The 72,089-nt window shown below is 38.5% G+C and overlaps 2 protein-coding genes and 1 long non-coding RNA gene across 6 annotated transcripts in view; all 3 read left to right on the top strand.

The window, feature by feature from the left end:
• The window catches only part of LOC140234301 (ectonucleotide pyrophosphatase/phosphodiesterase family member 7-like), an 8,845-nt gene extending 1,440 nt beyond the window's left edge, over positions 1 to 7,405 (top strand). Inside the window, exons 2-7 of the mRNA XM_072314363.1 lie at positions 2,506 to 2,665; positions 3,124 to 3,370; positions 3,707 to 4,079; positions 4,578 to 4,718; positions 5,259 to 5,390; positions 7,229 to 7,405. Of these exons, the coding sequence (XP_072170464.1) occupies positions 2,506 to 2,665; positions 3,124 to 3,370; positions 3,707 to 4,079; positions 4,578 to 4,718; positions 5,259 to 5,390; positions 7,229 to 7,405 (1,230 nt within the window). The remainder of the gene's footprint in view (positions 1 to 2,505; positions 2,666 to 3,123; positions 3,371 to 3,706; positions 4,080 to 4,577; positions 4,719 to 5,258; positions 5,391 to 7,228) is intronic.
• Positions 7,406 to 21,854: 14,449 nt separating this feature from the next.
• On the top strand, positions 21,855 to 70,223 carry LOC140233871 (uncharacterized). Its single transcript, XM_072313960.1, has 7 exons — positions 21,855 to 21,972; positions 57,726 to 57,956; positions 59,500 to 59,586; positions 60,203 to 60,487; positions 63,169 to 63,399; positions 66,470 to 66,554; positions 68,645 to 70,223. Exons 1-7 carry the CDS (start codon positions 21,855 to 21,857, stop codon positions 70,221 to 70,223), a joined length of 2,616 nt encoding a protein of 871 aa, XP_072170061.1.
• Positions 37,641 to 42,905, top strand: LOC140234490 (uncharacterized). 4 transcript variants are annotated; one of them, XR_011901627.1, is made up of 6 exons: positions 37,641 to 37,805; positions 38,695 to 38,780; positions 39,545 to 39,636; positions 40,760 to 40,829; positions 41,999 to 42,116; positions 42,786 to 42,905. It is a non-coding gene; the product is annotated as an uncharacterized lncRNA (long non-coding RNA). The 4 variants fall into 4 exon arrangements; XR_011901625.1 differs by having other exon boundaries at positions 38,695 to 38,831; XR_011901626.1 differs by lacking the exon at positions 40,760 to 40,829.
• Positions 70,224 to 72,089: the final 1,866 nt, after the last annotated feature.

Raw genomic sequence — 72,089 nt, 5'->3', positions numbered from 1 at the left:
TTTTGGTTCAAAACTCCTTCTCTTTCCTCTTTCTTTACCTTCTCATATACATGAATGTATATTCTAATATGTATCATAAAGGATGCTCTACATAGATATATGAACCTGTGTATCATCTTTGATAGCTTTGTGAGATAATTACTTGTGTCCTCTCTTTGGCTTTGCAGTGAAGCTTACAGTGCAGTGATCAGTCACAAACGGCAACAAGTGCAATAATAAACACACACAACAAAATGGCTCTAACGCTTGTACTTCCCTAGCGACAGACGATGTAGGCTAAACAAAGTGAAGCTATGAAAACACGAATGCAGGAAGTAGTCAAGTAAATAGGCCATTAATAACCACTCTATTATGATGGGACGGTTATTCTTGTCAGGGCAAGGTTATGATAATATTTCCTTTTTTTTTTAATCCTCGTGTCATCATCACAATCATGTCAATTTTGCATGATGTTCCAACACAGGCTCCTCAGTGTTTAAAAGGTGTAAGTACCATTCTTAGGTTTTGAACATCATAAACTACTTATCGGAGTGAATTGTGCAGGGGTACATAATATACCCCGCACTAAACGAGAGTATCTGGAGAGATGTTGAAACGACTGCGATTAATATAAGTACTTTCTTTCCATTGAGTTTACCTTTTATCTTTATCCTTTACACACTCATTATCCATTCTAATTTCAGAGTCTGAATAATCTATAATTAACTTGAAGGACAGCATAAGTGGAATACAAATTGAATCTCAAATATATAATTCGTGATGCTTGAATAAGGATATCAATAAAAGACAGCTCACGCACGCAAGGCTCCTTCGTTGTCCTTACAAAATAATAACAACAATAATAATAATAATAATAATGGCAATAATAACAATAATAATGATGATGATGATGATGATGATAATAATAATAATAATAATAATAATAATAATACTAATAATGACATTCAACTTGCTCAAAGGATATCCGTATTTGAGATATCAAGGTACTGTCGCATCAGAGATCTTAACGTCAGGTGGATCTCTAGCTTCCTGAACAACAGGAGGAAATAATTTGTGATGGAAGGTACATATTATTTCACCTTATGTGGAGGAATTAGGATCTGGGGGGGGGGGGCATTTCTTGAAGAAACTTGTCGGATAAAATGTCCGACAAGTCAATTATATCCGACAAGTTCAGAGAAATCAGCCAATCAGACTAAAGAATTTCTCAAAACTTGTCGGATATAATTGACTTGTCCGGATATTTTATCCGACAAGTTCCTTCATGAAATGCCCCCCCCCCCCAGGTGTCCCTCAAGAAACATCATCTCACTCCCACACTGCCAAGTGAACCCCTAACAAGGTGCCTGGGGTTCTCTTTTAGGACCTTGCTCCTTCCTCTCCTATGTGAAAAACCTGTCAGACAAGATAAGATCTACAGTCAGACTGTCTGCTGATGATGCAGTTATGAATGTGACAACCCTTTCACAAGGTGAGAAGTCATCAACAACTTCTTGATGATTTCAACAGATTCCACGTGGAGATATTTCTTTCTTCCTTTTCCTATGAGCTTCCCTATATGAAGACAATAAGCTTACTGAGCTTACTGATTAGCACAGCATCGTTTGGCATGATATCAGTATTGCCTGGGGCAAGTTATTTTTCAATAGGCCCCATTAATGCGTGTCCATAAACAACAACAACAACAACAACAACAACAACAACAACAACAACAACAACAACAACAACAACTGATACTACTCATCAGATGTTCAAGCAAGTGGATGATGGAGGTCATTGCACGGAAGGACCTATGCATCTCAGGTGGCATCGTGAATACGCCTTGAATGGTGCAGTCCTTGATTCTGTTTCTTTTACAGAATGGGTATCACCATCACCCTAGACCTGAGGTGGAACCGTACGTCATGTGTCGCGTTTCTGGAGTTTGCCAAAAGGCAAACAAAATCATAGCCTTCCTTCGTCGAAATCTGAACATAAACACCACTCAACTCAAACCCACAGCGTACAAAACCCCTGTGTTCCCTCTTCTGGGGTAGGGAAGCTACTACTATACACGAGAAGGTGTTTTTCACTTGCCTTCTGTATTATGTAGAGATAACCACTCTACATCTTGGCCCTTGCACAAGTCCAGGCTCCTAAACACACACAGACACAATCTGCATTAATATCTTCAGGAGTGAAGGCAGCAGATACTACTGCAGAAGAAGACACGTGGTGCATTTGGACTGACCTATCAAGTTCACCCCATCACCGTCATCAGTTTGATATTACTTGTTGACCACTTTTATACTGAGTCCCTTCCAAGCATCGCGAAGAATTTATGACAGTCATGAAAGGGAAAGCATCTGCATAGCAGAGACATACGCATTAGAACTGCACGCCTCAGAGCACTTGTTTATGTTTTAGCCGCTATTGAAAGGAATGATACATGACTATGTTGAGGTAAACAACATCTTAAAGTATTCTCATTTTAACTTGGCTTTGATTTGGTCTTGTTTTTATCAGGAAAAGGTCATCCTCGTCATGACTGACGGACTGCGGTGGGATCGGTTCGGCCAGGACCTCCCGCACTTCCTCGAGATCGAGGAGAAAGGTGTGAGGGCGGACTGGATGGACGGCGTCTTCATGACGATGACCATTCCGAGCACGTTCTCCATCGTCACAGGTTTGTCGAGTGGTCGTTGTCCTTCTCCTTCACCATACAGAATTTCGTGCTAACAGTATTTGCAGCTTATACACTGTCTTAACAGACCACAGAACTTTGGGTAGTCTCCGGAAAACGCTGGGAGAAGATAGTTACCTCGTGTGTGTTATGACGCAACACGGTGGACAGCCTCCCGGTAACCTCCGGAGACGAGACCCACGCGGTAAATCTTACCCTAGACAGTCAAGGGTAGCCTCCGGAGGGCACTCGGTTAGCTTTCTATTAAGATCAGGAGCGTGCCTAGTCTTCGTAAAATTCTGTAGAGTCGTGTACCTGTAAAGTGTTATGGATCGCACAGTAAACACTGTTAAATGATATGTGATAATTAGGTATGTATGGGGGCATGCGGGAGGGGGTGGTACGGCAGGATGATTAACTAGCCATACTCATCAAAATAGTTGTATAATCTCATTCCCCAGGTCTTTATCCCGAGAGCCACGGAGCCATGCACAACTTGTTCTTCAACGCCTCGACGGGAGAGAAGTCGCCGTCGTTCATGGCGACGATGAACTACACGGAGTGGTTCGACGCTGGCGCCGAGCCGATTTGGGTTACGGCAATCTTACAGGGACGGAAGGCCGGTACCATTCTTTACACCGGGGGTAACGTGCCGATCAAGGGTGTGCAGCCTAGTCGAAATATTCCCATAACACTCTCAGCGGCGTGGTAAGTATTGTCAATGACAATGACGGAAAAAAGAATACAAATCATTAAATCGGCAATAACAACTTATGGAATAGACGAACAAACAGGAAGCAAAGAGGAGAATGATGTCTTCTTATTGTCAATAACAATGTATCACTCAAGAGCGCAAGCGCATTCACAGATTAGGACATGTTTGTGCGTATAAATCTGTTAATATATGCAATCTATCATTATAAACGTACTGCAAATTCCCCAAACGCCAATTAGGTTTCTCGCGAAACGTTGGTAAATACCACTTGATCTTTATCATTGCTCGTGGTCATCATCCTCTCTTTATTTTACTACGCATCTTTTAAGTTTCGACTTGCCGATGAATGACCGCATCGACACTGCCTTGTCATGGATAACCGATGAGGATTTCGACGTCGTAGTCATCTACTTTAACCTGCCAGATTTCAATCTGCACGACTATGGTACCGAGGACGAGCGTTCATTTCAGACTCTATACGACGTCGATGAGTCTGTTGGTTACCTTTTCGAGCGCCTCGAAGAAGAAGGACTCAGTGACACCGTGAACGTCATAGTCGCTAGCGATCACGGTCATATAAATTCAGCGGATGGAAAACATGTTCTCCTTTACGACTACATTGACCCGGTCGACGTCGCGTTCAGCGTCGCAGACTATGGACCGTGCTTTCAGTTGAACCCAGTCGATGGCAAATTAGAAGAGGTGAGATATGTGAATTTTATTCCTGTGTATCCGAGACATTTTGCTTCATTTTCTTTTGTTTACTACCAGTATTATTAGAATGAACTTTGGCAAATTGTATATATGACTGGTTTGTCAGAAACTCGAAAGAAAGATACATTATATACTTGTCATGAAGAAGCATCCTGAAATTCAGTATAACTTTTACATAATCGTTATAGATTGGTAAAATAGCACACCTTCTTGATCTTTGCACTCTGTTCAATACTTGCTTTTGAGTAGGTTCCATCATAATTTCTTTAGCATATATACTAAAATTCAAACTTTCTTAGATTGACCATTGATGTTCTTTATTTTTGCAATTTCCTATTGTGCATCGTAGCTGGATTCATGCATCGTTTTACTTAATTATTTTGTATACATTTTCATTGAGAAATATGAAAATAAATCTAAATTCAAATTCTTTTTGGGTACTACATATCTTTGTCGATTCCTTTCTGCGTAACCCTTCGATCTCAGGTGTACAATTCCTTGAAGAACGCCCATCCGGCCCTGACTGTGTTCAAGAAGGGGGAGATGCCGGAACGATATCACTATGGCAACAACGAACGCGTTCTCGACATCTTTGGGTGTGTCGATCCAGGGTGGCATTTACATACAGTGAGTATAGGCCTATATACCAGTGTGTATATACCTTGATTTCAAAACCAAGAGGCACGGTGACTGTGCAACGCACTCCCTGTAGTCACACTTTGTTTAATTTGTCTGTTTGTCTGTTATCTTTTTTTGTGCGCCCAGTTTTTCTTGAGAATATTGTGAAGGAGAGAGTGTTCGTGTGCATTAAGAATGATGACAAATAATGGGCAATGATGTTCAGGAGATGACTATTCCTATAAGTCGATTTGTATCGTTGACATGGTGTAGTTGATTATACTTTGTGTTCTGATCGTGCTATTCCACCTGGGGAGAAAAAAAAAACACACTATAAAAACACCAAAACAAAACAGAAAAATCATACCAAATTAAGCCCAAAACATAAATCGTATGATATCATTTATTATGACATCTGAATTACTGTGATGTCAGCGTGTGGTCATAATATTTCTTTGCCACTTAACACCCCGGAAGGATGTGATTTGTTGCCGACTTGTACCCGCGGATTATATTCATGATATTTCCACAATGTTGTTGCTCTCAAAGACGATCGGTGTCAACGACTCGTTCCTAATATCCGACCACGGTTACGACAACCAGTGGATGGTGATGAAGTCGTCCTTCTACGCTCAGGGTCCCAGCTTCAAGACGAACTACCGTGGGCGTCCGATAGAGTCGGTGAGTCGTCTGATTTCACTATCTTCGAAACAAATAAACGTGCAAGTTCAAACAGAGCAATGTCCCATATTCTAAAGACCGGAGGACATTGAGCAGATGGAATATAGAAAATTTACTTTGTCTCTCTTCAATTCTTCATGACTAAAGAGAGACCCCCCCCCCCCCGCAAAAAAAAAGAAGAGAAAACACTTGTCCCTGTGGCATTTCTCCAGTTAAAGAATAGAAATAATATGGTCTTTATTTTTGATAATAATGTAATAATCATGTGGTCCTTCATCCAAGGTACCCTCTTCAGTATTAGCACTGTTCTGCCATTATTTATATCATTATCCCAGCATTGCCAGGTACCCATTTGTGCACATGGATCAAAGGGACGTTGTGGGTAATAACATCTGGTCAAGATCACTGAAATTCATGTAACTTATAGAAATCAGCCACCAGACAATGCCAGATATCTCTCAGAGAGAAGGACCAAGATCTATTAGAGACCTGTGAAGAAAATGACGGGGGAATAATTGATGCCTCTAAAAGACCAGTTGCGACCAACAAAAGTTCTTTAAATTAAAATTTTAGACTTTAGAGAAATTATTAACGAACTAGCAAGTGAGACCACTGAGCGCTCGATTAGAGATCGCTGAAAAACTGTTGAGAGACGGCGGAGAGACTATTTTGAACCAGTTCCAGTCTTGGTACAAGCCATAATGACCAGAGACTTCACTTGAAAATCATTACGAAAACTGTATTTTTCTTCTATTTCTGTCGGTGATTTTCATAGGATTTCAGCATATGGAATGGGCGTTTAATACTAGAATCTGATCATGAACATTGATGGTATCTAACTAACTTTAACTCTACCGTAGATGGCGTTAAATCATTTTTTTCTTAAACCAGTTTCACGTTCAGAAGGAATTTCAAATAGATATTTCGCATTCTGAAGTTTTGAATGAGGCGGCCATCCAACAAGAAACAAGAATCATCTGATAGAAAACATGAATGATGCGGTTCAATTCAGTTTCAGTTCAGTTAAGTTCAGTTTATTTTATTTTATTTAATCACGGCAATTTGCTTCAGCAAAGCTGTTCTGCAAATCCGTGAACAATATAAAAATAGCAGAAATACATACAAAGTGCATATACAATAATATAGAAATGAACAAGTGTCAGGTAGCAACAAAAACACAGAAACATTAAAAAAGTACGCCAAAAAAAAAAAAAAAAAAACCCGGAGCAAACACCCTAAAGAAACATGTAATTTCAACAATATCAAGTAGAGACAGGGAGAAAAGAGAGAGAAAGAGAGAGAGAGAGAAAGAAAATCCTACTGGGCAGTTGCTTAGGCTACAGCAGATATACATCAAGAGCTCGTTTGAAACTGGACAGAGAGAGCTTACATTTCAAATCATAAGTTAACCTATTCCAAAACTGGACTCCTCTAAAGGAAAGAGTTTTTTTCCTACTTCTGTTTTTACCTTACACAATATAAATTTCTTCACACTATTTCTCAAAAAATAATTTATGTGTTCTTCAAAATATTGCAAAAGATATTCTGGAAACATTCCATTAGAAATTTCATATCATTATTTGCGGGCATATCAAATCATTTTTTATGCGGGCATATCAAGTTACCATTCATAAAGGGAGTGGGGATGGGAGGTTGTTGCATTTAAGTAAGAGAAAAGAGTTCCCTTATACCGCATACTACAATGAAGGAGACATTCATTGCCTTAAAAATTGAAAATGAGGGGTTTCATGTTGCAACTGTTTCATAGTGTTCAGTGATTTTATGATATAAACATTCTACAATCTTTTCCTTTTGTACATTCAAAATCAAATCTAAAGGTCGATCTCTACGCCATGATGTGCGAGATCCTGTCGCTGGACCCAGCTCCTAACAACGGATCACGCGCACGCTATGGTCAAATGCTCGCCACAGGCTCAGCGAATCCAACCGTACATGGGTCTCTCTCCGCTGGACTATTGATGTTCTCAGCCTTTTTCTCTCAACATTTTATGTAGAATCAAAACCATAACCTTTGTCTTTCAATCAGAAGTGTCTACCTTCGTTTATAAGACTTTCGATTTTCACGATGCAACGGTAGTAGAGATGTGAGAATATAGGACCACTTGTGTTCGAGAACTTTGTAAGTTTTGTAATTATGTACACTAGTAAAGTACTACACTGTATTTGACTGAGGTGGCTGAATCATACAAATGATAATGATAATGAATAACATTTATATAGCGCTTAATTCTGATGTTTCTAAGCGCATATACATGCACATTGTTTACATAATATGAACTAAATATGAATGAATGAATGAATGAATAAATTAATTCATTCATTCATTCGTTCATTCATTCATTCAAAAAGTGGGTAACAACCACATAGTATATTTCTCAGATTGTAAGTCAACCACTCACCTGGATGAACGATGACAGTGCTGAACGGGAAGAAGAGAAGTGCTAGTTCTTGAGAATTCGCTGTCGTGGTTGAGATGTTGTTCCATTATTTGGGAACCACGAGCATGCATATCCCATTGAGCAAGCATTTTTGAGAAGTTGGCCGGTTCATATCACCCTCTTCGCCAGTATTAGCTTAAAAACAGATCATTTCCTACGCTTTTGCATGTCTCCCTATTATTGTTCACATTTCCCTTTTCTTTTAGAGATGGTTTAATTGAAATGAAAATACCACTATATAGGATCGAAGGCTCAAGCTTTACTCCATTGGCTCGCTAATATTAGAAAAGCAGTTGTCAGCATTTTTTTTTTCATGTGTTTAATTGAAATATTACATAATGTCGGTTTCTCAATGTATTTATACTTGTTGCTATTCGATTCTTGTCAAAAGAAATACATGAGCATCGTTTGATCCACTGTTCGGACCTGTCAAAGGAGTCGTCTCCCTACACCTTCTGAATCCACACAGCTCCTGATTAATAAATATAAAAAGACAAAAAAGGGAAAATTAAGAAAGAAATTGCATACTTTCGTCGCAAAAACTAAGACCACCATCAGATAGAGCAAAACAAAACCTTCCAATGATACCTTGCTTGTAACATAACAAGGAATATTCTTGCAGTTATGATGAAAGAATATCCAATTCAAAGTTTATTTCATTTTATTTATTTCATTCGGAAAATGAAATAAACTTTGAATTGAATTAAAAAATTGAAAGAATATCCACCATTATCTTTTCTTCGATTTTAAAAGTTTTAATCCCACGTATTTCAACTTAACAAGAATAGAGTTAAAATGTTTTCCACAGAAACTAGAGAATCTGTTGATCTGCAGTGACTCAGTGCAAAGAATCAGGCCCGGGTTTCTTGATTGTGCTAAGCAGATACTGGTTCGAGTTCGCTGGAAGCTGCAGGTGTGTTGATGGGTAAGGCAGTTTATACTCCTTTCCTGGGCCTCAGAGTGAACTTAAATGTCCTATATGGTAGTTTGCTCATGCACACGAAAGCCTCTTTTTTTTTTGCCACGTAGATTAAATCGTAACACAATGAAAACACATCGAAAAGCAATGTGATGGTCTTGAACATCTTCGGTAATTTCCCGCGTGGTGCTAACCAATTATTATACCGATTTAATAACGATAGTGAAACGCACTATCAAAAATGATAAATCATCCCCCCCCCCCCAAAAAAAAAGGAAGAAGTCACAAAACAATGTGTCAGTTAAAAAAAAAGATAAAGAGAAAGGACGACACTGTTGGGGAAAGATCAGAGGTAGGCGGACACTCTGAGCCAGTCTTAAACAAAATTTCACCAAGAGGCGTAAAGTTTGACATTAACATCAATGGTCAGGTTTTACTTTCCAGAAAATGGCGGGCTCAAGAATAGAATCTACCCACACGTCTGCGCAAAGTTCCTCTGACATATTGAAGATGCATGGGGGCACATCTGTGAAAGTTCAGAGAAAAGAGCGATAATTTTAGTAGGAGGCGTATTATACTGGCTATATCCTTCTGATTTCCTACCACCGCTTTTTGATGATTGTGGTCCTGACAGAAAAGGGTGCAAACCGGAGCCAAGAAAAAAAGAAAAAAAAAGAAAATAAGAACAAGGCGGGAACAGAATAGAAAGATAGACTATCAGAAGGAGAAATAGAGAGGAGATATAGAAAGATAGATGGATAAATAGATAGACAGACAGACAGACAGAGGACAGAGAGAGGAAAGAGAGAGAAAGAGGTGTAAACATACAAACAGATAGAGAGAAACTTAACGAGTTAAATGACACCGCATAGAGACAGATTGCTAATAGTCGCTATTAGTTAAATGGTAACAACAGAATTAAGGAATTCCATTAGAAAAATATTGAGTGCGACTCACCTACCTCGATCTTAATCCATCACAAGATAAAGCCGCTTCTACCTCCATAATAATTATCTTCAATGAGAAAGAGAGAGAGAGAAAAAAAAAATGAGGACCGGGAGAAGTTAAAGAGATGATCTCAAAGAGTTACAATTATCTTCTGGAATGTCTCTGAAGCTGCTCTGAAGCTGTTCTATCCATCAAATTGCCGGAAAAAAAAAAGAATTAAGGACAGGGTGTGATCATTCTTTACCTTACCTTACTTGAGAGAGATCCTTCAAAATTCGTCTAGGCGGGGAAGAGATATCTATCAAAAATCATTTAGTCGGGAAAGGCATCTCAGTGGTACATTTCCCACATGATTGCAAACGGAAGGTGAAGGGGTTCAGGTCTTTAAGCGGGAAGACGCGGCTGTTGAACAGGACTCAAGAGTAAAACGAACGGAAGTTCACCCCTATCCACATGTCACTCCAGTGTCTTCTTAATTATTTCTGACGAAAGGTTTATGAGAGGAAGCCAAAAGCATATTTCGATAGGTTTCCTTACTTTACTTTGCCCCCCCCCCCCCGTTCTCAATGACATAAGAAGATTTTATAGGAGCTACGTTATTGAACGTCCCTGGGAAACTGTATTGAAACTAGGGCTTAAGCTCAATCTCTTTGATCGCGCAATTTAATATACTGTATTCGTGAAAAATTAAATTGCGTTCTCGTGGTAACTCTCACACAAACATCACATGAAATGCTATCGATGTAAGAAAATTACATACAGTATGTGTTTATGGATATATCTGGCTTAAGCATTTTTCCATAAAATGTGTGTTTTCTCGATTTTGTTACTGTATCGACCACAAAACGTAAGCCAAAGAGACACTGTGATTCCTGTGGACTTACAGTTTTCGAAGAAGGGACCTTTGCTCTCGAAACTAAAACGAACAGAAATAATGAAGTACTCTCGGCTCTGTTTGCAAGTACAGACCAGAGTCATGTTCGTGTGAAGTATGCAAATGAATTACTTTGTATTTCTTTATCATTTTGTAGTTGTTGTTGTTGAATAAACCACATTCTTCATCAAACATTAATTCATAATCCTACGCATGTCATTTACGTATAAACCATGAACAGATTGTTAAAATTTACAAGTAATGATAAATAAAGAACTATGAAGGATAGTAATAATGATAACAATGAAAAAGATAACGACAGTGATATATACAATATAGATTATTGAATGTCGTTTATTCATTTATCTATCTATCTATCTATCTATCTATCTAATTATCTATTATTAGATATATAAATGAATTATTCTTTTGACAAATTTGATGAATTCAGCCCAATTCCAGAAGTTTCAAGTAATGTCGTCGTTTGAAAATACAAAGTGGTCTTGAACCACGCACATAAAATTAATGTGTCGTTCTTCTATTAATATAATCCCCTTATTATAAGTGCAGTGTTAGTACAAATGCTGTGCTTGCTTTGAATAAGTGATATTATACAGTCGACGTGTATTCAGTTATCAGGTTGAAGAGAGAAGGAAAGAGGGAGAAAGTGGGATTGAAAAAAAAAGGAAGTGGAAGAGGGGAGAGAGGGAGAGAGAAGGGAGAGGGGGAGGGAGAGAAATAGACATTAAAAACCTTGCATGGCCTCCAAAGTGCCATAATATGTCGGTTATCTCCACGCTCTTGAATACATGCCGTTTGCGCTTGTTGGACGAACTTCAAACTTGTTACCCTCGACGAAGAGAACGATTAAGAAGCTTTCCGTGAGGACATCGGCCCCTTGACGGACAGATCTCTCCTCACATACAGCTCTCATAATTATCAGGCCTTGACCAACTTCTTTCTCAAAAATAGATGGCGCTAATTCATTCCACAAGCTCTGCACAGGGAACGACATGTTTTGTCGAGACGTGTCCAGAAGTTGAGAAATGGAATTACCAATTACTAATACACAAAACGGAAAAACTACACTTTCATACCCAAGGGAGTACGCGCGCGCGCGCACACACACACACACACACGCACATACACACACACACACTTTTTTGTTTTATGACATTCTTTTTCTGAATTTCATTCAATATCAGGTCCATGTTAACAACGAAATTGATATTAACAACAAAAAATAAAAGATAAATAATAAGCAGCATGTATTCTTCTCTCTTGTGCTGCTAACATACAGTACAATATAATTTCTTTGGGGTTTTTTCAAATCATACCATGTTTATATATGAGAAATGACAAGAAATTATGCATAACTCTCAGAAAAAGCTATTTTGATTAACCTAATCAAGCCAATCCATATTTGCCTCATTACACACACATACAAAAAGACTTGTACTGCTAAATCATAAGCACACACACACACACACAAACACACACACACACACACACACACACACACATACTTGCATACATGAATTCTTACTTAGAAAATGCAAGAAATTCAGATGAAATGAAATGAGAGAAGTAAAACGTGAATCTCAGATAATCTTTTCTTCTTGGGAATCTCCTTATCAAATTCCTTTCATGTTTAAAATAACAGATTATGATTACCCCTTACTAAATTTTATAACCTCGATATAAATATTATATCATGGCAATCATTATTTTACCATTTCAGGGCATTGTAAACAATGATATCCTCGCCGAAAATCTATTAAAATGAAGATGGAAAGTTGAGAGGTCATCAGACCTTCGAAATCTAGAAACTGCTCATTGCGCTAGTTATACATAGTCACATATATTCTTTTAATTATAATTGAATATTCACACATTCAATTGTAAATATCAAGTAAGAATCAATCTCACATCAACATCTGGGAATCTACACCCTACAAGCCATGCTTCTATGCAGATTCCTCATATTTCACATGCTAGATTATCTTAAATACTGTCATCCATGCTTTTGTATTGTTATGTTTATGGTTTATCTATTTGTTGAAACGTGGAATATGGAACAATAAAAACCAAAACAAACAAACATAGTCTCAATATATGTATTGTTCGTTGTCGCCAACCGCAGAACAGCTGGTGGCTGTGAAATATATCCCGGATGTAGCAAAGCTCGTATCAATTGTCTGCCATCAACGGAAACATGTCGAAGCGCTGACCGGAAAGTATCAAATTTGAAACGGACGAGCCTGGGCTGAGCGAGAGGGGAAAGTCTTTCAAAAATGTACATTTATCAAGAGGAAATCTGTAAACCCAAGATGAGAATGATATTGATTCTAAAATTTCCAATATACCCAAGATATGAAAATTAGAGAAAATATGGAATTTAAGACAGTATTAAAATTCCGTACAGTGGTAGAAAAAATGCTATAAAGAGCGGTTGCTCCTATATAGTCACTGCTCGGTGAAAATATGGGCAAATTAAAATTGTCCATATCTTTCTTATTTCAGGTCTAATTTTGATGGATGCCATCAACACTCATATACAGAAATCCACATCAGATATCAAGTATATATTACACATCAAGTCGCGCTTCCATTGAGTATTATGGATATATGTCTGCGCAAAGCAGATAAATTCAATACAGTCATGTAGTTGTTGTTCTGCACTTTGCATAATGCCCTCTTATGAATACTGTATACATTATGTATCATGTATACAAAATGCATGTACATGCATATCCTCACATACATATACATATTATTCATCTTTATGTGTGTATAGACATTTTGCTAGTTTATTTTGATATTTACCTATACAACTTTATCTATGTGCAGTGACGTCATATACTCGTGATGAAGAGAGAGAGGGAGGGAGAGAGAGAGGGAGAGAGAGAGGGAGAGAGAGAGGGGGGGGGGAGGGAAAGAATGATTTTTGTCCCGGAAATTGTTGCAATTTACAGCATTATAAACGATATCATAATATATCCTAATATTGCACTAGCCGAGCCAGTGATTTCTGAACTTTGATGATAAGATTCTATATGCCGTATAGCAGGGCATCATAATGCTTCGATAATAAGTTAGCCAGGGTAGTTTCGTATGACTCATCGTATCATGTCGTCGGATCGAGTGCAATTTTTTCGACTTTCTTGCCTTTCCGTTCTTACCGAGATTTTCTAAAGAAAAGGTCAAAAAGTGAAACTACATAGGCCCTTTCATGTGTTGGCAAAATATTCAATATGTTTGCTTTGATTAGTGTTATAGCATGAGGCAGCGTAAAAACTGGACGGAATCACCGTTAAAGCTTAATCTGCTGGATCATCCGTGCAGGCACGGTCAAATTCTCCGGTGTTGATGTGAAAGTCAACGTTCCCAGTTCTATACGCAACATTAATTGGGGTGCCAGCCCTCCCTGTTATCATGATATCATAATTACACAAAAATTGCTGCGTAGTAGCAGGGAGGCCTCTTCCCACCTCCCTGGTACTAGCTGGTGCAAAGTATATGTCAAACGTATTTTATGCTAAACAAACGAAAATTAGAGTGCATTTGTAAATCACAGGAAAAATACAGCTCTACTGCTTTACTGTGTAGAGCGTTCAGATTCAGCATGACCGAATTTCATTTAAAATGATGGTGAATAATATTGCTTCCAGAAATCAAAACATCAGGAGAGATGAGATAGTTATTAGGCAAAAGGGAAAGTATCTCTCATATTAAAATTTGCATGAAAAGAGCAAAAATTGTTATTGCCTACCTGGTTTCTGGTGACTCGGACACTTATTCTAAAGGTATATGTAGGTAAACATATCTGGGACTGTGAACACGGTGAAACTATAAATATACGCTAACTTATAGGCCTACCAACTCCCCTAGATTCTTGGTATATTTTGAACAGTCAGATATTATTATTAGATAATCTGCATATTATTCGTAACTGATATCTAGCTTATAACATCTCGTAATATTCTTGTTATAATAACGGTTGCGTCTGTCAACGATCCAAACGACACATGAAATCAGGCATCACATTGGTCCGATTTGTTGGGCTAAAGTGCGATTATCGCTTGGATTTTGGGGGCTAATTCCCTCGAATTAGTTACGAAGGGGGTGTTGAGTGTGTGATCGTCATTAGTTACGAAAAGCAATGTCACATGATCTCGATATCACCTCCTCCACACATACACACAGAGGCATACACACACACACGCACACACACACACACGCCCTTAACGCACACACATACACACAAACACACGCACGTCAACAGTCTTTCCGTTCCCTAGACATCGTGCTCTTTCAGGAGCAGATAGCGAGAAGTATAATATCACACCCTATCATACCGTGACCCCTAGTGTTGCACCTGCATCTAGTTTATATAGACTTTAATCTCTACCTGCAGCTTGCTTTTGCTATAGCGCTCTTTTAGATCCTACACATGATCACGTTTTCTGACAAAAATGAAAAAAAAAAGTAACTCTTTTGTGTAAAGTATCTATTAAAGAATTCTTTGATAAAGTTACGAATCACAATTTCAGACAAGAAATGCTTTATTTCCGTCGTCAGTTCGTATTTCATTTCAAAGTAGTTCATACAATGCATTCATGTTTTTTTTTTTTAAGATTATATACACAATGCACACACGCAGTTTTAATTATTTTTTATTAGTTATATTAGTTTTATTCTATTTTGCAATAGCATTCAGCTCGTTACGCTAACCTTACACAGCACTCGATTTCTGATACCAAGGTATAATTCTATAAAACTGATATCTTTCATGTCATTTCTAAGGACTAAATGATATAGATAAACAATAATTTTCCAGGAAAGCACTGGGAGCGCAGCAAATTAGTGAATAATTCAATATCCTAGATATCGACAAGACCGTGACTTTTTTTTTAAACGTAAAGTTTTGAAAGTAAGTCCTCTACTTGATATTCTAAAATTGTGTAAAAATCTGACATCTAAGGCAGCTTTTTTTTTCTTCACTCTACATAATTATGATTAGTTTAATCTGTGAGGCTGAGAATACTTAGAGTTTGATTAAGTTATAATTGTTTAATAACTTTGTTATAAATCCTGATTTATTCTGTGTTATGTTTTGCGAAAAAAAAATGAAATAAATGAATTGAATTAAAAGTGAACAATGCAATAAGATTTGCCCCTAATTTACATTGATATTACATAGCTTATTTAAAAAGAGGACAAAATCTTCCGGAAGTTCCCATTATTATTTCCGCACGAAGGAACTATCGAGGTGCGTATCTCATCCAGGAACGATGCCGTAAAAACCTGAATCGTTAAAAGGCCACAGGAGTAGCGTGCATGAGTACACTTTAATAAGAGTCATGTTCGTTCCCTTTAAGAAAGCGGTTCAACTGATCCGAGGGCTTGTTAAAGACTTTCTAATAATAGCAACTTCAAAAATCATAAAAGCCTCCACAGCAACAAGCAGAGCTCCCGAAAATTGCTTGGTTGTTGCTATGGTAATAGATATCATTGTCAGCAGCCTCCACGGTATTCAAGGTATATAAGTCTTAACTAAACGGAACACTTACCGCATAGCATTGCCGTTATACGTTGCTTCAATCACATGCAAAAGTAACCAGACCTTGTAATTTCATTGGCCAAAAGCCAGATCCTTGCTAAGCGTGTTTTCTTGAGACAATCAAAAATATCCCAAGACTAAAAAATCTCAAAACTCAAACATGTTCTACCCATTCCTCGTTGCCCCCTCTCTTTCATTCACCCCTCTTCACTCTATCTTCTAGTCGCCCCCCCCCCCTTCGCTTCCCGCCTCGATTTCCATTCTCCTCTCCTCTTTCTTTAAATTCTTTTTACTTCACTATCTGTCTTTCTCTACACGTCTCCTGTATCTCGGACACTTCCTAAATAGGTATTTTATTCGAGCAGTTGATATTTTGACAAGGCAAAATGTTCCTTCCTCTTGGCACACAAACAGTTCGTTAGCTGTAAATACTGACGGTCCTACGGCAAGTCCTCTTCAAATTGAGCGGTGGATGTCCGACAAATAAATTCAAAAAGAACTGCTAACGACTGTTTCCTACCGTAATAGTTTGAAAAAGTCCCTCAAGCACCATGACACGTTAAAAAGGGACTGAATTGAGTATATAGGCAAGCTTTTCCATCAGTGCTATTTATGCTGTATTATGAATCAAGTGAAAAACCATACATAATAATTTTCACGTAAATAAACACAATGTGTACATTATTCCCTATTCCACTGATTACATGCGTCGTTCCAACTCTCCCATCGTGCTGTGTGTGGGTACATCACCTGACAAGAAAGCCACTCTTTTTTTAAACAGTTTGAAAGTTCTTTGCTGCTACCAATTCTGCAAAGTAAGTGTGGCTATATAGGTGACATTATCGTGAAATTTCATTTGTAGATCGACATTGACTCATGATGGGTGTAACTGTTGTCGACTTTCACATTTTATCGAACTTTCTCCTCTTCGCACTTCCTCGTATCTCTTTTAAACCTGGAGGGGATAACATGATTGGCAATGAATCTTTTTCCGAAGACATTCAAAGCCGCAGACGATTTCCGGAAATAGGTGTGGTGGGCATGATCTACCGACCGAAGGGCCGACTCCATTCGCTCATTTCAATTTCTTGCTCAGATAGTGAAAGTTGAATGTAGTGATAATAATCATGATTTGTGCAAAACCTTCATTTCAATTTTAATCAAAATGATGAGGTGACGGAGATGAGTGAAGGGCTTGCCAAATTCAAGACGCAAAATGAAAAATAAAGACATAATTATTGAGTTATACAGAGTCAAACAGACAGACACATACGTATGTATGTACGCCCATGATTTTTTATCATGGCTACTACTAAAACACTGATCAATTCAGTGCTTATTTACGTCGATGTAGGGCAATTTGTCAATCAGTTGCAAAGACACATACCTAACGTGTACACACACACACACACACACACACACCCATACTTTATAATGATATTCTTTATTTGAATTTCATTCAGTATCAGGCGCTTTTGCACAATAATATTAATTCACAGACACACACATGCACACGCACAAACGCACACACACACACACACGCACAATACAAGATATGTGCACGAATGCCTAATCCCCATATCAAGAAAAAAAGAGCAACATTATAATGGACACATTGTAAAACACAGTAACAATAATAGAAAGAATGAATTGACCAAATGATACACGAAAAAATGAATTAATGAAAGAGCACTTAACCCCCTCTAGCTCCTCAAACTCTCAATTCCGACTTTCGCCCACAGGTTTCGTGCAGTTGATGTATTTTATTGTCGAGCCTTTATCCTTCTCTCTCCCTCTCTCTCTCCCTCTCCCCCTTTCTCTCTGTGTCTCTCTGTCTCTCCTTCCCCCCCCCCCCCCGACATCTTCCGGACTTTTCGAGTCCCTGTCTTAAATTGTAACGGTGTCCTCCACGACTCCGTACCCGGGACTGTGGGGAAGCTAAAAATGGCAGCGGCCCCTGATCCCTAAGGAGCACATCAAGAGCAACAGACGGAGAGGGAGAAAGTTTAAGCACAAGCTCAACATCCGGGCCAGAGAAGACAAGTGCACTATACCAAGGGTTTAAACTCTGTCGAAGGCTTCTGTTCACACAGTATTATAATGAGTTGTCAATGATATTCCAACGCTGAGGTCCTGGAGGGGTTAATACTTATAACTTACGACCAACGACCAAAGATGACTGAGAGGTTTTTTAAAAGCGGTTATCAATTTGAAGAACAGTTTATGTGTTATATTTGGTCTGAAACCTTCGCGTAATGAGGCGTGAAGCAGGATGGCACCAATAAGAAGTAACTCTAAAGTTAATAGTTGATTCATTAAAGTTTTCACTTGCTATAGATTGGATCAAATAGGCGTGTTTTTTCCTCCCTTGAGACGCTGTATTGTGTTTAAACGACAGTCGCTGCTGATTTTTGTGTGTGTGCAAATTGGGAAGTTTCTGCTGAGTCTGCGATGTAAACGATGACATACATCAGAACACTTTCATTTTCTAGAATAATTATGTACCATAGAAATTACTTGGTGGAAATCTGTAAACTCAAGATGAGATATTTTCACAGTCTTCGTCATTTAATGGAAAAATCAACGTTTTGTTTTTAATCAGAGCGCGCACATCATTGCTTTGTATCAATTTTTACATGATTTATTCATTTGTCAAAAGATTTGAAAAAAGTACAGAAATGAATAAAAATAAAATGAAACCTTGGATAATCGTTCACGTGTCATTTTAAAGACTTATAAATGACTTTCCGATTATGATTTAAACATATATACTCGTAAGCTACGGATGAACCTATATCATGAAGGTATAAGCATGTATAAGATAGACATTGTTTATTGAAGTGATGTTCGTCTGTTCATTTTCTAACTACTAAGTTCTCAAGATTTCTCAATTTATTTTGATTAAAATAACTACACAATACAAAGACATGCTGACTTGTGTTGATTCATGATACCCTCAATATTGCTTATGTGGCCAAAACAATTATCAAAGTATGTGCTATATATTTCAAGTTCAAGTTCAAGTTGATTTATTTCATTTCCAACAAACAAATAATTAGAAATACAATGAAACACTCGTATACACAGATGTCAGGAAACCAGTACCACAATGCGATGAACAGAATAAGATTGCAAAAGAGATACAGGTAAATTATCAACAGAGATACAAATAACTATTACGTCACTGTGGTAATTTTTTTTTTTTACTATAGCTCTTTAGATTACTTGGATACTCCTGCGGAAAAACAGCAACAGTCTAAACCAAGACCTATGTCAATGACGTAATCTGTCAATCACAATTATTAGTAACATGAAATCGTTACATCGCAACACAGGTATACATTGCAATGTGTGACTCACCGGGTTTGTTTCATGGTGCTCCGTGATCTGTCTTGTTCGACAGTTGTCTAGAAAAACGATACTATCTTACGTGATATTTTAAGCAAAGCGATTTCGGAATTACCTTGTCCTCGAGCACGGCGCTTACACTTTTATGAAAGTCAGCGAAAGTAGCATGTATACCTTCCTTGCCAGTTTCCCCCAAAACCGATCAAGGACGCCACGCACACGGGGACGCCACGCACCTTGAATGACAGATTTGCGGAAAGACTAGGGAAATAACTCATTCGCGTGTTTGTGGCTATGGAATAAGGGGGCCATGCCAGTGAAAGGTAGGGTGGGGTGGGGGAGGGTGATGGCGCAGATTAAGGGAAAATGTAGAATATTTTATCTTGAGGAAGAGAATACGGGGAGCATACCTACACGTTGTTCAGCAGCAGCTGTTAGTAAAGTATCTGGTATCAAACACGACACTTATCAATAGCATAGGATACCACAGCAAATGTAGCATGGGTACTATGGGTATATAGTATCGCTTAGCAGATCAATTGCAGACTGATGTCGCAGGGGCCGATGGAGAACAATCGAAATTAAACCATTAAAAGATCACTACGAAATCTATGTCGCTCGGAGGGTTTCTTTTCATTCTTTTCATTTGAAGTAGGGGGAGGGAGAAGGGGTGGTTAACCATAGTTCCTTGACCCCCCCCCCCAATCGGTCCGCAGCTCCCCTCCCCCACCTCTCCCCCCCCCCACACACACACATTAGTAAACGTTTCGCGACCCTTCTGCCATACCAGAGTCAGCAAATAGACCTAGACCTTTGAGGAATGGCGTGTAAAAATAATGGATGAACAATTTGGTAAGCTGGCTTGTAACTACGAAAACTATGAAAAGAGAATATAATATTGATATAATTAATCTCACAGTTAATACCATGATATACCCCAAAATCAAACACAACACTGAAGATGTCATCAAAAGGGAAGACAGTTGGTCAAACCCTCTGGTTGTTAAACCCCCTTGACCACTCTATTGTCAGATCTTCACTTGTAATTTTGAAAGAGGAGGGGCAAGTATAAGAAAGGAGAAAGTGAGAGAGATGAAGAGGGGACGATAGAGGGCGTGGGTGGAGATGGAGGGGGGTGAGGGGAAAGGGGGTAAGATGTGAGGGGAGGGAGAGAGGGAATGAGATGAGCGCGGCCCAATTAGGGTTACTTCCTTGTGAATCAACAGTCTGTAACGAGATGCCCAAAATGAGAACCATGTAGCCTTCATGCAAGCATGAATTTTTGATTTAAAAAAAGGCATTGAAACTACATGCACCTCACACATTTTGCTCCTTTCAACTAATCTCCACGCTTTTGCTACCTCAACAAGTCCATAATATTGAAATGGTGAAGACAGCCTCCGTGCCATTCTCCTTGATTTGTTTACTCGTATGCATACGCGAGGCAGATGAGTTTATTGGTGCCGGGAAATTATTTGATAGCTCTTTACAGTTTGTTGACGCTCTGTATAACATTAACGAGGAGCAAATCAGTCTTGCATGCTTTGCGTTTGGTTTGCTCGGTTCTTCCTTATCTGAGCGGAAAAATTCGTCCAGAAACTTAGTACTTCCTGCAAATAAAGTTCGCTGGATCCAACAAGGGAACTAGTTATACATGCCGCATTATCCGCTCCCTGACTCGGCCATCCGAAACCCAGTTGAGAACACGTTTTACGGCGCACGCAATTGGATTTGAGATCGATCACGCATGCGATCAGTAATATCGCTCCCTCTGGAATTCCGTACTCTATCGGTTGTCTGCTCCTCCGTGATACGATAAGCGGTGACTCAACGACCAAATGCACTGTGGTCTCCCCTCGATTATAGAAACGGTAGCTCACTCTCAAACTTTTCCTCACCCGTGGTGGACGCACACCACAATTCCATGCTAACATTTTACTAACGTCGGAATAATAGTCGTAACCTGCTCGGACGATACTCCGGATAGTATGGTTTTATTTTCCATTCCTTGTCTCGCAGATCTTTGGACGAAGCCAGCTTTTCTTTGACCGTTGGTGCTACATCGATTTCATCAAGTATAGTGAACACTATATTATTTTCGACAAAAGCTGATGACAGACAGTAACGTACATCACAATCTTATTTCACATAGAGGGTTCAAGTTCTTGTCATCCATGTTATTTAAAACAATGATAATTTTAATCAACACCATTGTTTATTGAACTGAAATTACTCTTGACATCGGAGCTGGGGCCAAAACCACAATTGAAGCAGGTACATAAAAGTGAATACCAAATTACTCGTCGTCTACCCCGCGATGCACTGGTAGGATCTGGTGTTCGTTGGCGCCAAAATGACAATTCCACCAGACGACAGATCACCCTTGAAAATGTCCCCTTCCAGGCTTGCCTGCATGCTGTTGCAAGTCCTGCTTCTTCTCGGCACCACTGGCTACGCTCAACATCTATCAGGTACGTTCTCCATCCTTTCAATACTGTCACTAATCTGACAATCATTACTAACAATCCCAGTCATATCATCAATGCCACTAGAACCTTTAATCTGTTCTGTTATCAACTCTGATGCACATGTTCAACAAGAATCGTAATCTAATAGCAATGGTGATTTGGGTAAATGATCCCCTTGTTTCTCTTCTGACCGATTCGTGAAATGAATAATGAATGAATGATAAATTGGAATGAATTTAGTTCCAAATTGCAAATGAAAATTCCTCTCTGATTAGATTGAAATACCACTACACATATATTAAGTTAGGATAAGAATCTTGTCACAATATTTATTGGTATTCACAGGATTGAGTAACGGCTGGTATCCCATTATCGTGACTTAAGTTGTAGCATGTTGATAAGATTTCAGTAGTTTGAACATTGTTCGCGTAAATGGCAGCCCGACGATAGTTCCAGTTCAATGGGAAGTACGCGATGAACCGGAGTGTTTACACACTTTACTCACAGGGAAATAGCATTGCCAAACAACAAAACTGTTTTAAAGTCATTTTGCTTTTCACACTATAATATACTCTACCCCACACGCCGAGGTAAAGTTGTGTTTGACCTGTACGCTGTCTTTACACCTCATCCCTTTCCCATTTCCTACGGGACATCCCTTGTCAGGATGAAAACGTTGCTATAGAAGAGCATGCTAAGTATCGTTTTCAAACATATGTATTGGCATGCTCTTCTAACAACGTTTTCATCTATTCTGACAGTAGTGACGTCCCTTAGGAAATGGAAAAGGGATGAACGGTAGCGATAGTCAGTGTAGTGTGAAGATGGTGTCTCATCAGCGACATAGAATGTAACCAAAACATTGGTTTTGACTCTGTATACCAAACAAAATGAAATTAATCAACAATGTGCCAGGAGAAACTGGATGCAAATAGTTCAATTCAATTAAATTCAATTAAAATCTAATTTCACTTTTTCGACAAGAATATACAGTTCACTTTTTTTGGTAGCAGAGAATAAGGTTTCAGAAGTAAAAGATGTTAAATAAAAAAGAGTATGTAATATGTTGTGGAACCTGAAAGTAATTATACGTTGTCATAAAAGCTGAAGTGATCGAAATGAAGTAAACAATACGCAAAGTGCGCAAAATGGAGGGACCCACTAAAAAGACAAAGCTTGTAGAATGCGGACCCCTCTGATTAAGGACATCAATCGAAAAATAAAAGTTGAAGCACAGAAAAGGTATGTTAAATAAGCGTAATTCACTACTTTATTGTACAGGGTCTGAGAGAGAGGTATTCCTGCTTCCCATACCCCTATTCTGTCTTTGATCATCTACATCAATATCGAGATACATTTATTCATCATTATTCTGACATTATTATTATTATCATTATTATTATTATTATTATTATTATTATTATTATTATTATTATTATTATTATTATTATTATTATTATTATCATTATTATTATTATTATCATTATCATCATCATCACTATTGTCATTTTGTTGTTATTATTATTAACATCATTATCATGATTATGATGATGATGATGGTGATGATGATTGCTATTACTATCATTGTATTCATTAGCATAATTATGATTACTTTTACTGTTGTTACTAAATAGTAGAAGTAGTAGAAGGATCATTATTGTCATAATCATTAATATCGTCATTGGTAACATTACATTTCTCTTTGATGAAATAGCATGAAAAAAAAAACTGTACTTAAGATGTGGACAAAACACACTCCTGCTATCTTCTAAATAACCATAAGTTAACAAAGTCCGTGAAGGTACCAATCGACGACAGGTACGATAGTTTATGATATTGTATATAGGGCTATTAGAAAGGGGAAAAAACATCACTGGGAGTCATCAACAACACTCATCGCTGACGTGGTCAGAGTGAACAGGTATTATCTATTAATGTGGTTGACTGAGGGGCAAGGGTGACTCCGGTGGCTCATCCTCCGTGTCACCGCATTAACCACCACGGTCACCACAGCCACCCCTCCGCTCCCTATCTCCAGGGTTAATACCCAATTATCTTTCATCAAGTTCATGGTTGCGCAGGTTAGACTTCCCGTGTGTGTGTTGCCATTCATCATAATCGTCCTCGATGCGCCATGTGTATAACGGCACTTTGACTCAGGTCCTGCGGCTTTGTATACCTCTAAAGTGAAACAAAATAACGCAACCAGCCTTGACTGCCTTGCGGCAACGAACAATCTGTAACTCGCCTGGACAAGATTTTAAGGAATGAGAACTTACATATGGCATGGAAGTGAATTATGCTTTCAGCCCAATGCGTATTTCGTAATAGCTGAGATATGAAATTGTCCTCATTATGCCCCATCTATATCTATCACGAACTTCTTGACGTATAATCAAGAGATGAGTAAAGGTATTAGACTGTACTATCTTTTTTTAACAAACACAAGTCATGGTAATCAGTATCTTAATGCCGCCTTCACTTTTAAGATATCTGCATTGCTTTCATTTCTGAAATCACAGGTAATTAGACAATATGGTCCTCATCCCTATGGTATGATATAATCCAGCTGCACTTTTACTTTAAAATATATTATAGGGTACATGTGTATATGCACCAAAACAAAAAGAAATTCAGATTCAAAGTCAAACATATATTTTTCTTCATGTTTTCGCATACATACGATGCCAAAAGATAAATCAATGGGTTATTGGGATCTGTGATAAGCAGAAATCAGATAGGCCTTTCGATGGCGACATCCTTTGGAGTCTCCATGTGCTCATGGAGTAACTTATCAACTTGCCAGGAAGTACGCATGAACTGACATTGCCTATGTCAATGATAACACTTCTTCTTGTACTCTTCCGCGTGTTACGTCCCTCGAGGGCTGCATTTCCATACCACTTACAAGAGGCCTTCATAATAAACAGAACAAAACAATAAACAATAGCACAGAAAGAAAAATAAAACAGAACGAAAAACAGAACAAACAAAATGGAATGGTGGAAGTTAGGGTCTGGACATGAAAGTGAAACACTTTTGCGAGATCTTATCATGTGAAACTATACTCGAGGAAATCCTTGAAAGTGATTTCAATACTTTAATGTAATAATTCGGTTTAATTGTTCATCAACGGATAGGCAAATGACTCATTCTTGTCTTTGAGTGAAATCTAGCAGTGCTGCTTTGCAGGTGACTATGTATCAAATTGCTAAATCTTATACTACCAAAAAGAAACAATTACACAGATAAATTTAATGTCCTCTTACAGATTCAGTTCAGTTTTATATATTTTGCTGTTTAACTTATTATTTTTTTTATTTTTACCTTCCTGTAAAATGTTGTCGGCAGTGGTCATTCTGTTCTGAAGAAACGACGCGAGGACTGAAATGGGCATACTACACTTGTAGTTTTGTTTTGTTTTGTTTGTTTGTTTGTTTGTTTGTTTGTTTGTTTTTTGGGGGGGATGTTGAAATTTGTTTTGACAACATGGATTTTGTAGGATTGTCTTAACCCTCCCCCCCCCCCCCATCTCACATAATTATCATATGCTCACGTTTTACCACAAGTTTCTTGTAGGTGTTTTAATGAAGACCTGGTAATGATATTTGAAATTTCTATGTAGCTACACGCTTTAGGTGAGAAGGGAGCATTGCTCATATATGACTATGGAGTAGTTCAAAGTGTTTCTGTTTCGCCGTCAATAATGGTCATTAAGATTTGTAAACGACCTATTCTGACCTCACCCCACGGTATATGTCCATCATGTCCGATGTTCGTCCCGGAAACACCCGGAAACGGTTCCGGACGTTCGTGAGCTCATCCGTGTCAAGGTCAAGGGTTGTCGGGACAGCTGGCTAGTCACTTCCTCTGCCCGTCATAATAATCTGTTGTCTGAATCACGAGCTGCAGAGAACGGCCAGGCGGTGATATCACACACACAACGACACGCACGCGCGCGCGCGCGCACACACACACAGACGCACTGTGAGCGTATGTACGGGGTCAATGGTAAACAAGTTCAAGTTCAAGTTCAAGTTCAGATTTATTTTCATTCACCATGAATACAACAAACAATTCATACAATGAAAACAACATAAATGAGTTTAGAATAATAGTATCTATTATCGTATTATATACTGGTTTTGATTAAAATGAAATGAGGAATGCACCCAAACATACACAAAATAACAATAGCAACAATGATATCAACAACAACAACAACAACAACAACAAGGTAGAACGAAGTAGGCCTAACTGGGTCATCTCCAGATGTAACTCTCCAGTGAATAGCTGGAAACATTCCAACTAGATCGACGACAAGATAGTTATCAAACTTTCATGTCGACGAGTCGCATCCAGATGTTCTTCACTTTCTATCTGATCCTGCCAGATTTTAACATTATTTTCATTAAACATTGCTATAGTAATGGATAAGGCTATAGAACCCTGAAACTGGAGATTGTGAATTCAAATACTGTCCGGTGCGTGCATCCGTGGACAAGATGCCTTATCTATGTTCATATGTTATTTATTTCACCCTCTTCAATTAGGTGTACAAATGAACACCTTGAAAAAAGTACATCATGACAGAGCTTTATAGGAGAACAGTGCTTACACACAGGTGATGCGGTGATTTGACTCAGTCGTTAGCGCGTCTGCAGTATTGTGTGAAATCACGTAAAGAGGCAAAACAATATTTGTCTCTTGCTTGGATAGTGCATAAAACGGAGGTCCCATGTGTGACAGAGTCACGACTCATGCACGTAAAAGACCCCGCTTCATTCATTCATTGTAAAGAGCAGGGTGCATATCCCGATGAAATGGTTCCGTCTCACATTCAACTGGACCCCACGGAAGACCAGCTAGTGCATCTTCTCAGATGGAAAATGATAACAAACAAACATACAAACAGAGAAAGAATAACTTAGGACGATTTCGTGCGTAAATAGACCATACCATCATTATTATCTCAAGAAGTACGACGGTGCCAATCAAAGCATACTTTTAGAAGACTAGTAAAGAATACCCTTATTTGCAAAGCTGTTTAAACAATACTATCTGCATGGTTCTTGCCTGCTGTCTTACCCCAGGTTCACAGGTTTATTTTGTCATACGTACACTACGTACATAATAGCAGCGAGTCTTTCTATGTTAGTTGTTACCAGAATTGTCAATCTTGTATACTTTTAACTACCATGATGTAGAGTATCCCTCTCCTTATCTTTTCCTCTCACTTTTCTTTCCTATTCTCTCTTTCTTTCATCTTCCTATCTATGAACAAATTGAACGCGCATAATACTTTTTTTTTTTTTTTTAAATGATGTTTATGTACATAATATGTGTACGTTATCCATACTGGGCGTCCCAGTCAAGCTTTTCATAGCTTATGACGATCCAGACAAAATGTGTAATATGTTTCATGGACAAACTATGTGCATATTTGTGAATAATGTATGTATATGCATTTTGTGAATAAATCAAATCAAATCAAATCAAATCAATTATCAGAACGAAAAGCTAAGGAAAATATCAATACAACATCCGTACAATAGTGTGTTGATGTCAGGCCTTTTCAATGCACAACCGGTGGGTAGAAAAAAAGAACAGCTGAAGAATGGCGAGATTAAAGTCGTTCTGTTTCTCCTTTCTCAGTTTAAGTGATAATTCATATCATATTTATGTGAACATGTCCATCACTAGAATATACAAGATAGTCGTCAACTCTATTAAACTACTTTGCAGGTGTCAGTTCTTTCTCTGAGATAGTACATCGAGTACAGCGGGTACAGCAAAAAAAGTACCATCGTCCTGTATGATTACTGCACTGGTTTGCACTGGATTGCCTTTAGTGTATACGAAGATAGAGAGTGATGCGTTCGCAAGGTGGGATATCATGAGATCAACACCAAAGAAAACTTACGGGCGGAGGGGGGGGGGGGGGTGAGGGAAATGTCTTTAGCTCATGACAGGGCTAGAGTCTTATGTTGTTTCCTTGTAACAACTCAGTGATTAACTCTGAATAATGAGTCATTAAAATCGCGTTAATGGTACGAACCACAATAGAGGTTTATCAGGCAAGCACATGAAGTGCGGATAAAAGAAAAATGGGGGTGGGGGAGGCTGCATAGGAAAGTTATCGATCATTGACGTGACGCATTCATTTTGTCAGGGATAGCGAAATGACAAACAAGAGAATGAGAGAAAACATATATTTATCTCTCGTTCGTCTGTCTGATCCGTGATTCACCCAACGAACATATGCGCTTCCTGTTGTTAGAAACATGGGGGTTGGTAGAATTCCCTTTGTCACCCTGACATCTGAAAAAAGATTTAAACAACCACTGCAAGGAGAGGATCACACGATGTTGACGCTTATATCAAAGTCAGCACAATACTAGTTGCTAATAGAATATTTTCATTATACAAAATGTCACTTCGCTCTTACGTAGATTACTTCTACTGCGCGCGGTACGATCAGGTAGGTGGTACGATGAGCCTTTTTTACATCGCCGATACCTGTTTTCTGTGGAAAAATTTCGGCTTGCAACACTAAAATGTGAATATCTTTAATCTCTCAATCTCTCAATCAATCTCTCAATGTCTCTCAATCATTCCCCCCACATTATTATTATTATTATTATTATCATTAATAGCTGCTTATATAGCGCATAATATTCCTGGAATCTCTATGCGCTTTTATTATTATTATTATTATTATTATTATTATTATTATTATTATTATTATTATCATTATTATTATTATTATTATTATTATTATCATCATCATCATCATCATCATCATCATCATCATCATAATCATCGTCATCATCATCATCATCTTTCATTGTAGTTTCCTATGCTGAAAAATGCTGAATAAAATGATTGAATAAACAAATAATGATGATGATATTAATGATGATGATGACGATGGTGGTAATGAAGTGGCTCTGTATCTCTTAGTTCGGGGTTCGATAATTCTTCAAAATGCAATATCCTTGATATTCTTGCAGAACCTGATGGTTTTGTCTCACCCCACTCCTAGACCCCGTTTACAGTGCGAGGCTCGGCCGTGGCCGAGTCGCGGCCGAGCCCAGCCCCGCTTCAGTGTAAACGCGCAAAAGGCCAAATGCGAGGCCAAAATTGGCCTCGCATTTGGCCTCGCTCTGGAGGTGGTCTCGGCCGCGGCCGAGCCGCGGCCGAGCCCTGCCTCTTCTTGGTGTAAACCACAGAACTATATAGGTAGAATGATCAAGTGGGGTCTGAAAGCATAGCCAGCGCACGCGATCTCCGCCATTTTGGTTAGTCTTTTGTTACGTCACGGCTAGCGTGCGCAGAACAGGGTTTGCAGAGTTGCAGCATAAGTAGCGCGCCCAGGCCTACGCTGACTTTTTTTTTTCTTCTTTTTTACCTCCCCCCCCCCCCCCCCCCCCCTGTTCTTCGCAAGCCGTGACGTAACAAAAGACTAATCAAAATGGCGGCATGTAATGTGCGCGCAACTGGCTATAAAGCTACGCGTGGGTTGTGAATGGGCTTGATCAATCTACCTATTTATATCTGTGGTGTAAACGCAAACTGGGCCAAATGCGCGGCCAAATGCGCGGCCAATTTTAGTCTGGCTTCCAAACCCTCTGCCTGTATCTTTCGCTATTCAGGATATTAACCCCCTCAACGTCGAAAACTAGTACAGTTTAAGGTGGTTTTGTCCTGCAATGGATTTTTTTTCCTTCGGCAAAGACCTTTGCCCTAACGGCGACTTCGTCGCCACGGAATTCATTTGGCAAAGGGTCTGAAAACCAGACAATACCAAATTGCGTTTGTTTACAAGCAGAGCGCCACTACGACAAAATATTGAAAGGTTTGAATCAAAAGCGCGGCCGAGCCCAGCAGTGTAAACGGACAAAATTGCGAGGCTCGGCCGCGCAATTGAGGCCGGACTCGGCCGCGGCCGAGCTGCGGCCGAGCCCGGCCCCGCACTGTAAACGGGGTCTTGGCCTCGCATTTGGCCTTTTGCGCGTTTACACTGAAGCGGGGGCTGGGCTCGGCCGCGGCCGAGCCTTGCACTGTAAACGGGGTCTTATTGTATGATTTTCATCGTCATTTTTATCATCATCATCACCATCATCATCACCATCATCATCACCATCATCATCATCATAATCATCATCCTCTCTTGTCCTGTCTTCCTGTTCTTATCTGCAAACGTTTGACACAGGATTTTTTTTTAATACCAAATACACGATAATTATCTTTCTCTAGTCAGTTATATTGTATCACATGATCATGTATTTTGTCATTCTATTTGAAGTAATTTACCAGTTGCACCATTGAGTAATATTCTGCCTTTGGACAAATGTTATCTAAATCCGAAGTACAGACGCTTTTGTTCTTAAGTGAAATGCAACCATGAGTGACGGGGGGGGGGTGCATGTGTTTTTTGTTTATTTGCTTTTGTCTTTTTACTGAAAGCCCTTTTTGCGATGACTTTTAGTTTTTGTAGTTAAATATGCTTCCTTTGTTCCTTGATAACCCCAAACCACTGTTTCGCCATAATTCGCCACTAATCCGAGATTAAAGGTATCGAATGTCCAAGTCGTTATTGTTTCGATGGAACATTTTGCCAGAAAACAAACCCCGTTCGAGATCGTATCGGGCTAACTGCTCACCTTCCTATCAGACGATCACGTTGATCGATCGATTAGAAAACAAACGAGACGGTTCACCCGGCGTTCATGCATTCACACCCCGTTTTATTGTCCCAGCGAGAGAAAATACGTATTCCATTCGTCTTTAATATCCTGCCCACGGTAATCAGATGAGGAGACACAAAACTTTGAATCGCTCCTCGGGTATACTCTTCCTTTTGTCGGGGTTTCGATAAGTCATGCCGCATAGTGGCCCCTCCGGATGAACATTCGTGACTCTCGACAAGATCGCGCCGTCGATTTGCAAGTTTTCGAACCAAGAAGAAGGAGGAGGAGGAAAAGAAGACGTAGAAGACGAAGAAAAAAGCAGTATAGATATGTTTATGTCAATGTACTTCATACGAAAAAGAGTGGGATGCCCAACAATAGGAAGCATAGGAAGACAAAGGGGGGGGGGTACAAAAAAATAAACAGAACATAAGCAGGAACAACATTGAGAAAAACAATTATGACAATAAGATGGAGTACATGAAGAAGGAGACAAATTACAAGAACAAAGAGGAAAATTATTGGAACATATTAATGGCCTGATGATGATACAGAAGACGACGACGACGAGGATGACGACGATGATGATGATGTTATTGACAAAAAGAAGACTAGCGTAAGTGAAAAAGAAATACAAAAACGCAAATATAAACAGTCCACCAGTCTACTTACTGATCTGTCAGAGTTGAGATCAGAAGGCTTGTCGGTAATTTTTGTTTCTCTGATATTTTCAGCCAGTAGCTTCTTCTTAGTGTGTGAGAGTATCTTTGCTTCTTTCATTTTTTTTTTTCACTGCAGCACCATTAATCACCTGGTTGTTCAAGAAAACCAAAGTAAAGAAAACATAAGCAGCAACGACAGAGGGAATAAAATAAGATGTGGCAGCAGGCCAGTGTATGGGAATACCCAGGATATTTCTGGAAACACAGTTTGGGTAACGCTAACGGCCAGGAAAATTTCCGTGAATTTAAATAGCAAACATTTGCTGTAATCAAAAGAACTTATCCAAACAGAGTCACTCAGCGGCTAGCAAATATGTAGGTCAATATACAGGGTCATTTAATTACCTCAAAGTTCCTGACAAGGTATAGGAAGCGTCGCTTGAGGACGAGTTCTGTGCTATTCACGTTTCAAACAGCAGGGCAGCATTGGATAATAATAATATCTTATCGTAAAATCATATGCCATACATAAACCTTTGCTGAGAGACAAATATAATATTATGTGATTATCACAATTATATTACAAATATTGTATATTATATATTATATATTATGTATCATATATTATATATTATATATTATTTATTATAATTAAATTATATATCATATTTTATTTTATAATTGTATTCTTAGGACGTCGACGCCGTGCTGAAGTTGACCTTCATAAATGTAGAGTCAATTTCATTGGTGAATTTGTTGGAAAGGTGCATAATTCGGGCAGACAAGGAAAGAACGTAACCTTAATATGAATAAGGATTGAGGGAATGCAGCATATTAGTATAACACTTGAGTGAAAGTTTGATTAAAATCGGACAATATGTTTAAAAGTTATGAATTTTTGAAGATGCAATGCACTGTCGATATGTCACATTTGTAGAACTATTTAAATGAAATATAAAGAAAGTTAAACATACATTTTCCCTTTTCTCGCATGATAAAAGTGCATATTACTCTTAACATAATATAAATAACAATTCGAGGGAATGTGCACTATTCTTAAATCAGTTTTAAGTGTCTTTATATTTTTCTTATATCGTTCTATGCATATGGCTTCATACACTGTGGCATTCTTCTCATCCAACAGTGATTGCGCAGAAACTTGAAAAAAATCATAACTTTTTAAAAGATTGTCCAATTTTTTTCTCAATTTTTTTTCTTATATTGCTGCTTTCACTCAATCCACATGTGTATATTAAAGGTGACTCTGTCCCTTAAAGTTTCAAATATTTTTTTTTTTTCCATATTGGAATGCATGGTTACAGTTGAATACGAGATAGTAATCTCTTCCGTACTATTCTCACATGCACTAACCTTCATACAATAGTCATGCGCACCAAATTTTCGCCAAACTCTATTTCTTTGTGGAATTTAGGACAATGATAAAACATATTATCATTTGATCAGAACTGTAGATTTCCTAGCCATAATGACTTTTGAGGGAGCGGTTGCAGTTGATAAATCGTCGACCTAAACCATACGATATATTTGATTGATGTACAATAAGACATCTGGGGGCGTTTCATAAAACTTGTCATTAGTGACAACTGCCACATTTCTATGACAAATTTGCTCTCAGCCAATCAGCTGCAAGGATTTCAGTAGCTTGTCACATCTATGACAACTTGTCACTGATGACAAGTTTGTGAAACAGGCCCCAGGACGACATTTTGCAGCCCGTGCTCGATGATCTATCACCAGCTTTGAAATAATCATATCAAACCCAGTTTGTGTTTATTTGTTGCTATTGTTGTAACTGCATTGTACTACAAAGCATTTGTTTTTGTGGGGGGGGGGGGGATACATTTTCTTTTCGATTTTTCCAAAGCCAGCGATCATCTGTAATAATCAAATAGCTTACAAAGCTTTAATAATTTTCGGTATGATGGAAGGATAACAAAACAAATGTTTTGCCACAATACCGTAAAATGGATTACCCTTATTGCAGAACAATCGGTTCGGAAATCTAGATAGTCTTGTGCAGTTGATACATTTTAGTAATTTGCTTTAATTCATTAATCTGCATTTCTTTTGCGGCAAACTAAGAATCATTTAGATGTAGTCCCGGTATCACTCTTAATCCATACGTAATGAATCACGCCAATCAACAGCAACAGCTGCAAAAACACAACAGATGTACGGCAACTTGCCTCCATCAACAGCAGCAACAACAACGACAAGATCAGACATTTCGATTTACATTGTCGAGAGTGCGGGAAAGGGGGAAGAAAATCCCCCTTTTCGGGATTTTAGCAGCATCATACTCTTAAGTCTTAATTATCTCTCAACTACGTGGTATGTCCTCCAACATTCTGGATTTAATGAAAAACATCCTTCTTGCGCCAAAAGGGAGTCAGGTACCTCCAGCCCCGCTCCGCGCGGAACTCATTTGTAACTGCGGTAACTCAAGACGACCGGATTAACAATGACAAGGATTAACACTCGAGGAATCCGACACCAGCGTAATCCCCCAAGGAAAGAAGGCGGATGTTAGACCTGTATCCGGGTTTACTTCCGGTGTGCCTGAAGGAGAAAGTCAAGTGGATCGCATCTTCATGCGCACGTGTTAACGCGGGTCCGAGCAGGAGAAGTTAAACAGACTAACGGCAATTATCAACATAAATATTCCTTCCATATAATCTGTCGCACATCCACCTGTTCACGTGACTATTTTTTTTTTCTTCTGTGCGTGTGCTCGCTGGTTCTATTTTTGTCCCAGCTAATTGCAAAGTGGATATTACATTGCATCTTCTTTGTACGCCCTTTGCGTGAACTAGATTCTGGGGAGGTGTTAAAGTTAGATTTATACATTAAAGGAGAGGTGTCAATGTTTCTTGAAGGATATTTACCACAGTTATCAGCCTCCAACGTTCTATTGGAATCTTCCATATCATGTTGGATCTCGAAAGTCTAGATTTCCCCCCTCAATATAAGGAGTTTTGATCGAATAATAGATGATAGATGATATTTGATTGATTATTGAAAAGGCGCTGTGTAAAGATATTTGTTGTTATTATTATCATGTGTTTAAATCTTTCATTTGAATTGCTGCCAGACAAGAGATCTTAAAAAAAAAAAAAAAAAAAAAAAAAAATATATATATATATATATATATATATATATATATATATATATATATATACATGAGGCTTACAAGCATTTGATAGACGTGTGAATTTTACGGAAATAATGATCTTTTTTTATATCATACAAATTGAATTAACATACTTGTGTGACTGAACTTGTTTTAAGAGATGCTGACTAGATTTTTGACGAAAACTTGAGTTTTATTGACAAAATCATTAGTTACTCTGAACGTTCCCCTTTTGAATTGATTGTTATTTGTTTTAAGTGGAGTCAAAAATTTTTAGTCTTAGGTGTGTCTACCTTTCCCATCAATTTTCTGTCTGTTTTTCTATGTCTTTCTATATGTATCTCACTTCTAACTTCGGAAAGTATTCCAGTGTAGTCATTCTGATATTATTGTTAATCATGCTGATACATTATTGACGGAAATAGATAAAAGTGTTTTAATTTTCTTACTGATTTGGAAAGTACGTTAAAAAAGTTCACTTTCGATCACAATGGTGGATTATGTGTTATTACACAGTCAACACTGCTTGAAGGAAAAACTAAAACAAAAACAACAAACAAAATTGAAAGTGGTTTGATTCATTTGGCAAATAGAAGGTGCTTTACTGTCCTGAAAAAAAAAAAAAGTTCAATCGAAGAGCAAAAAACAAAACAAAACAAAACAAAACAAAACGACAAGATGTAGCGTGCAAAAGTTCAGGGAAACATTGTTTTTTTCTTTTGTACTTTTTTTTTTCCGGAGTGATTAACCTTGTATTGTAGGAAGCTTTTCGTAACATGTTTGTGTATTGACCGAAGGTTTGTAAACAAAAGGAGGATGCACCAAAAAAAAAAAGAATGGCGTAGAAACATAAATAAAAAACGGTTATAAAACATAAAACAAAAAAGAAACATAAAAAAGAAGGTAACACACCATACCTTCACTACTCTAACGTCAAACACTCACCCATAAATATTTAATTCTTTTCTACGATTGTGATCGGGGTAATCCCTCCTCGTTTTCTGGCAAATTTTCAATGAGGAAATATCATTCTGTTCCCATAATTGAGACAAAAAAAAAACAAAGCAAATGTGAATGGCATCTTGAAATGGTTGTTCTGAGAGGGTTAAAAATGTCTGTTCTTATTGTACAAGTGCCAGTAAAGGTGATGCAATAACCGTGGTATACCGCGCATAGCTTACAATGTAACCCTATAGCTTGCATGAACGTATGGCGCGCCAGAGGGGAATCAAATATTTATGTTCGACACCAACTAAAAAAAATTTCATCAATTTAAATTTCATTCCACAAAAATATGTTCGATAAAATATATATTTCATAAAATATATATTCAAACAAAATATATATTTGACAAGAAAATATGAAGGTTTGACCGAAATATATTCGACAAAATATATATTCAAACAAAATATATATTTGACAAGAAAATATGAAGGTTTGACCGAAATATATTCGACAAAATATATATTTGACAAAAATATATATGTTTCACCAAAAATATATTTCACAAAAATATATTTGATCAAAAATATATTTGACACAAACTATGTTTGACCCAAAATATATTTGACAAAAAATATATTTGACCAAAAATCATATTTGACCAAAATATATTCGACAAAAAATATATATATTTCACCAAAAATATATTAGACCCAAGATATATTTGACATGGCGTTCTATACTTACGACAAGAAATCATTCGATGAACAAAAAACCATTCGATGAACAAAAAACCATTCGATGAACAAAAAATCATTCCATGAAAATAAAAAGTCATTCGATGACAATACAGCGCAGCGCAAGCTTACGCTGCACGTGTCGTTGCGTGTATACTGTGGTATACACCATCAATTTGCAAATTGCTTGCGCATGCACATCCGCGCGCGCTTGCTAGCCCGTATACCGTGCGGTGAGAGCTAGACGCTCGCGTGGTACGCGCGCTATTATACAAAGCATATTTAGCGATTTCGATGTCTGTCTCTTCTGAAAGTGGGAGTAGGAACGATCTCGATGGCGTTATGCAAGAGATTCAGCTCCGCCATTGCCAGTGAGATGACGAGCGCGAGATCGATCGGGATCAGGTCGCCCGGTCGTGGTCATACTTGGAGACTAAGTTAGCACGAGCAGAGCAACATCAGCGGTAACCGCAGCAGCGACCCCAACACGTTACTGGTACAGCGCCCGGCCGCCCCGGGCGGGGGTTACATCAGCGGCAGCGTTTACGAATAGCCCGACCAGACGGAGGTACGCTGTGCGAATATCCTACGTACAGCGACTGGGCTGTGTATAGTTACGGCAGCGCTAGTCCGACCAGACACTGTTACGCTATGCGAAAACAGCTGTCGCGACGTACCATGTACAGCGACTGGGCTGTGTATAGTTACGGCAGCGCCTGCCATGACGATCCGGTCTCCAACCCAAACATCAAGCAGGCCAAGGGCAAGACCACAGCCTGAGGCTGTTAATAGGCTCAGGCTCAACCACCGGCACCGCACCGGCACTACGGATACGGGCTCAGCCTCAGCAACCCCAGGTTGGTAAACTGTCGTAGACCGATGAGATCTGTATCTGTATGGTTTAGTCAGCAAAATGTCCAGGAAGACATATCCACGCTAACTTGTAGAGGAGCACTACGTGTGGACAGAGCGCGACCATTGAAATTTGTCTGAGATCTGTCTCTTCTCGTTGCCGTCGGCCGGTCATGGGCTTCTTAGAGACAGATTCCGGCGGTAGTAAAATGGTAATGCAGTATTGGCAGTAGGCCTAAGCTAATATCGTATCTAAGAGGCAAGAAGATATACCTCAAATTTCACTCTACCAAATTCCACCAAAATTTCAGGGATTCCTTAGTATCTCATTTCCAGTCACTCACATAAATTTGAATTAAATGAGACATGGGGAAGCATTGAATTCAACGTTGACTTAGTTGTGGTTGTTTCTGCTCGCGCTCACAGCTTACGCTGTCTAATGTTAACGTTTACACATTACGGTGGCTTTTAAATAAGGGGGACCATCATAGACATCATAAAAAACAAGGTTATATGCCTTCTAACCTGGAGTAATGTGTAACTCATCATGAAATATAGATTGCTAGTTGTTCTCCCCCCCCCCCCCCCATGAGATTAACAATTAGAGTTACTGTCACACAGGTCAGTATCATTACGACAGCGCGTTGCTGACTGCAGTTATTCACGCGATCACGATTACTCTCCACAGGCATTCATTGTCGGCAGGTAGTTCGCCGTACAGGAGGAAAAGAATATGAAGTTTCCGTGACAACCTGAGGACATACGTTGATGCAGCAGGAAGAGATGATGGATGTGTGAGGTAAGACATCGTGTCCTCATTGCTAGATTCCCACTGGTGTGATATTTTGAATGGAAAGTGCTTCAGTAATATTATACTAATCACAGAGTGAGGAAAATTGACTTTATTTCTTTTTTTTTTTCTTCTATGAATGTGATGTTTCTTATGGAAAGTTATGAGATTGAATAAGCTGAATGAACAATTCTCAGAGGATATAGATATAAACAGCCATCCCTATCTTTCAACAGAGCAGAATTCTGGATGCCTAATCCAGTCAAGTACTAACTTAGTCAAGTACTTGTACTGTTTGAAAATTGTTGTTCAAATTTTACCTCTTTATTGTTATTTATTTGTGTGTGTGTGTGTGCGTGTGTGTGTGTGTGTGTGTGTGTGTTGAAACTAAAGTTTCAAAGATGAAGTTTAGGAAGTCAAGACTTTATGCCCCATTGTGAATGTTTTTTACTTTTGTGATAAACTTGGAATATAGTGATTTGGTGTGTTTTTTCAAAGCTAGTAATATTAGGAATAATAAAGTAGTGATGGTAGTGATCATAATAAAATTTTCATGATGAATTATCACTGTTGTTATTACTTGAATAATGAAAATGATGTTTCTAGTCATGACTATCATCATCATCATCATCATCATTTATCATTGCTTTCCCCCTTGCAGAATTACAATATATATGCCTCTAAATATATTGTAGGCAAACTGTAATAGCAGTACCTAGAGAAACCTGAAACAAGTACTGGTACATCAATATGGTACTAATTGGAAACATTTCAGTTCATCTTTTCAACATCAAGTTTATTATAATGTTGATAAAATTATGTTCCAAAAGGTATACAGTATTTACCCAGTAATGTCATGCATTGTATTTCTGTTGTTTCCACTAATACACAATGGCAGCTACAGTGTGAGAATGTTTGAGGCCATGAGGGGACCTGTAACTATGCCGTCTACGAGATCTGGGAAACAGAAGAGGACTGGAAGACGTGGAGTCACTTTGTGTTGATCTCTATTGATCCAGTGATGGTTTTGCCAAGGTTTGACACTAGCTCCTTATTATAAAGCATAGATTATTAAGTTCAGAAGAAAATCAAGCAAACAATTCCATACTTCTTCAAATTCATGAAATTCTTCCGTCGAGATGTTTTCATTGCGACTGATTGACAAATTGCCCCACATCGACGTAAATAAGCACTGAATTGATCAGTGTTTTAGTAGTAGCCATGATATTTACGTCGATGTGGGGCAATTTGTCAATCAGTCGCAATGAAAACATCTCGACGGAAGAATTTCATGAATTTGAATAACAAAGCAGTACCCGCTGCATGCTATAAGGATTAGAACCAACACTTGCTGTCGGGCGAAAGCTCGGTGGTCTAGTGGAGATGACGCCTGTCCGGTGATCAGGAGGTCGTAGGTTCGAATCCTGCTCGAGTATGTACGCCCATGATTTTTTATCATGGCTACTACTAAAACACTGATCAATTCAGTGCTTATTTACGTCGATGTGGGGCAATTTGTCAATCAGTCGCAATTCCATACATCATTTGTCAGAATAAATTGTGCAGTATTAAAAGAAAAAAAAAAGTGTCTTGTTCAGAATGTGTTCACTGTTATTGTAGTTTGTGTTTATTTGTTTGTTTGGTGGGTCATAGGATTTCTGTACCAGATGTAATTGCTTATGATTTGTGGTATTTTGTAGTACATGTATCATGTTCTTTGTTGATAAGCTTGTCTTGTATTCTTTCAGGAACTTTGCTGGTGCCAAGTCAAAGTCTTTCCGTCGAGAGAATGTGGATCTTTTGGACAAACCAGAGCAGCTGTCTTCAATGGCTATACCAGGTGAGAGTCATGTTACCCCAGTGATAGCTGGAGTCCAATTCCAGAGTGGTTAACCCTGACTTTAACTAGTGGGGAAATTCTGTTTAATCAACATATTGCTTACAGGAGCCATGCTTGTGCTGCGATAACTATTTTATCAGAGGATCCTGATCAGTGTATATCAGAATTTTACGACCCTCATAAAGGTAGTTACATCAATCAGCTAATCTTTGAGGAGTTGTAGATTCAGAAAGAAGTGAAGACAGGATACTGTAAAGATTTTTGTTTCCAAAAGTAGATTCTAGAGTATCTATCTTGTGTTGCAATAATCAAAAGTGCACACCCAATTCTTAACAATCTCTATTCTCTACTTACACAAAATGTTGTTCTTACACCCCAATGGAAGTAGTTTTGTGCATACTGTAAAGCAAGAAATATTTGCAGTGTGAAATTTTCTTGAATCACAGCTGACAGCCTTTTTTTTTTCTTTTTTTTTATGCCTCCGCCACGAAGTGGTGCCGGAGGCATTATGTTTTCGGGTTGTCCGTCCTTCCGTCCTTCCGTCCGTAATGAATTTTGTGGACAGCGTAACTAAAAAACGTTTTGAGGTATCCTAATGAAACTTGGCATGTATGTGTATTAGGGGGTGAAGTTGTGCCTATCAACTTTTGGGTGCACATGCTCAAGATCAAAGGTCAAAAGGTCAAGGTCAAATACGTAAAATTTCACTATTTCCAACATATCTATGCAATGCCTGAAGATATTTTCTTAAAACTTGGTGTATACATGTATTACCCAATTAAGATTCTCTGGTGGAAGTTTGGGGTCATGAGGTCAAAGGTCAAAAGGTCAAGTAACAATATTTTTTTGTCCGTAATTTGGAAATTGTTCATGGTATCTTCATGGAACATAGCATATATACATGTACTGACTGACAATGATTATCTAGAGAATTTAGGGTTCATGGGGTCAAAGGTCAGGGGCCAAAGAAAAGGGCAACACTTCAACATTTTACTATTTCCCTCATATTTATGCAATGCCAGCGGGATTATTTTTTTTTTTTTACACTTGGTGTATGCATGTATAACCTGATAGAGATTCTCTGGAAACTTTTTCTTTTTTTTTTTTTTTTTTTGCCTTAAAGGTCAAAAGGTCAAAGATCAAGGGAAAGTGCTGAACTAACTTTTTCCTCCATATCTCAGAAGTGGCTCAAGGTATCATGAAACTTTCTACGTATTTATGCATGTTCTGCCTGACAGTGATTATCCTATGAATTTTACCGTCAAAGGCCAGATGAAAATGGTAACAATGTACTTTTCAATACAGAAATTGCACTTTTTCTCCATACCTTGAAAAGTACTCAATGCATAAACTTATGAATGGGCAAAGTCAAGTTAAAGTCCTTATATCCCCAAATGCATGCTCTCCTATTCATCCAATCAAACTTAGGTCAAGGAAGGTGAATATTCAGCACATTTGTGACAAACTTGTTATTTTAATATTTTGCCAATTGTGTGAAAATGTAATCACACATTGTCCACATGTACAGTAGACCTATTAGGAGAATCATGCATTATGGCGGAGGCATACCAGTCGCCTTAGCGACATTTCTTGTTCAGCATGCCACTTGAATTCAATGCATACAGTGCATACAGTGTAAACAAGAACTTTTGCATGTACATGTATTTTGATTTTGTGACTCTTTGATCTCACAAAATTTGCAAAATTGGAATACAGTGTACACACGAAAATGTTTGGCTTAAAATGGTTCACTATTTTTGCTTCAATTGAGTTCTGCATGCCAAAAACGAAAGATTGTATACTTCATTCCGTTCAAAATAATTGTATGGTGGAATAATTATGCAAATATAGGCATTAAAGACTCTAATCAGTGTTTTCACGGAAGAATTAAAATGGGTTGATGCTTATTCTCCAACAAACGTTATTCATTCATCCATTTCATTCATTCATCTCATTTATTTTCACTTTCATTATTGGTTGACAAAATCTGTATTAAAAACACAAACAAACAAACAAAAATGCACTGTGTCAAATATGATAATGGAGAAATCATGAGAAGCACAACGTAGTCTTATTGAAAATGACCCCTTAATAACAAATGATGTAAATATGTGTAATCATTTATAATCATTTGTAATTTGATTGAAACGAATATGAATACAAATTGTGATAAGATTATGTATTGATTTCTACTTTGCAAGAAATCAGTTGAAATTTGAATTATTGATGAAAACTTATCCCGTAATGACCAATTTGCATGGACACATTAATGGGTTAAATGCAAAAGTATGAAGTGAAGGATCTATGAAGATAGATTGCAACATATGAGTTTGTTTGTTTGTTTGTTTCTCTGTGTTGGTAGGAGCATAGCTGCCTTGGACCCTGATAGCCCTATCCATCATCATGAGGTTTCCCAACCCACTCAATGCCATGCAGAGCCTTTGGATCAACGTCATCATGGAAGGACCACCTGCTCAAGGGTGAGCCACAATGTGCACACATCAGCAGGTCTGAGAGTATTCTGAAGGGGGAGGGCAATTATGCCGGCAGTGCAGTCATTATTCTGATTCAGTCTAATCAGGCCACTCTGCATAAAGATTCACAATCAATCAATCAGTCAATCAATCAATCAATTAATCAATCAATCAATCAAATTTCTTCAAGCAAATATCTTTGAACCTCATTAAAGCTTTGGTTTCAAAATATTTCATTCTACCTTTTCATCGGCTAAAGCAGCATCTTAGTGAGTACCATTATAATTCTTCAGTCATGGGGGAAATAATTTTGTAAAAGTAAAAATCAATACCTCTCAAATCAGCAGTGTTTCGAAGTCTCATTTGTATGCCACTCTCCTTCTCTTTGTGACCCTTCTTATTGGAAAGTCTGGACGCCAACTATTTCTACTCTACACATTAATGTTGTTTCCAGAAATCCTTTCTTTCTATATGGCTACAGATTTTATTGTTAATTTGTAAGAAAGGACAAATATATGTTCATTCTTTAAAAAAAAGAAAGAAAGAGTGTGTATACATGTATTATCAAAGATGGATAATGAACAAATACTGACATGAAAAAAAAAAAAATTGTGCATTCTGTAGTTCACATTACTGTATGATAATGTTTCATTCTCTCCCCACTCCTCTGTCCAGTCTCGGAGTGGAGCCATTGGACAAGGATGTAATAAGGAAGCCTCCTCGTTAGGTTCGTGACCCCATGATCACCAGACCTCTTCTTATTTATGTAGTCATGTCTGCCCTCATCATCGTCGTGTTGATCCTCTGGGTCTTCTGGAGAGAGGTTGTGCTCCCTTTATTGTCCATGACTGTACACACATTTCTATTAATATTGGTCAAGTTCTTCCTTTACATAATTGTAATATTATGCCCTTGCTACATTGTGCCGAGTGATAACATTAGTGCATTTAGCAAGCTATCTTCTGTCAGATGCTTTGTCATACGGATTGTAATATTAGATAATGATGCATGTATTGATTTGATTAGATTTATCCATTGTCTTTATAGATACTTGGCTGTGTATATTAGTACATGCAGTAGCAGCATTCATCTTCACATACAGTATGCAATGAATTGTTTTGCTCCATGAAGCCTTTTCAGAGTATAAGGACAAGCATGATACTATCTTGAGCTGGGATTTATCAACTTGTGCCTGTCAAGCAGTCCAGATGGCACTGTAATAATGACTGCTCCTCTCGATTAGATGCAATCCTGCCTCGGCCTTCTCTGTGTCAGACAAAGTCATAAAAAGACGTGTAGCATACATGTATGAATACAAGACCATACATACTGTCTGATGCACCACTGGTGATGAAATTACTCAATTGTGTACAGACTTTGTCTGTACGTTTCAACATAAAGTAATGAGTGATAATTTTGATAAGTAATGTTGTCAAACATGCAGATCATGCCTTGGTTAGCTGTCCTTCAAGATTTAACTGATGTTGGTTATCTACTTCCCACCACTACAGGAAATATTCCAGATGGAAGCACTGTCAGTATAAGGTGAGTGTGGCATGAACTTCCCTCCCCTTCTCCCATCCCACTGGTGTATTCGCACACTTTTGCCATGTTATTGTTGAAACCAAGGGCCGTCATTTAAATATCACAGGCTAATTGTTAATTGTACACATTGTAAAATTATTGCCCATTGTACGCTAATGTGTACAAATGTGTCCTTTAAAAGCAAAAAAATTGAATGAGTTAACTATGTGTAAAACATCTGTCATTATGATTGTACTTCTTCACAACTAAACCTCAGCACTTCTGTAGGATTTCTTGTATTCTGCTCTGCTTCATGTTTTGAGAAAATTAGAGGTTTCTTATACTTTTTTTCACTTTATAAGATATTTGTAGGAAAATAATGCTATATATTTGGTTTCATAGGCTGCTGACTGGATGGTATAATTGACTAATTTAATGTCTAATGCACTACGTACAATGACTTCCATGTCTGTTTAATTAGAGGGGCAATCAGGCACAGTTTTACTCTTTTCCATAGAACTCCTTTTAATGACTTACTCTCGATTGACTGATTTTTGTTGCTCATTTCAGATATCTGTTTCTTGGTGATGCTGACTTCCTCTGTCTTACTTGTGCCGGAGATTAAAAGTAGGGTCATCGGCGGTTGAGTCGGCGTCACATCATCAAGCAACTGTGTGATTTTGAACTTGTTTGACCTGACGATGGTCTCTTGATACTTGGCAGGAATTTTATGTGGTTTTGCAGTATTTCTGACGCATTCAATCTGTCAAAATCATCATACATGTACTGGTGCATGGACATTTGTTTGGTTGGGTATACTCAGTGAAAGTCATTAATAAGTGAAGACTGTGTACAATTGTACCTGCTACCTGTATTTTAGGTGTAAAACTCATATTTAACGAAACCCCATTCGATAGAGAGTGTCTGTTGCATCCAAAAATTTGTTATATAACCAGTTTAAAAGCCGTCACGACATACCGGTCAGAAATTCCTGGGCTAAATCACCCAGCGCCACTGACAAATCGATTCTCTGAATAATACTAAATAAAATCTTCGAACCGGACTTATCAGTCGCCAACACGCTGTACTGCACGGCCATTTTCCGACACCAGGTGTTGTTGTTGTTGTTGTTGTTTTTGATAATTCGCAAACCCGTATCGCGCCCTCTCTCAGTAAAAACGATGTATTTCCTTTTTTTTGTGTGTGAAAAGTTCAGGGTCGGGGGGTTTTCTAGGGTCGGGCGGGTTACGCCAATACAATGATTTTTTTTTTTTTGCCTTATGGAAGTGTTCCTGTTTGCACAAGGTTTTATATTTAAGTGTTTCTCATGGTTCTTATAATGGGCATTTACTTTAAACAATTATGACTGATAATGGTTTTTATTGATGATGAAGGTTGCCAGTATTGAGTAATGCATTTATATTTAGTTCATTTCTTGAATCTGTAGCATTTGATTTCATGTATTTGAAATTTTGCAATTGGTACATGAATGCCAACTCTTTCATCTGCACTATTGCAGTCTTTCAGCAGTTACAGATTTGTATGATGATAAGATGACAAGAACATTTTAATGTGTAATGCTGCTTAAAGGGACAAAACAAATCATGCCCCTATGAAATTGAATTCAGGTTAGTTCTCTCCCTCCCCTTTCCCAGGTAAACATACAGATTTCATAGTTGTGATGACATTCTCTGTCAGAATCGTCTTTGATATATTTGCAAGTTATATAGCACTGGTTACTCAGAGGAATACCAATACCAATGTCAACCCATCACTCTCAGTCAAGCCATTTTTTTTTTTTTTTTTTTTTTTTGGTTGATAGCTGATGATGTTAGGGGAAGGCGAAAGATTGATTATATGGCTCATTGCCAGTCATTCCAATGTCTAATCCACTCAATGTGTTTATGTCACATCCTCAGTCATGACATCATAATAATGTTTGTATTATTTTTATGACAATATTACATCCCTATCACATCGCCAGCTCATTATCAACATGACATCCTCACATCATCATCATCATTAGATTATCATGACAGAATCCTGATAGCTGAATTACATTCATGAATGTGAACAGGAACCACAAGGAGAACAGTGCAAAGATCACTAAAGTGGCTACCCTCTATGAGTAAGACTAAATCATCATCATCATCGTCATTGTCATCAAGACATAATTCTTATACCTTTATAACATCATAGCATCATTCTCACATTATTGTGATATCATCACCAAACACTGTGACATCATCATGACACTAATGTGACATCACATCATTTTCCTATCATTCTTCATATTGTCCCTAAACCGTGACATCATCCTGCCATTAACCTTCCATCGCTTTCCTTTTACCCACTCCAATAAATAGCACTTTTAATGGGATAGAGATTTTATAGTCTCTATGCAAGGGGTAAACCCATTTTATCCTCTTTATTATGAGCAGGTCTAGCTCTGTAAGAATATTGGATATCACCTTGCTCAGTACAAAAATACTGTCTGTGGTGTTTCCTCAGTATTCATGACTCTTTAAATTGCCAGAGGTTACAATGTAAATATCTCGAAATACTGCACCATTTAACTTTGAATGAAATTTTATGATAGATTAATTTGATCACTGTGGTCCAATTGAAATGTACTTACATTGTCAGATTACATGATATGAGCTGAAGGACCCCTGAATGTAAACTATAAACTGCCATATGTAGATTGTTGAAAACAGTAAGATTTACAGTGGAAAGGCAGGATTTACATCCTGGTGTTGGGAAGAAAAATCCACATTCAGTTTTTCACATTGGCTGTGATAATGCTGGAAGAGCATAAACAGAATTGATAGTGTTTAGCTCTCAGTCTTCTAAAGTTCTAGTGGGTTTTCCTTAGTTCAAAAATGTGATTTAGTCCACTTTGTGAACAAAGTTCCTTCATAGGTGTGTGAGTTTTTATTGTGTGTCTGTCTGTTTGTCAGTGTTGTTGAGTGTATATGAATCTTTCTTTTGGATTCAGAAATTATTCGTAAATGTACAAATTATCGTCTTATCAAGGAGGTACTAGTACCTCCTTGGTCTTATAAAGTTTTTATTTTTCAATTACTTAGCAATGTACAATCCATACAGGAGTGCCTCTCTTGATCATGTTTTCCAGCGTATCTGAGATTCTAATGTTAAAGACTTCCTACAGCAAGTGTAATTGTGTGGTATCTCTAGACTGATGAATATCTGCATAGTTCTATTTGTCTCAGAGTTAATTTTAAAGGGATGTTGACTTCAATCCTGTTTATTTAAGTGATCAATGTGAAATAGTTTTGTTTATTGACAAAGTTGAACAAAATTGCTTACAATATACACTGGAACTTGAAATACAAATGAAGTCAGTGACACGATGGATGCATCTGTTTTACACTCCACATCTTTATTAAAGTTGTACATACAGAATAATATACTAGTATGTGGTAACAGTTCAGCATTGATGTTCATAGGGCCTTGTGTGTAGTCTTGACTTTCAGACCCACCTTATCTTTGACACAGTTGTAGTCTGTATCATGTTAACTCTGATTGTTTGTAGGTTGTTTTCACAGTGAAGTACACAGCAGGATCCTGTATAAACTATTGATGTGCAGTAGTCATATTTAGAGAATGGGACTTCATTGGATGATACAATACTTTACATTGATGATCTTTGTCCTGTAATGGCGGCTGACAGTAGACTGGTATAAGCCAAGTTTTCATGTTAACAAGAATTTTATTATGTGTTCAGTGCCTTCAAAGATCAGTGTACATGTACCACTTGCGAGTAAGAATCTTCATGTCTGGAGGTGCTTCAAGTCTGGCTTAACAGAGTTTCCTCTTAACCAATTGAGAACCAGTCGGAGTATACTAGGGCAGGTGTCTATGGGAAATCAGTCAGTCCTCATTGGGTTAAGGCTAACTTGTGTCGTAAGCAAATTTCTGCCCCCTCTGATTGAAACAGGTTTACAGTATACAGCATAATTTCAGAGCAGAAGCATTGTACTTGCCATTCAAAATTAGCATTCATTAATTATTGTGAGACTGAAATGAAATGAATTTGAAAAATATAGAAAAAAAAAAGATATGTGACAAGGCATGTACATTTGTGCCAATTGCCTCATTTAGATTGTAGAAGATTGGAATTTGATTTCATGAATTTGAAAGATTGAAATTTGTGACACCTTGACTGTGGCATTAAGCTGGCAATGCCAGAGAAGCTTCAACCACATGACATGTAAGAAATATGATTGAAGCTTGGAAGTTAAGGGATCTGTTTTTGATAGAAAAGAAAGATCCCTTCTGAAATGAATCAAACCTGCATTAATTACTTGCGACTTTTCAAAGTGTAATATTTCAAATATTGACTGGATGTGCCATGCCTACGAGCCCCCTACATGTTACATTGTAAGTGGATCAGTGTTGTAATTGTTGAAGTGCTTCAAGTCTTTTTTGAAAAGGCACTATATACTGTAATTATTGGTTATCATATGTTATTATGTTTTATCTGTGAGTGTCTGATGAAGAAAATGTATGTTTCAATATCTCTCATGTTTCAACAGGAGAAATACGGGGGTTATTTCAGTGCAAATTGTAATCTGCGATGCAACTTTTACAACATAACGGTAAGCATACAAATTTTACCTGGTAATACATGTACTCAGTAACATTCAGATCTTACTCAGTAACATGAAATAACAATGCCATAATGTTAGAAATACTGCCTGCTGGCTCATCTGTGAAATAAGTTCAGCCTCTGAAATCTTGTTACTTCTGGCCATAAGTGGGCGATTCATGACAGGAAACAATTTATCCCCCAAAACTGTGTGGCCTACAGGTGACATCTCTTGGGTCTGTTGTGAATGGAAAATATGGACTGATAACAAAGGGACTGTACCCAAACTACTGTGAAAGCAGTGTGGTTCAGAGCCCTTTAGTAGGTTGTGTGGAATACATACAACAGCAGTGCGAGCTGTCTTGTTGAATAATGGCAAGCCAATTTGAATATACAGTGTTATTTACATAAACTTTGTATTTCTTTTATGTCCAGAATTGTTAATGACTGCAATTAAATTTCCATCTTGTGATTGGTATGGCACGAATATCTTTCCTTGTTAACTTGGCATACAAAGTGAAAGGAGTGATTGAATGCGTGAGTGGATGAATGATACACAAGATAAATTTATGACTGAAAAAGTTAGATAGTTACTACGTACATCATATAGCTGTGTACACAACTGAATGACGCCATCCCACAAACTGTAAGTTTTCTATATATATTGTAAGTTGTGCGACTGGAAACAACCAGTTCATTGTGAATGGGCAAATTAGTTTACTGCTGCTCAGAAGAGTACAGTACAAATGTATATGCTCCATGTGAATGACTGCAAAATTAGAGGTTTTGGTGTTTGTTTGTTTTTTTCATACAAGATGCAGTGCAATATACTACTAGTACTCGAGGAATAATAACAGTGTTGAAAGTATGGAGACCTATAAGTGAACAAACCATAAGAGCAATCAAATGAAAACACACACACACACACCCCCTCACATACAAAAAAAAAAAAAAAACTTGGCACATAATAGCATATATGTGTTCCTTTTCAATCCATGACTATGATTGTGATGAAATTAGTGTATCATCCTTGCAAGTTTTGACATGGATTCTATATTTGTATCCAGTTTTATTCATTCTTTGATAACTGCTGCAAAAGTTCCAACACAAATGAAAATACAGTCAACCTTGCTTAAGCTGGCCTCGCATAAGTCAAATAATCACCCAAGTCAAAGGTCCTTTTCAAGTCCTCTTCTCTTTATACCGGTACATTCTATTAATTTTAATCCCTCATTAGTTGAATTTTCTCTGATCGAAGCTATTTCTTCAGTCCAAATAGATTCAACATGGGCAAGGTTGACTGTAGTTCAATTCCTTCAACATATTCTACAAACATTTATTGACATTTTGATACTACATATGGAATATGTTTGCCGTAGTTCAATGGCACCTCTACTAACCACCACACAACACTTCTCCCATCTATTCAGACATGAAGTTTTTAATGACAATCTCCTAGAGTGCAAATATGGACTGCTCTTCGGGGAATTGTTGATATCATTACCACGAGGGATCTCGGCTCTGTGCTATGACCCAAGGAACCTTACAGGGGCACCGATAGCAACAACTGCCTTGAAGAAAAGCAGTTCATATCTGTACATACATGTATTATATAATGAAGAAAATTGTATATGAAAATTTAGTAGGTTGATGGCAATAGCTCTTGGATAGCCAATTCACACATCTGCGCTGCCATTTCACGTGCATTGCCATCGTATTGGATATTGGTCACCTCTCTCATTATTGAAGCCAAGTGCTTACCCTACATGTGCATATGAATGTGCTGCTACAAATCAAGAGGGCAGTTTAGTATAATATGGGTCAGTTTGGGTACTGTGGGAACTACAGGTAATTGCTGACTGTATGCCCCAATTCTTAACCAATCAGACTTGAAGATTCATCAAATGAAGTATCTGGTTGTAGTGATGAAGTATGTATCTGGTTGTATAGTGATGAGGTATAGAGCTGGTTGTATAGTGATGATGTGATGAAATACTAGTACTATATGTATTTGTATTGTGATGATGTAACCCCGGCGCGGGGCGCTGTAACCAGTAACGTGTTGGGGTCGCTGCTGCATGCGGTTACCGCCGATGTTGCTCTGCCACGGCCACGACCTGATCCCGATCTCGCGCTCGCCAACTGGCAATGGCGGAGATTAAGCTGTGCTGAATCTTTTGCATAACGCCATGGCGGGATCATTCCTACTCCCACTTTCAGAACAGTGGAAGCCCATGGCCCATGCGTGAAGTCTTGAGCTAGATCGACTTCGAAATCGCGAAAGCTACCGCGCTCAAAACCCACCACTCGATCGAGCATCCCACCGCGGCGGCCAGCGGCTGCGCCGCGCCGATGACGGGCCCAGGCTAGCTAGCTGTAGTGTGCTATGCATGGTACACGTGCAGTGTATGCATGCGTACGTGTTGCGCTGCATGTAGACAAGTCGCATGGGCCAGCTTGGTACACAGCGAATATTGCGCACTCGTTTTGTCGAACGTATTTTGTCATGAAACGTATTTCAGCTCATGAAATGTATTTTCATGGAATGGTTTTTCGTTCATCGAATGATTTTTTTTTTTTCGAAAGTATGGAAAGCCATGTATGTAAAACACTTTTTGTCAAATATATTTTGGGTCTAATAGATTTTTGTTGAAATGAATATATTTTGTCGAATATATTTTCGTCAGATATTTTTGGTCAAATATATTTTGGGTCAAACATATTTTGTGTCAAATATATTTTTGGTCAAATATATTTTTGGTCAAATATAATTTTGGTCAAATATATTTTGGTGAAATATATATATATTTTGTCAAATATATATTTTGGTCAAACCTATATATTTTTTTGTCAAATATATATTTTGTTTGAATATATTTTTGTCAAATACATATTTTATTGAATATATCTTTTATCAAATATATATTTTGTCGAATATATTTTTGTTGAATGAAATTTTACTTGATGAAATGGTTTTTTAGTTGGTGTCGAACATAAATATTTGATTCCCCTCTGGCGCGCCATATGAACGGCACCTAAAGATATTACCATACCGTTTTTGTGCAAACAAGATGGTGATTTTGATGACAGAGTTAATAATCAGATATGTTGAGGTCAGCTGGACGTCAGCTGATAGAGGTGCTCATGACTTTGGTTAGTCGTCTTTAATGTGACTCTGCATCTAACCGTCTCTCAGTCGTTCCAGTGGGTAAACATCCGAAGTAGATTTTTGATAAATTGTTCTTGAACCCCTTGAACTTTTTAGGAAACTTTCACATGGTAACAAAATATGCTATCAGAACAACGGTCCAAATTCTAACCGAATCACGTGCTCTGATTGACCCGTTCTTTGAGCATGAATTAAAAAAAAAATCACGGCAAGAAAATGAAAGAAACCTACAAAAGTCTAACTAAAAACTAAATAAATAGGCCCGGGCCTTTAGAGTTAACCAAAACACAGCTAAGTAACTGTTTGAGTGTTCTAAGCTTGCAAACAGAATTGAGGCAACCACAGTCATTCCCTTTTGACTGGGGAAAAAAGTAACTGAACTATCTCAATTTTGGAAGAGAATCCACTTTCAATTTCTAAATTGTCGATGCGATTAATTGTCTACGGCCAACACTGCGTGGAAGTACGCCCCGACCTCCTTCGTATGACTTTTTTTTTCTTCTGGCAAATTAATCTCCAAAGTTCAAGGTGAACCCGTCTAGACTAGCGGTACTTTCATGTGATAACAGCAATCCACGGTTGTGAACGCTCGCGCCCAATTCTGCAGACTTTAAGTCTAAGTCTTTTTATTTGGAAGACCTGTAACTCCTATTTTCATACGAATCTGTTCCTGTCGTAGAGTTCGCTGTCAAGCCCATGGGAGTTTATTTCATTGACAATCCGTTCTATTCTATTTTAGCAACCGAAGGCGACTTTTCCCCAAACATAATCTATTACTGCAAAGCGACGAATCTAAAATTTAATCTTCTTATTGTGTGTAACCAATGTTCGGAATGCCATTACATTCATATGTGCATATACGGCTATATTTTCTAGAAAGCCTTGTTTTCTTGTCTTATTTTGCCTACTTAGTCCTTATTATGCCCTAGTTCATCTACCTCAACAAGTATAATGCAAAGTATAATTTTCATCTAGCCAACTGAGTATGGAATACAACAAAGTAAACTGCATTGATTATGACGATATCCTTATTACACGAGTAAAAATATTTATGGACTGTTTTTATGTCAACCACCCCACCCCCACCCCCCCCCCAAAAAAAAATGATGATATAAAAAAGTTCCATTTAGAGAAACGAAATAACACTCTATTAACGCGGGATACTAAAATAACTTTAGCTATCGTGCATTTTTTTTTTTTTTTTTTTTTTTGCCCAAGTCTCTTTTTTATGATAATAACTGAAAGTTTCTAAAAACTCTGTGTTGAATTTGGGGATTTCTCACTTTTTTTTTCATCCGTCGGTAACAAGTAACAAATTGTTAATGCGATATCAAATATCATCTTCAAAAGACTGTACATGAAGACTACAGGAATGGGCTGTCGACGCTTCTGTTCAAGGGGGATGGTAGGCGTGTCTCTTCAGTCTTAAGTTAGAAAAAAAAAACTGGTTGGTTCACTGAGAGCTTACCATACATCTGAAACACGACTAACTACAGGAGCTTTGATACAGATTTGCCCTTTGATATAAATGCGGTTGATTAAGGCCTTAAGTATTAAAATATGTTCATGTCGATACACCATCCCTCCTTCCCCCAACCACTTTAAATGGCTCTAGTGTGTGCGTGTGACAAATGCATAACTTCTTGTCTGCGTTGAATTTCACTTATCCAGCTCAATGGAAAGCCGGAACAACCTGAATAATTAACTGTGGCAAATCAGGAAGAAGAAGATGATGATGATAAAGACGATATTGATGATGATGATGATGATGATGATGATGATGATGATGATGATGATGATGAGAATGATGAGAATGATGATGATGATGATGATGATGACGATGAGAATGATGAGAATGATGATGATGGTGATGAAAATGATGATGATGATTATGATGATGATGATACTGAGGCTGACGACCACTGATAAGAATCTGTTGAATTACTACAAATGAAGAAAAATTTATCATTGTCGAAACCACATTTCAAATTACAAAAATTGCGAAAAACTATGATTTATCAACATGTTATAAAGTGAACAGGGAATCATTGCGTACTTAAAGAGGATGGCTAGTAACTGATCAGTGGGAATCAGTGGAGATGCTGGGGTGATTGTTCCAATCCTTGTGGGATTCATTTAAAGGTACATTACATACCTATTGTTGTGTGAAAATTATTTGCTTCAGAATGGTCTCATATTCAAGTAATGTGCAGTTTAAAGATAATATAAAGATTTGGTATTACCTCAAAAGTTTCCCTGAAATTCCTTGTCTTAGTTTGTGTTTCAGGTTAAAGTACCTTTCATATAACTGTGACTGTGAGACTTACTCGCCCCAAAGTGCTGTCATGTCTTAGTAATCATTCAATAATAGTTTCGTACCAGAGCCGCCGTCGTACGACGGCGGCGAGGTAGTACACGTATTGTGCGAGATACCTGCGACCAGCAGCGTGCAGCCCCATACGCATACTGTGTAGCTAACTGCGACCAGCAGGCCCATACGCATAGCTAAACGGGGCTTCGCATTGTAGCTTACAGGATCATGACAGATTTAGTATCGCGGGTAAATATCAACTTAAAATCCAAAAATTTCTTCAATTTGAAGACTTACCAATTAAGTTGAAGTATTGAAAACAGGTTTTGGGCAACGTTTGGTTTTGCCAATAGTCCCTTTCTGTTCGAATTGATGACTGAATGTGACTCGGTCGAGAGGACCTTGGGAGAGCTACACTGAATTGACGGCCAGCGCATGCGCACACAAACATCTTATCCGTTCATGGATTTGAAATTTGTTCGCATGTGATGTGTGCGTATGCGCTGGTCGTAGTAATCAGTGTATGTAGCTCTCCCAAGGTCCTCTCGACAGAGTCACATTCAGTCATCAATTCGAAGAGAAAGCGACTATTGGCAGAACCAAACGTTGCCCGAAGCCTGTTTTCAAGACTTCAACTTAATTGGTAAGTCTTCAAATTGAAGAATTTTGTGGATTTTAAGTTGATATTTACCCGCGATACTAAATTTGTCATGATCCTGAATGCTACAATGCGAAGCCCCATTACGCTATGCGTATGGGGCTGCTGGTCGCAGTTAATTGCATGATTACTAAGAAATTAGAGCACTTTGGGGCGAGTTAGTCTCACAGTGTTAGTTATATGATAGATACTTTAACCTGAAACACGGAAATTCAGGGAAACTTGTGAGGTACCAAAACTTTTAATTATCTTTAATGCTTCCAGGTTAGCATGCCTGTACAGTGACGGGGCGGTCGTTAACGGCCCGTTGCACATTACTTAAATATGAGACCATTCTGAAGGAAATTATTTTCACACACTAGATATATAATGTACTCTTAAATGAATCCCACAAGAATTGGAACAATCATCCCCCAGCATTCCCACTGATTCCCACTGATCAGTTACTAGCCACCCCCTTTAATCTTCTTGTTCCAAGCATATAAATCTGGGGAGTATCAAACTATGTCAACTGCTGCAAGTTCATTTATGTTATGTGTGTGCTTCTTAAATCAAAACAGCCAAAGGTTAAAAGGGAAAAAAAGTGCTTCAACAAGTGTGCATAAACCTTTATCCCTGTAGCCATTTTTTTTTTTTTTTTTAGTTTCATTGACTTCCTGCAGGAACGTTAGGATATTGAGACATTTTCCTGTTCTCGTGTTAAAATAAACCCGCGCACTTCCTGCAAGGGTTAAACCAATTCATGTGCCCCTATAGAATGCAACAAGGTTGATACTTCAGGGAGTGGGTGTCGGGTAATGCTTCTAACCCAGCATAATATGTGACCTTTTTATCAGACGGTTGTCCAATCAAAACGTTCTTCCTACTTTGCATAATTATGGTAGGTCCTGCACAAGAAAGGATGCGTCTCTTACACTGGCATGCATGTACGCGACGTACATCGCAAGAAAAAGATCAAGTTTTCAACTTTTTGTTCGCTTTTTGGTCTTCTTTGATATTGCACCTTAACGAACCCTCGAAGCCCACATGTCTCATCCATGCACCTGCGCCAAAGATAGAAGGAGGGGGTGAGGAGAGTATAGTATCTTCCTCTGCGACTAAAAGCCAGACAGGTCTAATCAAATCAGGGAATAGAAAGCCACAAAGATCCTGGTTACCTGGTACCTGGATCATTGTTTTCTTTGATGATGTTATGTATAGCCATTCTAACTCGTTTCTTCTGTTTAGGCTTCCTTTCTTTCAATTCACCGGCATCATCTGACCAAACGTTGACCCATTGGGCAACGGTTTTGGTTTCGATTCCGTAAGAGAATGAAAGGCGATGTTAAAATAGAAATAATATGCAAAGCAAAAGAAAAAAAAATCACTGAAATATCATATTTTTTTATAACAAAGGTATACGGATGAACGAGGTGTGAACTGAACAAAAGATTTTTGTGTGTGGGCGGGTGTTTCCTCGAAGCTCGAATCCGTTAGCGTATATATCTAATTATCGATGCATTTATATACTTTTGGGAGAGAAGGAGGGAAGGACGAGGGGAGGGGGGGGGGGGGGGGGAGGGAACCAAAGGTTAAGGGAAAGGTCCCTCCAAACTGTGTCACCCCAGCTTTCCTCTCACACACCGTTATGATATGTCCCCCTCCCCCCATGTTCATGAAAGCAGATTTCAAATAAGCAATAATGTAATCATATCTCAGAATCTAATACTCGAAATAAATTCTTGTCAACGTGATTTAAGAGAAACTAAAGCTGCTGATTGGACATATCTCATCTCTCTCGCATGTCTAGTGACCATAATTCCGCATTTAGAAATAATCATACCTCACACCTAAAGTTAAATCAATTTACTCACGGCTAAGGTAATGATGACCGCAGCCGGTTACGCGACATTTTGCTCCTGCGACAATCATTGCCCGGTATTCATGATTTTGTTTTCTCAAAGGAACTAGGGTTAGGTTTGTGATAGGGTATTATGCATAGGTTCAGTTTCATGTGTAGGATTAGGATTACTAGGGTTAGGGTTATGTTTGCAGGTAGAATTAATGTTTGGCTTAGCGCGCAGATATTTCATGGGAGCAAATATGTCGCAGGAGCAAACGTCGTGGAACCGACAACGCCAACTTCCAGATAGGGCATCCGCCATTTGTTCGTACGTACATGTTATCATAGATTGTTCTAAACAAATAAGCGGCAAAGACAATTACAGAAAGAAGAACTTATGTAATTTAAGACTTATTTATGTTTTTTTCCTCGAAATTACATTTTTTAAGGCAGCTATGTTCTTTGAAACGAAAATTACATGACCTCAAGAATTAAGATAATATCTTTTATGCCAAATTTAAATATAAAGTTATGCATTTTTGTACACTTGCGTTGCTCTTTTAAAACCCCCGTAGGATGGCGATTCCATGGAGTTGGAAGGCTGGCCCGGCTCGGATATGATTATTCGATGATCCCCGTAACGGATAGTGCAAAGCTTTATTACTGATCTCTTAATATTCGTATACACACACAGCCACAGAATCTTGACTGGAGTCGACCGTTACCGATGAGCGTACGCCTCGATGCACATGATAGCGAGCTTTAGATCGGCGTCGCGAACGCTAAAATGACGCAGCCTATTCGGGTTTGACAATGGAAGCAGCTGTTTCGCGCATGTGCAGAACACCATCTTTTTTTTTTCTTTTTTTTTTTGCCTAACTAATGTCGTCTTAACGTTCGCGTCACAGATCTAGAGCTCGATAATATTCGCTGACGGATGCTCTTTGTGGTTTTAGTATACCACAGTGGGCAGCTAATGAAGATCAATTGAATCAGGCCACCCATGTTTGCCCACGCTATTGGGTCTTTAAAGGTCCTGTTTACCTTTGGGAACAGTGATTTAAATGAATTTCAAGATATGACATTTAACGCATATGTGTAGGTTTGTTGTACCACAAAACATCCTTTCATATAGGATTTTCATGATAAAGCCTAAAATATAAGGAGATATCTATATTTTTCTCAATAAAACGTAACTGTAGACGGTTTAGTCTGGAATTTTTTTTTTATTATAACTATTGTTCACATTTTGTATATTTAACAATACTTAGCATCGATTTTACCGATTCAAATTTTTACAGTGGTTGTTTCTATCCCTAACTCACATTTTAGAACTATTTTAAAGCACTTATGCTGGGTTTTTGTTTCATCTGCAAATGGTAAATTATGCCTTTAACATGTTTAAGGAATAAACACAAATAGCTGATAGGATTAGCAAAAGTAAAAGAAAGAGAAGGCGGTTGCCAGAAAATTACCAAATTTTCAAGTCTGTTCTCATCTCATCTTTCACTTTTTCCAGAGGTACGACTCGTAAACGGATCCAGCAGCCTGACCGGAACCGTGCAGATATTCGATGGGGCGCGGTCGGCCTGGTTCACCATGTGCCACACCCCGTCGTGGGGAATTGCCGATGTGCTCGTCATTTGCCGACAACTCGGCCACGCCGGGGGCAGCCGGGCTTTCTCCGTTGAGGAGGCCGTACCTGAGAGACCACTGGCGTACTATGACCAGCAGCTCCTCTGCACAGGAAGTATGCACAAATGTCTTTCTTTTTCTCCTTGCTTTTTCTTCTTCCATTTCTTATTCATTCTTCACTGTATTTCTCTCTCTTTGTCTTTTTCTCTGTCGCCTCAATGTTGTTCACATGTATTTATTCCTCGCTTCATTTCTAACTCTCTTTTTATATATATATCCGGGGGCCCTGTGACAAGGTGGATAAGACTTTTAACTTTTATTCAGATTTCCCCGTTTATGAATCCTGTCCTTCGACAACATTTTACCTAATATGTTCCTCTCGTCCCAGGTATATTTAATGGGTTCCTGTATGGCAACGCTGTAAAGTAATGATAATGATAATGGCATGGCCCTCTGATAGAACGATGGCAACACTGAAGAGGCTACCCTGGATAAAATAACAACAACAACCCCAACATTATCATGACCATTTCATACAAAATTGTCAGAAACATGTATAATCATATATTACATGTGTCATGTCGAAATCGCATAGGCTTACCATATTGACTTTTTTCAAGAAAATAGAAGAAACTTATTTGTATTTCTCTTTCATCACATTATTGCTAGCATTGTTATCAATAATCTCAAATTTGTTTGTTTTAGTTTTATGGATGGATAATGTCCTTTTAATTTTCTATCATAAATGTAGTTCCCAGATGTCATTAAGTCATTAAGTTTATCCGATGATCATGTTCCTCAGTTTCAATAATACTCTGGATTCTCTAAACGTACGCTCACTTTTTTTTTTCCGGCCAATCTCACGTCTTTCAAATATTCAGTGTATATATCTGACAAGGTTCCGTGACATTTGCTATACTGCGACAATGGCATTGCAATGCTCCTATGAAATATCTGTACGCTTAAGAAAACCAAACATAAAGTATTCTATACCCACAAATATTACCTTAATCCTAGTCCTAATCTTCACATCAAACTAAACCTAAAACTTCATCACAACAATAACTCCAAGTCCTTAAAGAATGTAAGACCAGAGCAAGTGTCGCAGGAACAAATGACGTGTCACCGTCTGACGAACGCTGTAATAGATGTAGGCTCTATAACCATAATAACATAAACAGATACAATTGCACGTGGCGTTACAGGTGTAAATGCGCATGTGTTTGCACGCTGGTGAATAAGTGTGCATTCTGTGAACATTAGAATGCCACTGAACTTTTCACTGCCAAGATTGTCCTTTAAACCTTGTTGGTTGCAGAGTTAATCACTATTCTCGTCACCCCGTGCGGTCGACGAACGTAACATTCCACCCACTCGCGAATTAAATCACTCTTCGCTCAAAACCGAAAAAGAGACGAGTCACGGTTAAGTCAATATCAAATTCCATGTTCGGGCTTTTGTTTTTGTTCTCTTCATTTTGTAACATGGCAGAAATCTTACATGAATGATAGAAAAAAGTAAGGGGAGTTCGCGGTGAGACTGTCGCAAGCTATAAGGAACACCAAGCAAGTACAGTGTCGTTCAATGTGTGGAAAAGATTGTCTACACCTCATCTTTCTCTCCCTAAATCCATTCCACCTTTGTGTCCGCGTTGACAGGTGAAGCCGAAATCAACGGGTGCCCGCGACTTTTCATCGACCAGAGCACTCTGGAATCATGCATACCAGCTTGGGCGAGTTGCTATGGTAACGTCTTGTTTTGTTTCACCGTGCACCCGTTTGATGGTTAAACTCACTTTTCTTGAAACCACCTACACATAATTTCAATACACAGTATGGCATCTTGTAACATGAACATTTTTTTTTTCTAATGTGCACTATAACAAAAAACAAACAAACAAACAAACAAACAAACAAACAAACTGATATGTATTTGTAATAATCATTTACTCTGACATTCATCATTCAATATTCAATAATATCAGCTTGGATTGTGGTTCTGTGTATAGAAAATCCCAGATTTGCCTGTCCAGAGGGATTACATCACACCAATTCAATCATGCATGAACTTTTAGACTTCAATTCCTGTTGAACAAACTCTGAGGTAATGCAAAGCAAGTAAAAAAAGAATGTTAACAAGTGAGACGAGTCATATCATATCCTGCGACAGTAAGAATTATGTCACAGGGATGCCACTACTGACAAATCACACTTTCGTAGAAAATGTGATTTTTAGGTCATTGTTTCATCGGAGAAAAAAAAAAAGGTGGTAATTTGGTTTACACGATTTGAAACAAAACTAATGTATCACCTCGAGAGTAGTGTTCAACAGCCTCTTTCTTTTCCATTGTTTGTTTTGCAGACCAGAATTTCCTGGGATGCTACCGCGACTCGCGGTACGACCGCGTCCTAACCGCGGCGATCTATCCGATGACCAACATGATGTCGCCGCAGCGGTGCATAGATTTTTGCCTCGAGGGCGGTCACGCGCTCGCCGCGGTCGAGTATGGCAGCGAATGTTACTGCGGAGCGGCCGGTGCGAACTATGAGCGGCTCGGCAGGGCGTCAGACAGGGAGTGCCAGATACCGTGTCAGGGTCTTGTCGACGAAGTTTGCGGGGGTGTGAACACGATGGCCGTCTTCAAGAGTAAGTTAAAGAGATCATACTTTTACAGTTTTGGTTAAGACCTAATTTCACGTTTCTAACACTTTTTTGTGAGATAACGAGAAATCTCTAATGAAAAATGAAAGAACATGTAATTCCAAGAGGAATTCATCGTTTATTTGATGAAAATTGGCTTTGAAATGACTGAGGTATATTATTAAAAACAAAGCAATCTTAATAAAAGGTGGGATCCATTACGATCGCTTTGTTTTACTTTTTTTTTAGATGTCTCAGTCATTCTGAAACCGATTTTCATCAAAATAAACTTTAAATTCCTCTTAGAACGGCATGCTTTGTACTATTTCATTTCTTTCTTGGTATCTCGCAAAAAGTTAATAGGCCCAATCCTCATCTCCACCAATACTACGCTATCACTTTAACTTGAAAATGAAAATAATAGAGGAAGGAAGAGAAGAAGAAGGGAGGGAGAGAAAGTGAGCGTGAAAAATTTATGACAAATTTAAAGAGAAAGTTATTCAAGCACTTGTGTGTAATATACATGTTGTCTCTTTCCATCTTTCTGTCATTCTAAGTATAAGGTTATTACTCTATCCATACCATTTCGCCTAAAGCAAAGGTACATCTGAAGAATGTTACAAAGAAGGAACGGGAGCTGGAAAAGGAAATTGATGGAAAGGGCGATTAAGTGATGAGTAGATCTTGAAGACAAAGCAAAAATACAACAACAAACAAACAAAGCAAAACCTAAACAAAACAAAAAAGACAAAAGACAAAGAAAAGATGAATACCAAACATTCCAAAAAGAATAACGATTTAAAGGGAAAAAATAAGAGAACGAAAAGAAGAATGGAAAGAAGACGAAGTAGAAACAGAGAAATTTGAGTCCGCCTATTAGTCGTCACCCCTGCGGCAGACCAGATGCATCCGAAACAGCGTGCATCATGGTTACAAAGAGTGACGCAGGACTGACAAATTTAATTCCAAAACTTCCTCTTTTTCCAGGTTCCCAGAACAGAGAGAAAGCTTCTCTACACGTGTTGCCACTTTTAGTCGACAAGTTTCGCTCCTCTGCCATCATTTAACTCATTTTCATCTCCCACGTTTTGGCAGTTGTAATCCATCCGCGCGTTTTTATCTCGTTTCCCGATCTCGCGTTTTCGCTCTTCCACGAAAGTTCCTTGAATAATTTTTATCTGTTTTGTTGTTGTTCTGCGCAGTGGCCCCTGAAAGCACAAAATGACATCTCATACGTTCGTTGACACCCTTTTATTCTGCTCACGGCAATGACGTGTTGCATTCGTGATGAAAACGTGATGAATTCCAACCATACTTCTTCTCTTTTTTTTTCTCTTTTTTTTTTGGGGGGGGGGGTACTTGCTCCTTTGTACTCACTAGGGGCTACAACATCACTCACAGGGAAGGGATGTCCTAAGCATGACTGTCTTTCCTCCTTCTCTCCCTGATCTCATCCAAGAGGAACAAAGGAGGAATGTTGGCATTGGCACTTTTCAAACCAAGAATAACAATCAAAGTTCTTGAATTCCCTGGGATTCTTTTTACCCACTGATTATATTAGTGGCTTCAATGTTATCTTATTTTCGTTACTACACCTGAGATGGTGACGTATAGTTTCGTAGATGGATGGAGCTTTATGTTATCAAATAAAAAAAAAGAAGAAAAGCGAAGCATTTCCACTCTTCTAAACAAAGATAACATGCACCAATCTAAAACAATAACCATCAAAAAGCGAGAAAAGGTCTTTGATTGTTGAGAGGAAAACGAATAAGAACAGATGATAAAATGAAAAAAAAAATGTATACCTCTAGTTATCTTGACTTTATACATACATATTCTCTTTTCTCTGCTAACATCTTAAAGAAAGGCCTCGTGACGTAGTCATTACAAAATGGAAGAATCTCACTTTAACGTCAACCATTAAATTCCTGTATGGTGGAAATGAAATAGGCACGCAAACATTTCACACGGCTGTCATGTGGTCTGTATAGGAGCTAAAGGGGTATCCCCTGACTTGACCGGCCGCTGTCTGGTTTGCTCCCAAAGCAAATACCCTAAACGAAAAGGAAATGACGTGAAATCCATACACGGTAATCATTTTGACTGCTGAGGTCACGATAAGCTGAACCAGTCAATCGGTTCCTGCAATATACTGAGCTGCCGAGTATCCCCGAATCTGCAGGGGACTTCATGAAGACTTAGATATTTTAATTCATGTATAGATAAGAGAATGTAAGAATCTAACTGATTAGAGAATCATTAGGTTTCGCCCGCTGAGATTCGAGTATCTCCCTGAGCACTCTTTGGAATCCTCCTCGAGTTTCATGATTGGTGACTGTTCCGTGGGAAACCCTGCAATATAAATAATGCGATCTGTTCATGGAAGCCATCGGAACTTCAGACGGGTGTATGAACGCACCCATTTATCTGACTCGACTGCAGTGCATTAACATACGTATGATCAAACAAAATTTCACAAAATTTCATCTAGTCTGAGGTATTCTTGCTATGATGACGTAACCTCCTAAAATGGAAAGAATGATATTCAAGAATTGAATTTTCTTGGAGGAGGAGTAAGTAAAGATTACTTCTGAATGAGTTTGGAGTGAAGTTGTCGCTTTGAAGTGTATGTTGCTTCATTTTGCACTAACATGCTTTCCGATTTTGACCACGGTGTGGCTTTACAGCTTCGACTGCGACTACGACGGTTCCAACAACAACTGTACCAACCACAACGCCGTCACCGACTACGACTGAACAGTCCACCGAGGTGACCACATCGGCCCCGCCGACGCCACAAGTGACTGCAGTCAGACCAACGCAGATCGTCCAGCGAGCAAGAACACGATTCCCTCGGATCACAGCGTCTACTCTGTCTGTCTCCATGGAAACAGCGCAAGGAAATAGGGCGCCCCCTTGTGAGTACAGTAGGCCGACTTGTTCGCACTAAAAAATTCATTCTGTCGTTTGCATAATCTATCAGTCTTGAATAGCGATAATGACTTTCATCATGAGACCCATAAAAAATGGACACGACCCATGTTTACGTATAGGTGCAAATGGCGATGAAGCAAAACAAATAAAAAATGGAAGCAGAATAGAACATGTCCTATAGACCGGGCAATTTGATAGACATTTTAGTGTATTATTATTGTGGATAAGGTTTAGGATTTGTAAGCGGAAGGTTGCGTGTTCGAATCCCGCCTGGTGCGTTCATCCTTGGGCCAGATATTTATTTATTTGTGCCTTGCAATGTCGGAGTAATAATGATGGCAACTGAAGGCCTCTTGGTCAACGGCTCATCAATGCTATTTCATTTTAACATTTTTCATTTCATTTCCGACGAAAGTATACAATATGACATTTGCATATAAACAAAGTATAGCACAATGCTACTTTTGAATATCGAAATGAGATTTAAATGTAGGCCATTAGTCTATTTTTTTTTAAACAATGAAACAAAACATACATTTATATAAAGAAATGAACGAGCAAACTGCAACTAAATCGTAACAAAGAAGTGCAATGTCGGAAATGGAGGGGACCTCTAAAAAGCCTATAGCATGTAGAATGCAGTCCCCTCGTGAGTGGTAAATTGTAGTAATAATCAAATAAAACGATAAGACATATTGCTTGGGAAACAGAGAAACATAAAACAAATTATACGTTATATGTTTTTCAGATTATTATTTGCCTGTTGTCCACCATTTGGCACTATTTCGCAGTGTCTACAACATATCGACAGAGTTGAATTCTAATCAAATCAATAACACTGGCAGAGATGATTATGGTATGTAAAAAGAGAAACATGGCATTGACTGAGTCACTGATTAATTGATTGACTGCAACAGTTAAACACGAATTATTATCGTATACACTACTATAATGAAACCCAGCCCCATTCAAAAATGTGCTTGACATTGATGTCTCGCGTCTGCCCAGTGTGGACAAAGAGAGACGACAAGTAGGCTTATCGGCTTGGATTGAGTGATTACTATACACACAGATATGTAGCAATACATTTCAATCTATACCGCAGCTGCGACAAGCGACTCAATCAAATCATCATATCCTTAGCATGAGGCAGCAGCTGCATATCCGCTCTAACTGCCTCAAACATCCCAAAAATTTATTTAAAAAATGAGTTTTGCAAAATTGAAGAGACACCGGTTTTCTCGATGAAGCATTAATAGAGGATACGCAGTCGAGTGTTATCTCGGCATGTCTATTTTTGGACATTCCCGACCCCCCCCCCCCCCCCCCATTTTCCAATATTCCCTTGTTGTCGAATAACAGGTGGCCGTAAATCCGACCGCATATTTTAGTACTTAAGTTCAAATTGATCAAATTGTCGACAGTGTTTAAATCACGGTCAAGTTCAGTCGAGCTCCTACTGATGTCCCAACTCGAATAATATTGCTTGTACTGAAAGAACAAAACTGTGTATCCACGACTTTGAATTGCAACTCTGTCCAAGAAAGGTCAGTATACCCTGAGATGTCGGAGTCTACCTGCCATTTAAAACTTGTATTTCATTGGGAAGGAACAGGGATGGAACATGAAGTGATATCTTTGAAATAAGTAAAATCATGTTGTTCGGAGATATCACACAAAATGGTAACTGTTTCGAAAATCTGTAGTCATTTATCATCTATCCATGTTAAAAAGACAAATAATTTTTTAAATACAAGAGGCAAAGATTTTTTTTTTTTCAAAAGATGGGAGTTTGCTACCATACATTAATACCATCGGATTGATTGAAAACAAAACAGAACAAAACAAAACAATCAAGGTGATTCTAAAAATCATTATGAAATTGAAAGAGCCTACTCAAAGTATTTAGACATTAGCATTTTTACATCGTCCGGGCACTTACGTGTACATATCAGCCAATAATCGGCATGATGTTCACACTTAAATGTAATCTGACTTAATGTGACATTGAGTGCATCTTCAGAGTTTTAGAAGGAGGGAACGTCAAAGAGTTAGCTGGTAAATCATGTCCATACTCCTGATATGTACAATATGTACTTCAGAAGTACATGTTATTTCCAGGAGTATGGAAATGATTTACCAGCTAACTCTTTGGAAATCACTTGCTGTCCCTTTGCTATCCACACTTGCAATAAATCAGCAACACCATCAATTACCGATTGACATTTTCTATTCATTTCAATTCAATTGGATTCAAATTCTATTATATTTTCGACAAAACATAACTATAATAATCACTTTCTTTGGTAACAGATAATAAGATTAGCAAGAGGAAATGAAAGGAGTATACAATAACAGTGGAATCATTCATATAACATTGTCATGAATAGTAATGTCTAGCAATTATTGTAAAGCAGCTAAGCCTCTGTGAACTCACATCATGACCTTTTGCAATGGGTTACATTATTAACAGAGCGGGGACCTTCAATTTTCCAAGAGCCACGATCAAGAAACACAGTTGGTTTGGGTGTTGTTGTGTGTTTTTTTTTTCTTCACTTTCTACGGGCATTCCACACTGGGACGAGTCCACGCAGAATGTAGCTTGGAGGAAATAGATTCATTACTCACCAATAAAATGGCTTCTTTCGATCACTTAACACGCGACCCCCATCGGGTCAGGAACTCTCCAATACACCGGACCCTCCCGGGGCATGATTCGCTGCTGCTGTAGCTGTCCTGACAGGATACTTAGTGCTGCAGGGCGGGGGAATTCCCAAGGTAGATGGCTAAAAATGTTCTTCTTATTACTCAACTTAATGTTCCCCTGGATTCTTCTGAGTCATGAGACATCTTTTGGTTCTTTGGTAGAGTGTACCCCTCCCAACTAAGGCACGGAATTAAAGGAGAAGTGTATATTGATAAGAATATTTATAATACTTGTGTACCACACGTATGTGTCAGTGTCATACTTGGAACTCATTCGTTGCTCAAGTGACAGCAACCGACTTTTATCAAGTAATTTTTTTTTCTTTGTTTTAAATGTTCCATCGACAGCTACCATTATCGGACTTGCCAGTACCGGGGGCGCCCTCTTCGTTGCCTGCTCTGCAGTGCTCCTTTTCCTGACCGTACATCGCAGGTAACTATCAAGTGACCCGTCAACACCACTGATCTGCGTAGGACTAGGTTATCATGGATATCTCATTGGCCCATTCACCCTGTACAAACAAGTGAAGCCGCTGCTCCGTAATCTTTGATACCAGGCACATTCAGTGAAAACTTGTAAGCATTTTAAAGCAGAGATTGTCACCAATCTCGTGATGTCACGAGTTCCGTACACAAACAGATTGAATACGAAACGGTCGTCTTTCATGGGCGATGTGCATAGTAAGATGGTGGCGAGGTGGCTTTAAAGCAATAAATTGGTCATTGAGATATCCACATCCTTTAGAGTTCAGTGGTCATGACTCATACACACCACATTGAAATTTGGGCTATTAATCAGTAAGAGAGCAAATCCCAATTAAACAAAAAAAAAAAAGGAAAAAAGACGCCAACTGAAGCGGACTATGCGATTTCAGAATTGCAAGGACATTGTATACGAAGCGGTCGCCAATGATTAAGTGGCTTAAGACGTTACCATTCAGCAGTAAAGTAATTGAATATTGTTACAAGGTCTTCTCTAATAACGATACAAATTTCTCAGCTAGATATTCCACTAAACGTCAAAATTGACTTCAGCAAAAAATAATACGTTTGTAAAAATTTCTTCGGAATTTCTAGAATTTTCAAGAAGCTATGAAATTACATATTGAAATAATGAACTTGCACATTGAAATATAAAATTGCATACTGAAATGTAAAGTTACAATGTGTACAATATGACATTGATAAACAAAGTAAAATCTAACGAACAGAATGGTGAAGATTCCATCTGTAGCTAACAAAATTTAGAAAGTTATTGGATTTTGAATTTCACATGTTTACAACGAAAAGAAATATTTGTAGCAATTAACCACGTCCGTGTCACAGGCGACATTTTTTTTTTTTCACACAAGTCATCATAAAAGCAGTTGCTGAGTACAATGATAAATTGTGATGAGAGTAAAATTTATCATTGATGATTTCATGTGAAAAAAGGAACTTTAATGAAGATTTATGCACAGGTTGATGGGACGTTGGTGAGGTGATGCATCTCCAACTCATTAACGTGGTTTCTTATACATAACACCAGTGTATTAAAAAGACGAGAAAGATTTTTTTTTTTTATATATAATTTTGGTCCAATTTGATTTTTCCCCTGATTTTTGCATGCGGTTGCGGATGAGAAAAATGTGATGATAAAACATAAGCAATAGAATATAACTATTTCGTATTTCATGTCAGACTTCGTGAAATCTCTTTCTTCCCAGAAATAACAATGGGTGACTTCAAGTTCGGTGCTAGTGCTAGCCCCCAAATAACAACACTGACGGTCAGATTAACGAGACGATACCGATCGAAATTATCGATCACCAGCACTAGGTGTTGGAATCGCAGCACCGCGAGCTCCGCGGGAATTGTGCGACGAAAAAAGTGATGGCGCATAGTTAAAGTCAAATATGAAAAGATGTAGCCATGACTGCTTAGTTTTAGACACGTAACAAGGAAGACTGATTATTGTTTACGTGGGTGATCATTGCATTAGCATAGACTTTGCATCTCTTATGGAAGTGAATACGGGTCTCGCACGGCAACACTAAACACCAGCACCGAACTTGAAATGAAGAAAATGATAATCCCTAGGGGTTAGTGTTAGTCAATAGGGAAAAAGAACGTAAATCGCTCACACGGACGGCGGAGCTCCCACGGTTCAGCAGACGACATTCAACACAGCCCAGCCCAGCACCAGCAACCAGAAATACGTTATGATTTTTTAGTTCAACTCCCAACACCGACGTGATTTCAAGTTCGGTTTTATCTCCGTGGCTAGTGCTGAGATAGCACTAGCACTAGCATTAACACCGTACTTGAAATCACCCAATGTAGAGCATTTTTTTTTTTTAAGTTTATCTTGTCAAATGCATTACAACCCCCCCCCCCAAAAAAAAAAAAAAACAAAAACAAAAACAAACAAACAAAAAACCACCTGAACGTTTCAAAAAGAATGACTTCGAGATTATCATGAAGCCTGCTAGTATTCTTGATGATGAACATGACCCTTTATTTATCTTTCTCTGTTGATTGCAGTCGAAGGAAGAAGAAAGCTTCCATAGTCGACGATCCGTCTCCCTATGCCTTGTCGGCCTCTGTCGAGGTGGTGATGGACACCACGTACCTGGACCCGATGAATTCCATCAGCGACTCTGCCGTCTACAGCGGCGTCTCCCAGGTCTCCGAGAGTGACTTTGACAGCACCTTTGGCGGGGTCGGCGGCGACGGTGGCGGCGACCGCGGGAGGGGAGAAATGTCAATGTACCTCGGACTCTCCTTCAAGGAGATGGAGCGAAGACAGGACGAAGATTACGCCTCCCTCAACGCCGGTCTCAGGAAGGAGGGCAGTTTCACCACGAACGATAGCCACGACGACGTGGATGCGCGACGGGCGACGTACGGCGACGGTACGGACATCGACGGTGAGAGTTTTGAGACAATTCCCTCAGAGTCTCGCGGCCAGATAGAAGGCGAATACTGCGGATTGTATGATACTCCACATTCGTCTACCGTCTCTGCAATATACGCGTCCGGGAACGGCATATCACCCTACGCCTACGGCGTTGGCATCCCTGGGGAGGGGGAGTACACCTCGGTGCATTTAGGCTCCTACTGTGAGATCGGTGACGGTACTGCGACGGCACAGGTTTGCGCCAAACTAGACCCAAAGCGCCCAATACCGCCGAAAGGGCGCGACAGAAATGGTGCCGCAGGATCTCGCGAATACGCCAGCGTATTCCCGGTACATTCGCGTCAAGCGCGTAGAGAATTTGACGAAAGAATACAGTCCGTCACGTATCAAAATGGCAATCACCTTGGAGGACGCGAATACGCTCTAGTAGCCGATCTGAAGAAAAGTGATTCTTCTTCCACAGTTACCAAAACAGGTCATACAAAAACATTACCCGCCACAAGTCGGACTGGCCAGAATGAGGACATATCGGCTATAAAGCCTAGAAATGGAGACTACGACAGCGTCTATTTCGAAGGCAATAAAACTCTTCCAAACTCTCTGTCAAGGTCAGAAACACTCCCTCTGGCGTCTTCAGCTGATTATTCCGAATACGCCTTGATCAATGATGACGATGAGAAGTTATCAAAATGCGCAGTGGACGACGATACCTTTGAACCTGCGGATGATGCAGCTGCTACCAACTACGATTCCTATTCCTACATAGATCAAGACAAACTACTAATCGGAAAATCAAAACGTCGCGCGGAGAACCTCTCGCTTTCTGAAGACTCTTTTTACGATCCCAGCTACGAGAACGTTACGGAGAAATCTCAGAAGTCCACACCAAAGCTGTCAGTATCTAGCGTCCTGTCCCAAATATCCTCGTTGGGCCAGACGCGGAAATATTCCTCACTGGACGAGGAATTTGATCAGGAACAATCGAAGAAGTCAATAGGCGATGGACGAGCTGTCGCAAGTGCGCCCCCTACGACGATGTCGCAAGACACGAGGGAGTCGGGAGCGGAGTACGCCGTTGTTGACAAAGGGCTTCGCAACTCGCAACCTGCTATCACGCATACGAGCATACATACGGACATCGTCGCCGACGACGATGACGACGATGATTACGACATTTTGCAGCACACGGTTACAGAAAAATGATCCTGTTTCGAATTCATTTTGCCATCTCGTAACTTCAGAACATTTCTAGCTTTAACCAATCATCCCTTGCAACTGATTGACAAATTGCCCTACATCGACGTATAAAATAAGCACTGAATTAATCAGTGTGTTAGTAGTAGCCATGATTTAAAAAAATAAAATAAAAAAGAATCATGGGCGTACGTACTCGAAAACATCTCGACGGAAGAATTTCATGAATTTGAACAATCATCCCTTGCCTCAAATTATAAAACAAAAGTGATGATGACGTTTTCTATGATAGAAGACTGTGTGATATCATAAATCAAAGATTTTCCCATGCCAAATTATGTAACTTAGAACACATGTCAAGGTAGACCATATCCCTCTGTTGATGAATATAGATAAAGACATAATTATCTCTAAGCGTATGATTTCACATCTTTGTGAATAAGTATCCAACATGTCTTTGTTGTTGTTGTTCTAAAGGCCGTTATTGCTGTTAAATCATGCTCATGATAACTGGCACCAATTTATGATTTTTTTTTCTTTTTTGTATATTCGTACTGTATATCATAATATATAATGTACAAATCATTTTGTCTGCTATTTATATGAATGATAAGAATGAACACGACATTACTCTAGCGCTGCACTATTTCCAGTTTATGTGTATACCATCCTGTGGCTATGTACCATCCATCGTATTGTCATCGTATTGTCATTGTACCTCGGGTATAAAAGACGCAGAACACAAACCTATCTTATCAAATTAATGGAAGCTAAATAAAATAAGAAATATATCTATAATGCAATGTGAACAATCAGGGTTGATTGATATTGAAAGAACTTTCGAGGAGAGGGCAATAACCTGACTTCACGAAATCTAGAGAACAAAATGTTTGATTTAGACATAAATCGTACTCATCACAGATCTCAACTCGAGATTTATTGCACACTGTATTATTCTTAAATGATAATAATAATGTAATTAAGCAAATGTGCGAAAGATGGTTTTATGTTAACTTTTTATGAACTTTTGATATATTTCTTTTTCAGTCCTGGGACATTAATAAGGAAGAGATTTTCAAGAAAACAAAATCAAACGATTTGTTCCGTACTACATAACACTACCATAAACCATACAAGATATCAAATTTTCCCCTGAAATACATAAAAAGATAATATTGTTAGAACTAATGACTACTTATCCACACTCCTTAGCAGCTTAGAGCATGAAATATCAGAGCCAGTAGAACGCAAGCTTACAGTAACAGTTGTCACATGTTGTATATGACAATGTATTGTTACTCCAAGGTTCCATAATTATATACTTTCTCAATCTACTTTGTTTTGATTATGCAACCTTATTCTCTGTTACCAAAGAAAGTGAAATGTTTATGTTCTTTTCGAAAAATGAAATAAAATTGGAATTGCATTGAATTGAATTGAATAAAACCTACGCATAGATTTGCATACATTGCGAAGAGATTTTACTCCTTCCAGATAACACTTCCCTGGACCAGGTAAAACCTACACACAATTCATTACTGCGGTTAAATAATGATTCTACAAGCCTGGGTGAACATTGACTTCAGGCAGTAGACCCATTTAGTGTCGTTTATGAGGGGAGGAAGAGGAGGAGGATTGTCCTTCTTTTAAAGGTAGCAAACATAACTTTGAAAAGGATGGCACATCACCTTAGTCTAAGTACTTGTATCATATACAGTTATGTAACATTGTGTTTTCATGACATAGACATGTGAGGGGGTAGACATCATTCAGGTTATACGTGATCATGCTAATGGTCTGACTTGCACGTCTGTTGTTGATGTGCCTTTGATCGATCTCACTGATCTTAATACTGACAAGATACACGCATTTTAA

Source organism: Diadema setosum, chromosome 10, assembly GCF_964275005.1.
Source record: "Diadema setosum chromosome 10, eeDiaSeto1, whole genome shotgun sequence".
Lineage (NCBI taxonomy): Eukaryota > Metazoa > Echinodermata > Echinoidea > Diadematoida > Diadematidae > Diadema > Diadema setosum.
The sequence above is the reverse complement of the archived record's forward strand: the minus strand, read 5'-3'. Positions and strand labels throughout refer to the sequence as shown.

Coding starts and splice junctions, on each gene's coding strand:
- LOC140233871 (XM_072313960.1), top strand. CDS start 21,855: ATGACAATTCCACCAGACGACAGATCACCCTTGAAAATGTCCCCTTCC. Junction 21,973..57,725: donor CTACGCTCAACATCTATCAG/GTACGTTCTCCA, acceptor CACTTTTTCCAG/AGGTACGACTCGTAAACGGA. Junction 60,488..63,168: donor CACGATGGCCGTCTTCAAGA/GTAAGTTAAAGA, acceptor GTGGCTTTACAG/CTTCGACTGCGACTACGACG.